The 56,611-nt window shown below is 40.1% G+C and overlaps 3 protein-coding genes across 4 annotated transcripts; 1 reads left to right on the top strand and 2 right to left on the bottom strand.

The window, feature by feature from the left end:
* Nucleotides 1-13,275: 13,275 nt before the first annotated feature.
* On the bottom strand, nucleotides 13,276-25,450 carry LOC106085324 (SET and MYND domain-containing protein 4). 2 transcript variants are annotated; one of them, XM_013249547.2, is made up of 7 exons: nucleotides 24,267-25,450; nucleotides 23,811-23,847; nucleotides 22,895-23,610; nucleotides 18,080-18,559; nucleotides 17,481-18,021; nucleotides 13,735-14,056; nucleotides 13,276-13,662 (listed from the first exon to the last, which is right to left on the bottom strand). In XM_013249547.2, the coding sequence occupies exons 3-7, from the start codon at nucleotides 23,560-23,562 to the stop codon at nucleotides 13,400-13,402; spliced, it is 2,274 nt and encodes a 757-aa protein (XP_013105001.2). In that variant the 5' UTR covers nucleotides 23,563-23,610; nucleotides 23,811-23,847; nucleotides 24,267-25,450; the 3' UTR covers nucleotides 13,276-13,399. The 2 variants fall into 2 exon arrangements, with proteins under 2 accessions (XP_013105001.2, XP_013105002.2); XM_013249548.2 differs by lacking the exon at nucleotides 24,267-25,450 and having other exon boundaries at nucleotides 23,739-23,818.
* A 1,167-nt stretch (nucleotides 25,451-26,617) lies between these two features.
* On the top strand, nucleotides 26,618-47,671 carry LOC106091878 (cullin-4A). Its single transcript, XM_013258565.2, has 12 exons — nucleotides 26,618-26,943; nucleotides 27,005-27,608; nucleotides 39,871-40,109; nucleotides 40,178-40,302; nucleotides 40,863-41,198; nucleotides 44,700-45,079; nucleotides 45,147-45,283; nucleotides 45,345-45,734; nucleotides 45,797-45,904; nucleotides 45,965-46,135; nucleotides 46,194-46,346; nucleotides 47,065-47,671. Exons 2-12 carry the CDS (start codon nucleotides 27,221-27,223, stop codon nucleotides 47,158-47,160), a joined length of 2,523 nt encoding a protein of 840 aa, XP_013114019.2. The 5' UTR covers nucleotides 26,618-26,943; nucleotides 27,005-27,220; the 3' UTR covers nucleotides 47,161-47,671.
* A 5,105-nt stretch (nucleotides 47,672-52,776) lies between these two features.
* LOC106091872 (tubulin--tyrosine ligase-like protein 12) lies at nucleotides 52,777-54,994 on the bottom strand. The gene has a single exon (XM_013258559.2). It carries the CDS (start codon nucleotides 54,783-54,785, stop codon nucleotides 52,893-52,895), a length of 1,893 nt encoding a protein of 630 aa, XP_013114013.2. The 5' UTR covers nucleotides 54,786-54,994; the 3' UTR covers nucleotides 52,777-52,892.
* Between the last annotated feature and the right edge of the window lie 1,617 nt (nucleotides 54,995-56,611).

Here is a 56,611-nt window from a genome sequence, read left to right as displayed (position 1 = left end):
TCTTAATGTCCTTCACCCCACATCGTCCTAAGAACCCCGAACTCCACACACACTCACCTTATCAACCTATAACCTCAGTTTGCCTCCTCATCTAAAACACATTAGCACATCATATTGATCTTATACACAGATTACAGAAATTACATTTATTGACATATAAAAATGAGAGGAATTATTAGTTAAAACTTTAAAGCTAAAAATGTTGATAATTTGGGTATATTAAAAAAAAAGGTCTTATACAAAACAAAACATAACAAAAAAAAACACTAACACACATAAGTCACTAAAACCAGATTAACTTTACTTGTGAATCATTGGTTCAGATTTGCTAATTTAAAAAAAAACCTAGACAGTAGTTATCGGCCTTTTTGGCGCGAGAATATTACTTTATGCCTATCTAACTAAAAGAGCTCTCTTAATCAGGTTCTGACCTCCACTTTATGAGATCTATACAATTAGATTACCTCCCTGTCTAGAAAGTTAAAAAAAATAACGTACAAATCCTACACTCACTCTTCTCTTTAATACAACTGGTCTTAATAACCTTTACAAAATCACAAAAAAAAACTTTAGATTAACACCACAAACGACACTAACACATATCTTAACCTATTGTATTATAATTATTTTTGGTGGTCCCTTTTTTTCAGCTTTTGATTGGGGTTGCCTTAGAGGCAATTATACATGGCCAGATGACCAAATTCTGGATTGAGACAGCCTGCCTGGTAAGTATTCTTTTCAAACTTTATTACCTTTTTGGCAGCAATTGCTTGGTTATTTTTCTTTTATATTTCTTCGCACAGGCACCTTGGTGGATGGGATAAGGCTTGGCACAACACTTAGCTGACTTGGAACACAAAATGGAAGCTTTGACATCAAAAAGGAAGCCTTGGAACACAAAAACGCTGGCCCCCGTCAACGGATCTTGGAGGCCAGTATATTAGTGATTTGGTTTGGTTGTGGGCTCTATAACAAAAAGAAACATACAACACAACACATAAACCATTAACATCAGTCACTTCTAATTATTGCAATTATTCACCAAAAAACTACCACTCACATTAAAGAATTGCCACCAACTTTATATTTAATAAAAGAAATTATTACTCTTTTAATAAAAAAAATGTTTTTAATAATAGTCTTTATCTTATGTTAGGCTGTTTTAAATCAACGTCTGCCTTTTGTTATTCACACGTTATTCGATTGACGCTAACACTGTGATCACTGGACTGCACTTGAAATTAATTGTCTCTCCAACGACTCACGACGACTTTTACCCTCCGCCGTTTCTGCCCCAGTCGCTTTTATACCCTCTTTCGGGTGACGCTCTTCGTGTTTTCCCCCCATTTTCACAAATTTTCCCTCTTATTCTGTGTTTACATGTCTTGCCTTGGGCCTACCAACAAAAACCGCAGCCATTATGTCCCTCCGCCAGACGCTTTTAGATTAGGCCGCTGCCACATACAACCCCATCAGTGGCAACTCCGTCACTCCGTCAATGTTATCTGATGGCAATACCATATAATCAGATGTTGAAAAAAACACGTTGCTTTTTTCTTCGTCGACCACCAACGCACAAGCATCACCAAGCAAGACCGAAAATTCCAATAAAAAAAAAACCTTTTTGGCCGGCGTTATCCAAGGCATCCTGCCACAAACCCACAGTTCGCCACAGCATCAATCGTGCCAATTTGGAATTCTACGTGGAATTAATCCATGAGACAATAATACTGCTCGCCGAAACGAGCCATCATGCAAATAATTAAATCAAAAATAATATATATCTGGCCAGGGTCCATTCACAGGATCCCTGCGGCATCCCCGCTAAATCAAAGGGGGCACCAGACATACAAGTGGGAGACAGCACCAACGCGGAATTCCCATGGAATGCGCTGAAAACCCTTTCATGCCGGCGACCGGCCGAATAGTACACCCATGCCCATACATGCCTGTGTCCGAGTCACCCCCGCCCCACACGCAACAAAACTTCGGCCTTTTCCTTGGTCTCCAAATAAAAGGTCGATGTGCGTGTGTGGAATCAAATTAAGGTAAGTATGTGACATAATAACAATCCCTCTGATCCAATGAACCAAGTTGGCCTCTATCCCCAGGTGACCTCCAGGAAGCAATTTGGATCTGAAACCCTCCACGAGCGCATGAAGCACACGGGGCTTGTTCCATCCATAACACACCAGGTAAGTGCAATCCCAATAGATCCTCTGTGGACACAAAAACCCAACTCATACAAAAGGCCCTGCCAATGGCCACCTCATACATCCGTGAGCAGCACCACCAGGGCTGCCGTTGAGATTTTCACGAAAGAGGTTAAATAAAACAAATATTTCCCTTTTCGTTAAGACAGGGTTCCCCAAAAAGTGTGTTCACTTTCTTCATCTAAAAAAAAAAACCATAAAGTCTCAACGCCTTATTCTCTAAAAAACAACTGAATAAACAAAAAGGTACGATAATTTCGTTTAACACAAATATATCGAACAGACAATTAATAGAGAAAATATCTCCAACTAATAAACAATAATCATAAAAATCGTGCTTTACGCTGAGTACTCTTTTCAGCTTTTCGAGCGGAACGCTGTCAAACTCCATATAAAAACACATCGCTAAGCGTAAGCTAAAAACACGCTGAAAACAGGCTGAAAAAGTAGTACTCTGTTTATGGTACGGAAATGACAAAAAAGGCGTAAGTGGAAACACTTGAAACCATTACCGGCATCCTTTTTGTATTTTTCATTGTTTTTAATGATTCGTTTTGCATTACTAACTTGTGAAAAATAAATTAAATAGAGAGAACAATAAGTGCAGATAAAAAAAAAGAACGTGTTTTGTCAAGGAAACAAAACCATTTGATTGCTGTCAAATTCCGCTCGGGGAACAATTAAAAATTTGGCGGCTAGTCCGCTAGCAGAATAGAGTACTAACCCTTAGGAAAGTCTCGAACAAAAATAAGCGAAAAATGAAGAAATAAAACTTTAAGGTCCGTTCACCCGAATTCACAGCCAATATTCCTTCAGAATCGTATGTCAAACAAAATTCTACTCACAAAAAAAAATTATTGATAAATTTTCTTTGAAAATACTTTTGTGGGCCCAAAGTTAAAAAGAAATAATACAAATCTTTTAAAGGAAAAAAAAAAATTCAAAAATTTTGTACGAAAAACTGACTAATATCTTGGATCAAAATTTCTAAATTTAAAAATAGGTTGAAAAATGGCAACCAAAAAGGGCCGAGCTGTCATACACTAAAAAAAATGGTTGAGAGAAAAAAAAATATGATAAACATTAAACCGGACGTCGAAATGGCAAACCCACGTTAGTGCCATGTATGACCACATGTTGAAGAATGACATGGTCGCGGATGATTGTCTCTCTACTCAGAGAAGTTTATTAGTAAAAACACACGGTTTCACGGTCCAGCCGGGTTAAAGAATATTGAATGATTTTAAAATTACCTAAAAAACAACCGCGGTAGTCAGCTTGAGGATTTAGAAGTCAAATCAGAACATAAAAAAAATTGCACTTAGAAAAACAAATTGAAAAAAAAAAAAAAAAATTTTCATAGTTCGTAGTACGTGGGGAACTCCCATGCCCTGAGATCTCACAAGCCGGGCATATCCTACTCAGATCATTTACTGATATTCAGATAGCTTCGCTGGCTGGTTGAACTATGTTCATTACCCTGTGGCCGAAAGTAGCCTCCGTGGGTCAAAGCACCATTCACGGCTCGGGTTACACCACAAATGCTGGTAATGTTTCTAGACTCCAGGTGCAGTCACGTTCAACCTTACAGCTTTTAGCCTCTGAACTCACTGAATCTTCTCGGGATAGGTTACTCTCAGAATAATTGCGGGTATCCCCAAACGCAAGTCTATGACTTTTCGATGACACTCACTCTCGTACATATAGGACACTTCACAATATTCATTAACCTATATTGCACTTGGTTTCATTAGTCATCACAGTCATATTGCACTTCATTTTATATCTTAATATCCTTCGCATGGTGGCATCCCAAAGGCCTGCCTTGTAGTGTCTCCAACTCGTACATATTATTTCCTACGGGTTTGACTACTCTACACTTCAGAAATTTTCTACAAAACTTGGCATTCACATTGTTTTTGAAATCCGATAATGGGTGGTTTCTACGGAACACTTCCTGACCGGGGACAAACTTCACACGACGGGCTCTCCCATTATACCGTTTGGCACTCGTTTCGTACGCACTGTGCATGTTCCTCTCAATGTTTTCCCTCATCAATGCTAGTTTGTCACCCTTTTGTAACTGCAGGATTTCGTGGTCTGTCAATGATCTTAATTTCCTGGCCAGCTTGTAGTCTGTCCCACTGGTATACATGTTAAATCCGAAGAGGGCAAAGAAAGGGTTTACTCCTGTGGCCGAATGCACTGCTGTGCGTAGGGCACACTCTATTTCGGAGAGATATAAATCCCAATCCCGATGATCTTTCTCGACGTATGTTCTAATTGCCGCCAGTACAGACTGGTTTACCCTTTCCGCCGCGTTCGATTGAGGAGAATAAAATGCGGTCTTGATATGGTTTATTTTGTAGGCTTCAATCATTTCTTCAAATGCCTTAGCGATAAATTGCTTTCCATTATCGCTATGGATGGTTTCTGGCACTCCAAATTTATGAAAGATTTCGTGGACTAAGTACTGCACTACATTTTGGGTCGTTGCCTCTCTCATAGCGTACAAAAAGGTAAATTTTGTAAAATGGTCCACTACAATAAAAATGTACGCATTTCCTTTTTTGGACCTGGGATATTTCCCCAAGAAATCGATATAGAGTTTTTGGAATGGTCTCTCTGTAATTACTTCATTTCCGATCTCTGGTCGTAATATTTGATTAGTGGGTTTTGTCTCTTTGCAGACTTCACAGTTACGAACATATTGACGTACCTGGCTTGCCATCTTAGGCCAATAATAAAAAGTTCGTAACCTGCCCAAGGTTTTGGCAATTCCACCATGGCCTGACGTCATATCACCATGAGCTTTTTCGATCAAAACATGTGATATATCTTGCGGAATCCATAACTTCCACTCAAACTCCACATTAGTATCTTCATCCGTTTTCATTCGTTTGTATATTTTCTCGCCATCTACTCTAAGGTCTGGAAGTCTTTCCTTGTGGCTTAAAATTGTCTCTCGTATTTCTACATACTCCTCGCTTTCAAACGCGGTGGTTTCAAAATCCAATGACTCTTCATTATCAATTTCTTCTACTTCGATTACCCCTTCTATCGGCATTCTTGACAGCGTGTCAGCCACGATATTTTCCGTTCCTTTACGGTGCTCGATTGCGAAGTCATACGCCTGTAGCTGTAGGGACCATCTAGCTAACCGTCCGCTTAGATCCTTTAGAGACATAAGCCATTTCAGGCTAGCATGGTCTGTAATGACGGTAAACTTCATCATTTCGACATAAGGTCGAAAGCGTTTTATGGCCAGAACTGCTGCCAAACATTCTTTCTCTGTTACTGAGTAGTTTTTCTGGCAAGAATTTAATTTTTGGGAGTAAAAGGCAATTGGATTTTCTTCTCCTTCATTGTTTCTTTGAAATAGTACTGCTCCGATACCAGTATCCGAAGCATCGCATTGTATGTAGAATTCTCTTGAAAAATCCGGATGTCTAAGTACCGGGGCTGAAGTTAAGGCTTGTTTTAATATTCGAAAAGACTCGACTGCCATTGGGGTCATCGTGAATGTCTTCCCCTTTTTCAATGTATCGGTCAGCGAGGCTGATATAGAGGCAAAGTCCTTGATGAACCTTCTATACCAGCCAGCTGTTCCCAAAAAACTGCGAACTTCCCTCGGCGATTTCGGTAGACGTATTTCGGATATCGCCTTTACCTTTTCCGGATCTGTTTTTAACATACCTCCACCTATGATAAAGCCCAGGTATTTTAATTCTTTGAAGCAAAAGAGGGACTTCTTCAAACCTACGGTTAGATTGGCCCTCTGTAAGCAATCGGCAACTTCTCCAAGTATCTTAATATGAGTTTTAAAATCGTCGGCGATAATAAGTAAGTCATCCAAATAGATAAAGACATTAGTTTTCAAGCGTGCGGGTATTACCTTATCCATGAGTCTGCAAAGGCGCTGGGCCGCATTGCATAACCCGAAGGGCATGACGCGAAATTGATACAGCGGTCGACCTGGAACTGTAAAGGCTGTATATGGCCTTGCCTCTTCCTCTAATTCGATTTGCCAAAAAGCAAATTTCAGGTCGACACTGCTGATGAAGTATGTTTGGTCTATCCTACTTAAAATGCCGTCAATATTTTGTAACGGGTAAGCATCTTTGATTGTTAGTGCGTTCAATTTTCTAGCATCCAGGCAAAATCTATTCTTGCCTGGCTTTCGTACCACAGTTGTCCTGTTGCTCCAGGGTCCATCGCTTTCCTCTATCACTTTAAGTGCCAACATGTTGTCTATCTCCTGATAGACAATTTCTTGAACTGCTGGTGATAGGGGATAATGTTTATCCTTCACGGGAACAGCGCCTTCTACCAGTTTTATAACATGCTTTTCGAGAGTAGTGCATCCCAGGCCTTTCTCCTCAAAAGAGGGAAATTTCTTTACTACTTCCTCTAGCTCCAACCTCTGTTCTGCTGATAACTCGTGCATATTGGCAGATTCTTGGCTTGAGTCACCGTGAATTTTTTTCTGAAGTTCAGGATTTATTTCTTCGATTGCAAAAAGTTCGGGCGCTAGATTGAATGCCCTCCAAAAGTCTGCCCCTAGATATAGATCCTGCTCCAAGTCTGGGCATAAATACAAGCATATTTCTTCTTCTTTATTATTATATTTTATGGGGATGTGAACCTTACCCAATATTCTGTGTGGTTGGCCTGAGGCCGTTCTTATATTTGCAAAGTATTGGTTTATTTCCAATCCGATTTCTTCTGCCAATTCTCTACATCCTTTCCCCAATAAACTAATTGAGGCTCCTGAGTCTAGCAGACCTTTTATATTCCGGCCTCCCAGCTCAACAACGGCGTAGGGTCTAGGGTCTCGTGTGGATTGAAACTTAGACAGAGATTCGCAAATTAGCTTTATCAGTGTCTTGTTCTCTTTATGTCTTTCTCGCATTTTTATTATTCTTTTATTGTTCTTCTCTTTATTATCTTTCTTTGCTGATTTTGCGGTAGTAATCACCGCGTTATTGTCTTCGTCCCCAAAAATTCTCCTTTTAACTTGTTCATAATGTTTCTCTCTTACTTCAACGGGTAAATAATGCCGAATGGCCGGATAGTTAGCTTCGTTCAACTCCTTTTCCTCTAATTCTGTTGTGTGGGCATTGCGGGCCTCTCTGTGGAACGTTGGTTTCCCGCTGTAACCAGGTTCTTTCGACCGTTTCCCGTTCTACAGTTGATGCATTTAGGACTTGTAGTGTTTGGATTCCCGCATTTGAAGCAGAACAAATTTCGTTGAGTAGAGGGGCAATCCCTAAATATATGCCCTGGAGTCTGACAATTCCAGCAAATTATGACGTTTGTTATGGCTTCAACTTCCTCCAAAATTTCTTGTTGTGCAATGGGCTCAAAATCATCGTTTTCGTCAGTGATCTCATTGACTCGCATAGCCCTATTCATGGGGGGATGGACTACTTGAAAGTCCTTCTTGAAGAAGGTCTTCTCTATTTCGAGACATTCTACCCTGAGTTGCTCCAACGAAGAGACATTCATAGAATAAACTATGCTTGATAAAGATTTCCGTAGATTTCTTTTTGCCAATCCTATCATTTCGTACTCAGAAACAGGTCTTTCAAGCTTAGACCGCATCAAATTCAGATCGTGGAAAAAAGCGTCAATGCTTTCTCCTGGCAATTGTTTTCTTTCCAAAATGTCCCTCATTTCCTCAAAACAGGATCTTCTGGTCCGATATCTCTCTGACATCGCATATTTCAAAGATGGCCAGTCGGAAACGGTTTTGTTTCGTTGCTGCAACCAAAACCATTCCAATGCAGGGCCAGACAAGAGAATGTGGATCTCATCCATTATTTCCTCCCAACTCAACCTGTAGTGCTTCTGGAAGTACTCAACTCTATAGACAAAATCGTCCACGGACAAACCATTAGGGTTGCCGTTAAAATTAAGACCAAAACGCTCTATCTTGAAGCCTCTATTGTGTCCCTGGGACCCATTATTAATTGGCATATGATTCTGAGGATGGTCTGAAACTCCGTCACTTCTATACGTGGGAGGAGACGTAGATGCTCTGCTTGCCCCCGAGCGATCTATATTCGTCATAGGCACGGCTGCCTCTGGCTGGGTCCTATTGTTGGCCAAAGAGGCCACTGTCTCACTTAACTTGCCGATTGCGGCGTAAATCTTTTGCATCTCCCTTCCCACGCTTTCTTGTACCAGATCCCGCAATATCTGTTGCGTGTTACCGCCGCGCTCGTCTGCAATGTCCCTATTGACGGGACCACCCTCCTCCATTGGAACACCTGAACCCGCAGGATTCGAACCATTGACAGCCCTATTCCCCTGGTTGATCGCCTGTCCACTAGTGGATGGTGGCGGTGCATTTATTGTATGTGACATATCAATAATCGCGGGGTCTCTAATCTGCCCGTTTCCCTGCATCTTGTCAACGCTCTTGGTTCTATCACCTTTGGTGTCTTTGCTATATTTTGGCGGCTTTTGCACCGATATCCTACTTAAATCGAAAGCTGAGAGTCTATCGCGTTTGCTTCTCCTTAATCCCTCAGTAGAAGAACTCATTGGCCAAATCAAAGCTATGCCTAACTTCTTATACCTATAGACTATGTTCTTCTTCTTTATAGATTATTTATTATTTTTATTTAATTATTATTTTACTATATATGTATATGTATTATTATATATTTATTTAGTTATTTTTATATATTTTGTTTTTTTTTTTTTTTTTTTTTTTTTTTTTTTTTTTTTTTTTTTGGTGTTTAAATGTTGGCTTAAAAAAAAATAAACATAAAAAAAATTAGTACATACAACGGTTTGATAGATATTAAACGCTACAAATGGGTTAGTTTAAGATACACAAACAAATTAATTAACTTGACAAACATAAATTTTTCGAGGAGGCTCACTGAAAGTCTTATTTTCAAGGCTGATTGGAGTCCAGTGTGTGGATGTTTATTTCTCTAAGTGTCCCATTAGGGTTGTCAAAAAGGTGTGTCGATAGACTGGACAATTCTTACAAAAAGGAAAGATATACGGGAATAGAATTTTGGTTCACGGCATTTTTTTTAATATAGAAATTAAAATAAAAGATCTCGTGATCATGATTCCTGGCAATGCAAAGCATTTGAAGTTCTAATAGATACAAATTTAGCCACTGCCTTTCCCTATATCCTAGACATAAAAACTATGGACGTTACTCTATCATTCACGGATTCAAAATACAAAGGTCGTTCACAATACAATCATTTGTTACACAAAGACAAACAAGCTATTGCACTGACCCGTAGGTACTGGAAGAAAATATCCTAATTTCTAATAATCTATAACTAATATTGCACTTTATACACAATTACTTTCATAATTGTGGCAGCAATATAGAAAAGTATTAAAAATGCGATAAATTCTTTAAGCTATTATTTTCCTATTGGCTATTGCACTATGCTTCGCTGGTATTGCACTGTAATTCATATACTTGACCAAGCCATTGTCTCGCCGCCATTATGTTGGCTCGCGTCACTTAGCGCGCACAATTCGCGGCTTGATGCTTCTATTAGAAGCCTATGGCTGGCCATCTTTCTTTCGTTTGGGCGCCATACTGTTACGTACCCCCTTAACGGCGCTAAGTTGGTATCCGGCAGCTAGCGGCAAGACCTCAGACGGTTCCAACCCACCACACTTAGCCCGAGGGACGAACACTAAAATTTGTCAGAAAATGCACACAAAGAAAATGACAAACAAAAAAAAACGATCATACACACATAACACACCATTTTTGAACGAAGGAGCTTGGTCTTATGCCCCTACACTTGCCCGCCCTTCCATGGTTCTTAATGTCCTTCACCCCACATCGTCCTAAGAACCCCGAACTCCACACACACTCACCTTATCAACCTATAACCTCAGTTTGCCTCCTCATCTAAAACACATTAGCACATCATATTGATCTTATACACAGATTACAGAAATTACATTTATTGACATATAAAAATGAGAGGAATTATTAGTTAAAACTTTAAAGCTAAAAATGTTGATAATTTGGGTATATTAAAAAAAAAGGTCTTATACAAAACAAAACATAACAAAAAAAAACACTAACACACATAAGTCACTAAAACCAGATTAACTTTACTTGTGAATCATTGGTTCAGATTTGCTAATTTAAAAAAAAACCTAGACAGTAGTTATCGGCCTTTTTGGCGCGAGAATATTACTTTATGCCTATCTAACTAAAAGAGCTCTCTTAATCAGGTTCTGACCTCCACTTTATGAGATCTATACAATTAGATTACCTCCCTGTCTAGAAAGTTAAAAAAAATAACGTACAAATCCTACACTCACTCTTCTCTTTAATACAACTGGTCTTAATAACCTTTACAAAATCACAAAAAAAAACTTTAGATTAACACCACAAACGACACTAACACATATCTTAACCTATTGTATTATAATTATTTTTGGTGGTCCCTTTTTTTCAGCTTTTGATTGGGGTTGCCTTAGAGGCAATTATACATGGCCAGATGACCAAATTCTGGATTGAGACAGCCTGCCTGGTAAGTATTCTTTTCAAACTTTATTACCTTTTTGGCAGCAATTGCTTGGTTATTTTTCTTTTATATTTCTTCGCACAGGCACCTTGGTGGATGGGATAAGGCTTGGCACAACACTTAGCTGACTTGGAACACAAAATGGAAGCTTTGACATCAAAAAGGAAGCCTTGGAACACAAAAACGCTGGCCCCCGTCAACGGATCTTGGAGGCCAGTATATTAGTGATTTGGTTTGGTTGTGGGCTCTATAACAAAAAGAAACATACAACACAACACATAAACCATTAACATCAGTCACTTCTAATTATTGCAATTATTCACCAAAAAACTACCACTCACATTAAAGAATTGCCACCAACTTTATATTTAATAAAAGAAATTATTACTCTTTTAATAAAAAAAATGTTTTTAATAATAGTCTTTATCTTATGTTAGGCTGTTTTAAATCAACGTCTGCCTTTTGTTATTCACACGTTATTCGATTGACGCTAACACTGTGATCACTGGACTGCACTTGAAATTAATTGTCTCTCCAACGACTCACGACGACTTTTACCCTCCGCCGTTTCTGCCCCAGTCGCTTTTATACCCTCTTTCGGGTGACGCTCTTCGTGTTTTCCCCCCATTTTCACAAATTTTCCCTCTTATTCTGTGTTTACATGTCTTGCCTTGGGCCTACCAACAAAAACCGCAGCCATTATGTCCCTCCGCCAGACGCTTTTAGATTAGGCCGCTGCCACATACAACCCCATCAGTGGCAACTCCGTCACTCCGTCAATGTTATCTGATGGCAATACCATATAATCAGATGTTGAAAAAAACACGTTGCTTTTTTCTTCGTCGACCACCAACGCACAAGCATCACCAAGCAAGACCGAAAATTCCAATAAAAAAAAAACCTTTTTGGCCGGCGTTATCCAAGGCATCCTGCCACAAACCCACAGTTCGCCACAGCATCAATCGTGCCAATTTGGAATTCTACGTGGAATTAATCCATGAGACAATAATACTGCTCGCCGAAACGAGCCATCATGCAAATAATTAAATCAAAAATAATATATATCTGGCCAGGGTCCATTCACAGGATCCCTGCGGCATCCCCGCTAAATCAAAGGGGGCACCAGACATACAAGTGGGAGACAGCACCAACGCGGAATTCCCATGGAATGCGCTGAAAACCCTTTCATGCCGGCGACCGGCCGAATAGTACACCCATGCCCATACATGCCTGTGTCCGAGTCACCCCCGCCCCACACGCAACATTGTTTATCCACCCCCTTTATTTCGTTATAACAATCATTTAAGCCAAATTTCTAAGTTCTGACTCTATTCGTTCGCCCTATGCAAAGTCACCTTTTTCGTACCTTGTTTGGTACTTTTTTGTTTCTAAATGTCCGGCGCTATTTTGGGAAATTGTTTTGTCATCAAATCTTATTTTTCGAAAAATCATAATTCTAGCCCCATCCTTTCGCGCTGGGTAAAAAGTCACCATTTCGTACTTTTTAGTATCTAGTGGTACGAATATCACAAAACCCCCTCTTATCGCGCACCTACGACTCAGGACCCACATTCGTGCCAAATTTCATGACCCTAGTTTTAGCCGTTTGAGCTGGAAGTTGTTCAGTTAGTTAGCCAATCAGTCAATCACACGTTTTTATATATAGAGATAAAATTTCATCAAAGTCGGACAACTGAATCGAGGGTCAGGCATAATGGGTTACAATTTTGTCTTTAAAAATATTTATTAAAATTTGTCTGTAGAAAAAAATTTAGGAAAATGTTTAGAACAGATAAGCATAATAAAAAGCTTTAAAAATATTTATGCAAATTTTAATTTTGGTTTTAAAAAAATAAACTCGAGGTAGGGTTGTCTTTAGAGCGTTTTTCGCAGAAAGTTAGTCCTAAAAAAATTCATTAAAATGTAGTCTTTAGAAAAAATTTAATAAAACTTTTTTACAACAATTTTATTTTTAAAAAAAATTTTAAAGTAATTTTGTCTTAAAAAAATAGTTTCGAGGGTGTCCGGCACGTGCTAAAGTTACGCTAAAATTTTGTCTCTAGAAACAAATCATTAAATTTTTTTAGAAAAAAATTCATTACATTTTGGTCATTAAGAAAAATAATTTTAAGGCGGCCCTGACAGCAAAATGTTGTCTTTGTAGAATATAATAAATATGAAATTTTGTCATTATAAAAATGTTGAAAATTTTTTTTTTAGAATACACTTTAATTAATTTTTTTCTTTAGACAAAATCATTTTGTCTACTTCCCTGGCTTCCATATAAACCGATCTCTCGATTTGACTTCCTGAGCATCTGGAAGCCGCAATTTTTGTCCGATTTGGGTGAAATGTTGTACATGGTGTTCTGTTATGACTCTCAACAACTGCGCTAATTACGGTCCAATTCGGCCCATAACTTGATATAGCTCCCATATTTTAGCAGAATCCATGGGGGTGGGTTCCCAAGATTCGGCCGGCCGAACTTAGCACGCTTTTATTTGTTTTGTGTCTAAATGAAACTACATAAATCACTTATGGATTAAAATTTTTATTTTATGAGCATTCTTCATCTTCAGAGCGTAGAAATAATCAAAGCACTAGCCAGTGCCAACCATGTTTTTGTTTATTTTACAATAAAAATCACAAACCTTTTCAGTCAATTTTAATATAGTCATTATAGTAATTTAGGAAGATAAGCTTTAAATCATCCGATATTATGTTCAAAGCAAATAACATTTCATCTCTTTCCTTAGAGCACCACTTGTACTTTCCTATGGCTGCAATATCCCACAAATATGTCATTTCAGCCACATATTCAATGGAATTGATACACGATTGACTTTTAGTATATTCTAGGGAATAATTCGTCATTGCAATAATATCATCATAATCTTGATCTGTTAAATAAATTCCATCTGAAATAGAGATACAGAAAAAAAACACATCTTTATGAAAATCAATTTCTATAGAAGCTGTACACTACTTACGATATTGCAAGTTGAACCATTCAGAACATAATTTTGATGCTATATAAGCTCGAGCATCGTTGAATCCCAATAAAATGTCACCTAGGGATTTAAATATATCATATAAACGTCGCCTGGCGTCCCACTGGGTTATTCTATGCTCCAGTAAATTTTTCAGCTCGTGGAACCACTCCAACCTTTGTTCACAACCACATTTTGTGCAAAATAATGTAACATCAATTTCCGCTTTCTGCCACCAATTCAGGGAAGGTCGTTCCGGTAAATCTGGTACAAATATTTTGCCGCAGTTTTTATTATCACAACGATATCGATGATATTGATTCTAGACAGCAAGAAGGGAACAAAAATTATGTATTCATTTGATTCCGATGTTTACAATAGCTAATAAGTAGATACTGAGTACCTGCGTTACTCGATATGACAAGGCAAATTATTGACTTCTTTAAATAGGCAACGAGAACATGATGGCTTTCTCGCAGCGAACAAGAGCTTGACGAGAACCGTTACCTCCACATGAAATATGTGGCTACAACAACAAATACTACACACGAATAATTTTTAATTCAATGGCAACCGGTTGTAAGCACCGGATTGACCCGGTGAAATCTTCCATTGGCTATGGCTGCCGCCTCAGTGTACGTGTTCGTCCTTTTTTCGTCATGGGAAAGGCACATGCCAGGGTGCCTTCTCCGCACGCTTCTGGTCCGTGCCGTGATTGAAAAAAACCTCGGACCCTGGTACTGTTCTATTTTTCAGAACCGCCTTTATCGTCGATCGGTGTCGGTGAGGTGTAATCGGTGCATGGAGTGGGATCTTGCTCTGGCCTTACATTTCACTACGGGAGTATAGTCACACTGAATATTTTGCAAGGTGATGTGCGAACATAGACAGCAGTGGCTCACAAGCATCGTCGTCGTCGCCTTCTGCGTCCTCGTCGTCGGACTATGTAATCCCCCGACCTCTCCCGTGCGGCAATATACGTAAGGCATCCCCTCCCAATATTGCTAGGCCAACGTGTATATACCGCCGGTTGGTAGCTGTGTCACAATTAATGGCCAGGCTTACAACCCCGACATAAGAGGGTTGCTATCTGGTCATAATCGTCTGGTTCTGGGGATTTTAATGCGCATCACACGTCATGGCATTCTCCCCTAGGTAACGACCAGCGTGGCATAGCTTTGACAGAGCAGATAGATAGCTCCACGTTTTGCACTGTGAATGAGGATGCCCCCACTAGGATTACAAGGAGGTGCAGCAGCTCGCCAGACATCTCAATTGCATCCCCTGATCTCCTGAGTGACGTATCCTGGCAAGCCGTCATCTCTCTGGGGTCAGACCACCTCCCCATAATTCTCACCATCAACCGACCACCCGACTTCATAACCTCTGAGCGCCGGACGTTTATCAATTATAGCAAGGCCGATTGGACTGGCTTTAGAGAGTATACCAATCGCCGCTTCAGTGAACTGCCACCCCTCTCTGATGTGCTTGTGGCCGAGAGGAAATTCCGAGACATCATTTACGCAGCAGCCGCTCGCTTTATACCAGCCGGTCGAATACCCCAAGTGCGACCCAATTTCCCGGCGCACGCAGTGGTACTCGCAGACGAGCGTGATGAGATTCGTGCTATAGACCCCGCTAACCCCAGAATCAGCCAGCTGAACATAAGCGGAATTTGTGGCTGGAACACTTGTGCATCCCGAGAGAGACAGGACAAGGAGGAGAGCCATTCGCTGTATTCGTGGTCTCCGAGCCGATGAACAGCCATCACAGTTTACCGTGGGCGAAGTTACGAATGTCATCCGTGGCGCGAAATCTTCCAAGGCGTTGGGTACCGACGGAATCTCTACATTGCTGAAGAATCTGGATTCACCTGGAGTTGAGTACCTTACCACTGTCCTCAACCTGTCTTTGAACACTCTTTTAGTTCCCGATGTCTAGCAAATGTGCAGGTGATCCCGCTACTGAAGTCTGGAAAGGACCTGAGTTTGGGGGGATTGGACCTATTGGACCTATCAAAGGCATTCGACACGATCAACCATGCCAAACTATTTGAGGACATCGTCAACACGAACCTCCAGCCAGGCCTGAAACGCTGGGTCCCGAATTATCTGCGTTGTCGCCAGTCATTTGTAGAATTTAGCGATAAGAAGTCAATACACCGTAGAGTGAAACAGGGGTGGGGTGATATCTCCGGCACTGTTTAATCTCTACCTATCCTCCATCAGGAGACAAAGATCCTACCAGTGCGAAGACATTACTACATGCTGTCTAAGCAATATCTTTTGGGCTGTTATCGTAGAGACCATCCAAATCATCATCTTGTGGATAGATATTCACCGCCCAGAAGCCTTAAGGTAGATCTTCATGATCGACAGCCTAAGGTTCAGCGCTACAAGAGAGAACCTCTAGATCAAGCGGCATATCAAGTAGGTCTAGACAACATTCATGCAGACACGGTAGCAGATGCGGTAAATGGTTACCGGGTGAATGTAGTCCATGGAACCGACCGCCTCCCATTGCACCTGAAGAAATTGACCTCCCCCGGCAAACCAGAGTAGTTCTGGCTCAATTACGTTCCGGCAGATGAAGCCGCCGCAAGCATTGATGCGACGTGCAAGATGGATGTGCCGATTGTAACCAGGGGCCGCACGATACACGCCACCTGTCTATCTGCCCAGACAGACCCACTCGACTCAGACCCCTGTGGACGCACGCCATCTTAGTCGCAGAGTTCCTGGGTCTTGACACTCAACAGAATCAAGCAGACGAAAGATAGAACATAACAAACTGCTGCAACAACAACAAAAACTGGATATCATGTTTTTTTCGTTGGGTATTGGGATGGGATGTTCCTCCAGGTTGTTTGATCCCATTTTTTTTTTAAGAAATAAGTCCCTTTTTTCACTACTTTCTACACCATTTGTACAAATTTCAAGAAACTCGGTTTGGAATCTATACGGAAGATACATACAAACGGAAATTGATTTTTATATAAAGGGTGATTTTTTTGAGGTTAGGATTTTCATGCATTAGTATTTGACAGATCACGTGGGATTTCAGACATGGTATCAAAGAGAAAGATGCTCAGTATGCTTTGACATTTCATCATGAATAGACTTACTAACGAGCAACGCTTGCAAATCATTGAATTTTATTACCAAAATCAGTGTTCGGTTCGAAATGTGTTCATTCACCGTAACGTTGCGTCCAACAGCATCTTTGAAAAAATACGGTCCAATGATTCCACCAGCGTACAAACCACACCAAACAGTGCATTTTTCGGGATGCATGGGCAGTTCTTGAACGGCTTCTGGTTGCTCTTCACTCCAAATGCGGCAATTTTGCTTATTTACGTAGCCATTCAACCAGAAATGAGCCTCATCGCTGAACAAAATTTGTCAAAATTTGAACACATTTCGAACCGAACACTGATTTTGGTAATAAAATTCAATGATTTGCAAGCGTTGCTCGTTAGTAAGTCTATTCATGATGAAATGTCAAAGCATACTGAGCATCTTTCTCTTTGACACCATGTCTGAAATCCCACGTGATCTGTCAAATACTAATGCATGAAAATCCTAACCTCAAAAAAATCACCCTTTATAAGAATTGAGCTAACCGGCCTAATGTCGTTATGATGGCGCTTGATATGATAAAGATAGACTGACATTTTGATTTACTACCATCTAACATTAAATTTTACCCAGCAAAACAGTATTCGCTTCCATAATTCTTATACTTACAAAATCAAAATCTTCTTTGGGCTGTATACAGTTTTCACACCCACAGTCAAAATAATAGGTCGCCTTTAAACGTTGTTGCCTAGACGATCGCTTTACTTTTCGATAATCCAGATCGTAGCAGTTGGTAATTTCGTCGCCTTCATGCAAGTCCTTGAGAGCAAATGTACTCACATAGCGTCCCGAAAATTTAGGCTGAAACGATTGGACACAGGAATGATTGCAAATACTTAGATAAGGCAAATTTAAGGATGCCAAATCGTCGTAGTAGGCAAATGTGTGTAAATACCCTGCCTTTAAATGCCAAGGACTTGTCCACACTCTATCGTTTAACAAATGAAAGTCGGTAAGTGAAAAATTTAGAGGTTTTGGTAAAAGCGTAGTTAACATATGACCATTGGATATTAGTTGTCCAATGTGGCGTAAAATCAATGAGGACGTAAGTAGTTCCCATTCAATGGAGTTATTATGTTTTTCCAAATCCTTAAAGAAATGGGTATAGTATTTAAGGTAGACAACCAAGAGGTGCGAGACCAAAGTAAACCTAAAAAAATATTTGGATATGATAAATATGATAAACCGGATTATTGTGCAATACCGACCATTGAATGTCCTTGATGGTCATTTGATTTAGGTGTGAAATCATACGAAGCGACTCTGCATAGGGCAATTTATTATCTTTGTAAATATCTCCATTAGCTGTTAGAGATTTCCAAACTTCTTCAGTATTTGTTTTGGTCTTCAAATGGTCAACAATTGAAAATATTCCATTGTCGAGGATGGTTCTTAAAGCTAAATGAGCAATTCCAACACGAGCAAATAGTTGAAAACGATACCCAGCGCATTCATAGTCATGTATGCTGCGATGAACTTCCTGACATCTTAGAGAACAATAAATCACACGACCGCGACACTTAAAACATGGATAAGGTATGAAACTAGTGATTGCACACTGATGACACAATCGTCTGCCGTCTCCTACTGGAACAAATGACGGTATCCTTTCGTGAAAAATGAGCTGATTCCTTTGTATTAGGCTTTTAACTTTCATTACACGTCCCAATTCCGTGCCAGTTTCCACACTGAAATTTAATATAAAGACTAAACATTATTTATTAATTATAATTTTTTTACGAAAAAACTTGCCTAAACTGATCTATTAAACTATAATTCGTTGAAACTTAAGATTAAGATTATTAAATGGGATAGGCTCGGTACAGGGGGCCCCTGCCCCTGTTCCTTAGCGTATAGTTCATGCGCAAAATTTGCAATAGGCTCGGTTATCGTTTTAGTAGTTTGAAAACATGATTTAACTTTAAACCACCTGTGGGATGGAGGAACACAAAGGTAATTTTCATTCCGAAAGCAGGAAAACCCAACCACACGAAGGCTAACGATTTTCGTCCTATACATCTGTCATCCTTTATGCTGAAGACTCTTGAGAGGTTGATAGAAAGATATCTTAGGGCAAAGATCCCTGGAGATCGTAGCCAATGTTATTTTCTGCTTTAATATGTTTATATTTACTATAAGCATATTTAATAAAGAAATACAGATTAAAACCTTTGTTTCTTGCTCCTAAAATGAAAATAAAAAGGCTAACAAGTTAAAAGTAACGTGAAAGTTTTTCTAATAACGCAATTATTTCTTTCGCGATGGATGTCCCCATGCATCGCTAGCATTGTGGTGAATGCATTTTAAAATTAAGCTTGCAAATCACTAATTCTTCTTATTTGGCTAGGACAGAAGATTGCTCCATTAGCCAAACTCAGAATTGATGTCCAAGCGCTTCGCCTTTATTCTTCTCAGTAGGCTATTACATAACTTTTGTGCCATTATTCGAACACAGAATAGGTTTCTAAGCGCCTCGGCCGTCTACGCTCCTTCTCCAGTTTTTGACACCTAGTTTGAAGATGTCATTCACCTCTTGATCTTTCCATTGGTTGTTGTTGTTGTACTAGTGTGTTGTGTTGCATCTTTCGTCTGCTTGGTTTTGTTGAATATCCAGATCCAAGAATTCTGCGACTAAGGTGGGGTGTGTCCAGAGCATAGATGGGCAAAAACACAACCGCACATAAAGGAAAAATTAATAGAGGCACACGGATAGTGCCAGCAGCTCCTGTGCCTTCTTTCGGTCGACGCATTGTTGTTATTTTACATAGCATTGTTATCTTGCACTTGGCTGATTGGTCGGGATTAATTGCCCCCATACAAACACAATTTATTATTTTTAACTTTGTTAGTGAGCCCATCGCTGATCCAGAGGGATATGGGTCTGAGTCGAATTTGTGTTGCTGAGAAGTTAAACAGGTGACGTGTGTCGTGTTGTACTAGGTCATAATCGGGACACACATCCTGCACGTTGGCATCAATGCTTGTTCTCTGTAGAAGTTGATGCGGTTGCTACTTCCGGATCGTAATTGAACACTGGTTTGCCGGAGGAGGTCAATTTCTTCCGGTGCAATGGGTTGCGGCTGTTCACCAAAGACCGCATTCACCCGGTAGCTATACACCGCATCTGCATGCATGTTGTCTAGACCCGCTTGGTATGCTACTTGATCTAGATGTTCTCTCTTGTAGCGCTGAAAGTCAAGCTCTAGGTTATGTATTGGGTTGCCCAAAAAGTAATTGCGGATTTTTCATATAGTCGGCGTTGACAAATTTTTTCAACGGCTTGTGACTCTGTAATTGCATTCTTTCTTCTGTCAGCTATCGGCTGTCACTTTTAGCTTGCTTTAGAAAAAAAGTGTAAAAAAAGTATATTTGATTAAAGTTCATTCTAAGTTTTATTAAAAATGCATTTACTTTCTTTTAAAAAATCCGCAATTACTTTTTGGGCAACCCAATAGATCCACCTTAGGGCTTCTGGGCAGTGGATACCTATCTAGGTCTCCTAAAGGAGATGGTCCACGTGTGAACTGAAGAGACAGGCCGTCCCAGTTCGAAGAGCGGCATTCTAACAGATCTGCATATTATTCCACTGGGTGTCTCCTAGCCGACGAGACCACACTGATGTTGTATAATTTACCGCAGACTGGCAAATTGATGTGGTATATGGGAAGAATGTGTAATGTGATGGCCGGAATCGTTTTTCCATCGACTTTCACATTCAGTTCACTATTCACCTCGCGGATATTTGTAATAAACAATATAGCTGAAGATTTGGTGGCAGATATATTCAAATCTCTTGCAGAGAAATAAGCAGCAAGGTCGTTGACCTATCTGCGTTTAAACTATCGCAGATGCCAACAATGGATGGGGGCCCCATGTCATGGTCGTACAATCACCCACATATGATACGATCTCAATGTCGTCTAGAGGTGGTGAAATAGAGGATAGGTAGAGGTTAAAAAGTGCGGGATGTAGACCTCAAATACAGCCAATGGCTTTTCTTCTAGCTTTTTTAATCTCAGGATGCTTAATAAATTGACGTTTGAACCACCTGGCGCTTCTCTTAGGGTCAGTCACAATTACGTCGCCAAAAGTGACCTGTCCTGTCGTCCCTTCTTCCGGGGATAGAGAGTCACCTAGCATTAGACCACAGCTTGCCCACACCTGTAACAAAGTAACATTGCTTCTAGTGTTCCAGCCACATATTCCGCGTTACATAGCTGACGAGACCACACTGGCGATGCATAACTTGCCACACCCCAAGTGCTGCAGGCAAATGACTTGAGGGCCTTGTTTGTACTTTTGATGTTATTGCAAATTGCAGTGGCATATGATGGTAAGAGTTGTTATGCTAAGCAGATCATTGTTACCTTGTTGTATATAAAAACAAACGAATAAGTCTAAATATTAATCTAGCAGTAGGAGCCACAAGCGTCTTGGCTACTGGTGAGAGAACGGGTCCGTTCCAAGCTTCAGTAGCGGGATCACTCTGTGCATCTTCCAGGCGTCGGATACTATAAGAGTGTGCTAAGATAGGTTGAGTACTGTTGTGAGGTACTCGACTCCAAGTAAATCCAGATCCTTAAGCATCAGTGAGAAGAAATTCCGTCAGATCCCAGCGCTTTCAATGACTTGGCATAGGCATACGGCGGATGGCTCCCCTCCTAACTTTTTCACTCTCGGGATGCTCAATAAATTGACAGTTGAACAACCTGGTCAGTCACAGTTACGTCGCCAAAAGTGACTGAGGTCTTGTCATCCTCATACTCTACGCACAAAAGTATTGGGTTGCTCAAAAAGTAATTGCGGATTTTTTAAAAGAAAGTAAATTCATTTTTAATAAAACTTAGAATGAACTTTAATCAAATATACTTTTTTAACACTTTTTTTCTAAAGCAAGTTAAAAGTAACAGCTGATAACTGACAGAAGAAAGAATGCAATTACAGAGTCACAAGCTGTGAAAAAATTTGTCAACGCCGACTATATGAAAAATCCGCAATTATTTTTTTGGGCAACCCAATATTATTACGCGTTGAGAAGAACACTCATTCCTTTGTAGTTGGTTCATACTGTCATATATTCTTTATTGAGATATGGTATGCTGAAATTCTAATCATTGGGTATGCGTGTTTCTAGTTACATTGCTCACACAAGTTGATGCATACTCATCAGCGTGTCGCCTGTTTTTAATATTTCAACCGGCATCCCCTCTGCTGCTGCTGCCTTGTTATTCTTCAGCCAGATAACTGATACGCAGACCTCATTTTAACTAGGCGTTATATTTTTCTATATCATCATCCTGTACCAAACATCGTTTTCATAGTTTATTGTTTGATAGAATTTTCGGACTTTATTCTGCCTCCAAAATATCTCGATTTACTCAAGCTCACGTTTATCAATTTTTTTCTGCGGAATATACGTTTCTCTCTCATTAACTTCCGATACATATTCTTCGCTTGAAACTACTGGTTGCAGGGTTGCTCTGTTCCTACATGCTTGATTTCAGTCTAACAGTCTCGACCGCACATGATTCGACACCAGACCCTGTAGCAATGCATCACTTTTCACGTTTATCGTGACAGTCCGATCGGGAAGCCTTTCGACCTCGATAATGTCTTTCGAGTATAAGGACCGCTATGACCTTGGCCTGAAAGTCGCAAATGCAAATTTGCCCATGAACATTCCATTAAGAATCTGGACAAACTTCTCACAGTGAATGCTGTCCTATTAAATTTTAAGCTCAATGATAGGGGACCTCTTTTTTATAGTCGAGTCCGAACGGCCTGCCGCAGAGCGACACCTCTTTGGCGAGAAGTTTTTACATGGTAAAGTACCTCACAAATGTCGCAAGAATTAGATGGGAATAACCACCGCTGAAAATTTTTCTGACGTACCAGCCAGGATTCGAACCCAGGCCTTTTATTAAACTATTTCCTTCGTAAAATCTGAGCTACTTTTTAATAATGTTTTTTTTTTTTAATAGATCAGATATACTTAAATGTAACATAATAACCAATTAACTTACATTATTTGAGATTCTCTGCTACCTGCTTGGCCATCCTCAAGTTCGGACTTTTTATTTGTCTCACAAATGTTTGCCAATGATTCCTTAAGTTCAAGAAGTTGCTTTTGAAAATTATCGTTTAGCGTCATTTGGTCCAGCTCGTTCAAATGAGATTCAAGTGCCTTCGCATCCTTTAGTTGCAATGAACAAAAGGCTTGTCGAGTTATTATTTTGTGACGCATAGCATTGGGATATCCTGTTTTTAAGGCACACATGCAATCATCATAAGCTTGTTGATAATATCCAAATGTTTGTAAAGCCATTGCTCGGTTTGCAAAACCCAAAGATATTTCGTTGCCGGATTTACTATCTAGCGCTGCAAAAATTGCGTCATTGTAAAGACGACACGCACCAAGAATATTTCTTTCCTTTTGTGCAGTGTACAATCGGTTGCCTTCGCTTCGCAATTCATTGGATTCTTTTATTCTATCACTGTCATCCTTCATGGCGAACTCATTGTCTTCATTTTTTTCCTGAGTTTTAAGCCAATGTAAGGTGAGCTTTTCACACAATTGCAAATTTTTTGGTAATCCATAGAGTATTTTCTGTGTTTTAAACTCGTCTTCATATTTGTTCAAACATACAAATTTACTTTGCAATGAAAAAAGTTCACATAGGTCTGTATCCATGCTTTTGGTTTAAATTTTTCACGAAATCCTTACGATGGTGGTTAAATTCTATTAAAAGTAAAAAATGGACTTGAACAATTTACCAATTAAAAATTTTGTAAGTGTGCCTCTAAAGAACATAGGACACAAACTTTTTTCTTTTTGTTAGTAATATTAGAGATTAGATTGACATTTACAGCTTGTATCCATTGAACAAGGAATAGGTTTTGTTGCTCTTTCGTTGGAAAACTAGGCCTTAAATATATTACCTTCAGATTCTCTCCACTGAAAAGTTCTAAGAATGGTCTGCAAAGAAACACAAGACAATGGAATTAGGAAATAAATACAAGATAGTTATGGCAAAAATTATAGTGTTAACAGCAAATAGCGCCAAAGAACAATTGGATGTAACTGAAAGGGATATTTCCTTCAGTTTTCACTGAAACGTCCAATGCAAATGTATTGCAAAAATACTAATCGATTCTGAATAAATCGATGTTGACCTTGTTACGTTTTTAATTGTTGTAAGTTTCGTCGTATACTTCAATTTTGTTTATCTTTGTAGAAACTTATTATATTACAACTTTTTAATTGGAAAACTTTACGTTATTGGGACATTATAACATTAAATATTGTGTTAATGAAATCCCACAAACGTTGTATTTTTATGCACTAGCAAATATTTTCATACAAACGAAGCAAAAACCCAACAAATGAACACTCACCTAGTGACCCTACTTCCTATGGGATAAATGATTATATTTCCGAGCTTGGAATATAGGGATATCCCGGTTAAACTGTGGTTGATCCTCTAGAAGCTGCTATCTAATTTAGAGATATACTACTGGCCACTTGATACTAATTTGGAATAGGAATCTCCTTCGTCCTCATCGAGGTTTTCGATGACTGCTGCTGAACGCTTGATATGCAGCTTAATTCAGAGTTTTTGTATGACTTGACCACTTGGTGAACTCAGTCTGTTCTCATGTGGAACTGGGTCTAATGGTGTGAGTTTGTTTTGATTTTGGCCAAATGATTGATTGCAAAACCGAAGTTCCACAACACATAATAGCGTTCCATATTCAATAATAAACAAAGGGATGTTTACACGAGAGAAATAATTAGACGCTCAAGGCGGATTTAAAAAGATGGTCTCACGCGATTTGACAGATTTTTGTTTGCATTCTCTTTGTTGTTATCTCTTTCTCGCATATTCTCTGCTCATGTACGCATACATATGCACTCACGCACACAACTTTTTTTGTGTGTGTTGGCAAACCTGACCGGCTGTTAGCAGCTGTTCGCGTGAGACCACCTTTTTAAATACGCCTTGATTAACAGGTAGCGAACTGTAAACAGCTGAATACATTTTTATCTCTCAAAGGGCACTATCAATCAACGAGTTGCGGCTGTGTATTATAGTTAAGTAACACACAAACAACGAAAAATGGCGCGACCTAGTAACATACTTAAAATCAGAGTTGCACTAACCATTGATTTTGTTGTTGGGCAACTGCAACTACCTGTAAATGAATATATTTTGGGCAACACTCCTATCCAGTGTTCACTAAAGGCTCTACTACACGGCAAGTATTGTCTAATGACATGTCAAATTTAGCACATGTTGAGTTGCACATGTCGCGATACACACGATACTAACATATGAAAATCACTTTTAAAATAGCACATGTAATTTGTTTCGATTAGAGCGTATTCTATTGCTTCTGACAAAAACATAAAGAAATCGACTGTTTTTGTTGTGAATCGAATGACAACTTTAACAATTTTAACACAAAAAAAAATCAGGTTTTGCTCAAACTTTTAGGTTATGTCATACCTAAATAACAAACATGTGTGATAGCAAAAATTATGAATCGTATGTAAATTGACAATTTTGACAAACATTTTCAATTACATGTGCATACAAAAAGTGACATGCCATAAGACATCTACATGCCGTGTAATAGCGTCTTAAAGAAATTTAAGCCCACAGACGTACGGTCCGCTTTGTCTTCCTAAAGGGTGGTACTATATTCTCTTTTCGCGATATTATTTGCCAATTTCATTCAGTAGGCTCATGTACACACACGTACACATACACTCACACAAATTTCTTTTTGTGTGTTGGCAAAACCTCGATTAGCTTGATGACAACATAAGGTTAAGCCAAGCGATCTGCCGCCATATATATTCTAAAATTTTTGACAGTATTTGGCATTGAGATGTCAACTTGTTCTCTTTTTACATTCTTTCTTTGTTTACGTTTTCTCCCATTTGATGGCATTTTTAATCGGCAGATTTGACATCCTTTATGGTGTTCATGGGGCCTATCTACTTTAGGTTTTCGCAAGTGAGTCTAACCTTATATTAGTGAATCCTGATTTGACGGTATTAAGATTTCAGATTTTTGTTTCCACCTTCTACGTTGTTATCTTTGTTCTTGCATATTCTATATTCATGTACGCATACCTTTTGCACACGTATACACACACAAAACGTCGATCAGCTTGAAGGCAAGATGGCGATTTCACCATATGTTTTTTAAGTTGTACAAATGAGACCTTTAAATAATTTAGCTATGAGTGAGTTTTGACAGTTGTCCCAGCGAAAAGTCGAAAACCGCTCATTTTCAATGACACAAAGTTATTGGTTGTTGTTCGACAGTTGTTCCAGCGTAAAGTCGAAAACCGCTCATTTTCAATGATACAAAGTTATTGTAGACAGTAAGAGATTCTCTACAGTCTCCAACACCTTTTCATTCTCATAGACCTTGTCACCATTGCTGTAGTACTCATAGAATTCATCCACGATCCAAACCTGTCAATTAGTCAGTAGCCTCATTCCCTGCCAACACTAGATGACCCGGGAGTCAGAACAATCCGAAAGCAGTTACTGAATGTCCAAGAAGCTTCTTGCAGCTCGCGACATGCGTCGACCTCACATGGCCCGATTTTATTTATTTATTCAATTTTTTTTATTCATTTAAATAAATAAAGAAAAATTATGATCAACGTTACGTTAATACGTTATTATACGCTGCACTATTTACCATAGGGCCATGAGTAAATGACAACAAATGTAATTGCGAATTCTGCCGCAGAGAAAAACAGGCGAAAAAAAGCAGCGAAAATTTATGTTCCACAACGTCCATGGAGAGAATTCCACTATTGTTTTTTAATTCGTCGTCCTGTGCAAAAAACAGAAAAATATTACTTTTAAGGCGTACAAAACAATAATTCAACATTAGTTCGTTATCTCCGACACATAATTGATTAATAAAAGTGATTTTAAGTGCGGTATAAGACAAAGAGAACAACTATTTTACCTACCTATTAGTTGATTACGGACATCTAAACAACAATTTGGTCGTCATTGACCGAAAACTGCAACGAAATATCACAGGTGGGTTAGTTAAGAAATCTCATCGACTCTAGTTACATATATAAAAATTTGGTGTTTCTAGACCTTGGAGTTTCCAACAACTTCATCAAAGGAACGTTTGTCACTTGGTCGAACACGCATTGTGTGTGTGCTGTTGCGTGTTTAGTTGTTCTTCTTGGAGATAGTCGCACTATTGTTCCACATCAAGTGAACAAGAAAAAAATAGGCACAACTCATCAACACAAAAAAGCAAGAGCGCTGACTACGCTGCTCCAGCGTGTCGTACGAGCGGCGAACTATGAGCGCCTCGAAAAAATATAAATCGGAAACAGCTACAGAGACTTTACATCAGCAGGATACTGAGAATATAAATAACTGTTTTAGAAAAACTGCCGACTTGTTTGGTCCATCTACATCGGCAGCGGCAGCATCTGGAGGTCGCATTGCACTTGGTCAAAATATGCAACGTTCCGGCAGTAATTCAAACATAAATAGTGGCAACATTGGCGCTGTTGGTGGTGCAACTGCTAACGGTGAAAGGCGGGCCAATTTCTCCATGCTGGATTCAACTCATATAAATGATCATCGTTCGTCAACAACTACCTCAGCATACTTTAACAAGATGGGAGCCAATAATGCTTCAAAGCCAGGAGACGTAAAGAAAATCGTTATAAAAAATTTCAAGGGTATGTATGCTATATATAGCTACAACATTATTATGTACATATTAGCATACCTTGCTTATAGTAGGCAGTTTAGATAAGAGTGACAGTCTGTAGTGGGAATTACTTAGGCAATTATATTGTTTTGCACTTTGGTTAGGAAGCTGGAAAGAGAATCGGATCTTCTGAAGAGCATAACACTGTTAAAATGCAGACAAAGAAAAGGAGCTCCCCGCTTTCAAGTACGGGAGCAAGGCTGTCATTTTCGAGATTGCTTATAGCAGGCAGTTTAGACAATTGTGAAAGTCTGTAGTGGGATTTACTTAGGAAATTCTATTGTTTTGCACTTTGGTTGGCGGGACATTGCGGCAGGCATTCGTGAAGGGTATCAAAAATGAATGCCACAAGTTAAGCTAAATTCAAGTAAGACTGGAGGGGACGTGTTTTCATTTCGCTCCTCGAAACATTTTTTAAGGTTTTCAGGAGTATGCTAAAAATAGACTCCAAAGATCCAACGGTGATGGCATCAGACTGTAGCATGTTGTCCGACCTTCCAAAAGGCGTGGGTGCTTAGGCACCTGTAGTCGAGAGTAATGCTTCAAGTGCACAACCTGTCGTCAGACTAACTAATGAGGAAGAGACGGATAAACGAGAGGAATGCACAGTTCGTCCCCAGTCTTTAAGTAAAGATTGTGTTTCCGATTCAGGGTCAGACATTGACAGAGTCAATGAAACTGTCATCGCAGCCGAATCGTGAGATGAAAGCAGCGGGGTGACAGCAGAAGTGAGCGAGTGTTTTTCTAAGCTCACGACAGAGCAGTATGCACCGGCAGGGCGATCGGGTGAAAGTGCAGGATGCTGGAAGGGATAGAACTGACATTCCAGGCACTTCTACGGAAGCCGGAAAGAGAATCAGATCTCCTGAAGAGCATAATACTGTTAAAATGATGACAAAGAAAAAGAGCTCCACTCTTTCAAGTACTCTGGGAAAACCAAGCCCTCCTGCTATGGAGACTCCAGACAGGGGATGGAAAGAAAGTCAGAACAGGAAAGAAGGAAGCACACACGGCCATCACGTAAGGTGCCGCCCTTTTACGCCAGAGTGAAAAGGAAGCAGAACAGAGATGAGAAGACTTATGCAGTTGTTGTTGTTGTCAATATCAGCAGTGCATCCAGTAGGATTCCACCAAATCATCGGTCCCAAGTGGAGGATCTGGTTAACGAGCGGATTTTCGAACATGTCTGGAACTCTGTAGCTGCAAGAATGATGAGCTGCAAGTATAGAGGGGACATCTTTACGCTGCGTTTTGCGTCGGCGGAATATATTGATACCGTCAAAAAGGTCGTCGAAGATATCCACGCTCCTTGGGAGGGCGCAAAGCTCGACCTGGTGAGAAAGATGGACATCCCCCAGCTCACAAATGCGACGGTTTTCATCCAGGAATAGGGCAGTAAATTTGCGACGGAACGCATGTTGGGAATCTTGGTCAAACAAAACCAAGGTTTGCTCAATGTGTGTCACCCGTAAGGCTTCGGGTTACCCAAGTTTTTTGACGGCAGTCATCTGGCCTTCACTGCCAAATCGTCAGCTCTTTCATTTCCCATTAAACCGCTATGGCTCAGTGCTCAAACGATGCGGATCGTGCCATCCTCAGAGAAGGCGTTAACCTCCTTCCTAGACTGTAAGACTGTTCATGTCCTTACCATCCTGGTTGTTATTGCGCTGTTGGCCAGTTTACTGGCAGTAAAAATGTTCACACACTATGTTCTCGTGTTAACACCACACCACCTTACGCATTCCGCAATCGCCCTGATCTCTGCCTGGAGGACCATGTCTAATACAGATCTCAGTCCCTGGATTCTCAATTTAGACGCCCAGGCCCACTCCTCTAGCTTTGAACCATCTGTGTAGCATGATCTTGCAGAAGGTAATACCAGAGTTCTGTCCATCTAAGACTGTGCTGCTCGTAGAAGTGCCTCGCACTCGAACTCAAGCGTCGTCTCAGCTATCTGATCGGAAACATCTTCCATTCCCTCCATGTTCTCTGAACCTGTTGTATCATGCTGCTATGCTGCTGAATGTGACACTTCCAATTCAGTTTCCTGTACAAATTCACTGCAAAGTATTTGACCTTGGCCGATATCGAAATCGTTCTATTGAAGAAACGTTGTGCGTCAAATTGGCCCACCTTGGTCTTCATTGTTAACAGGCAGATTTTAGTTTTCCCTGGGTTAGAATTTAGACCCCTAGGTCTAGCCCACTCGTATGCCATTTCCCAGACCCTTTCGGTACTTCTACATAGCTGATTCGGATCCTTACCTATAAGAAGTATTAAAACATCGTCTGCGTAGCAGACGGGTTCCATAATGGGTGGTTGTTTTTGTTGTAGCCACATGGTGGCTATACCGATGATTGTCCACGACTGCAATTGCAGCTACTCCGTATGGAGCATTCCACTATCCGCAACTTGTGGGCGCGCCCGGTAGCTCGCAGCTAAGCTTCTCGTGATAACAATGAACACCACAGGGATCGGACCTCAAAGTTCTAGCCTGTGTTATGCTCATAGTTATCCCGTGCCGGGATGCCAACTGTTCTATAGCATATGGTTTATTCAGTCTATAAGGACCCCTTAGAGGCACTGCTGCCAGCGGTACAGTTTTGACTTGACGGAACCCTAGCATTGCCATCTGGAAGATCATGTTACACGTATGGATCAAAACTAGAGGTCAGAGTGGGACTGGGGGTCTACATTGAGAACCCAGGGACTGAGATCTGTTTTAGACTGCCTGACCATAATACGGTCCTGCAGGCGGAGATCCGTGCGATCACGGAATGCATGAATTGGTGTGGTGACGCGAAGCCTTTTCAACCTAACCTAGTGGTCCTTCAACTTGGATTTTTGAACCCCTAGAAGCTGCAATTACTATCAAATTTTGCTGAGTTTTTGCACATACGGTTCTGTTACGACTAAAAACGATCGTGCCAAGTATGGTTCAAATCGATGTATAACCTGATATAGCTCCCATATAAGCTTATCTCCCGATTTGAAAAAAAAACCAATTATTATCCGATTGGGCTAAAAATGTTTACATAATGTTCCCTTACGACTTCCAACAATCGTGGCAAGTGTTGTCCAAATCAGATGACATCTTGAGCGCCTGGCAAGAGCCACAATTTTGTCCGATTTGGCCAATATTTTGTAGGTAGTATTTTGTTACACCGCCAAACAACCAACCATCCCATGAATGGCCAAAAATGTTATATCACCTAATATAGCTCCCATATAAACCTGTCTAGAAATCAAGATAGTTATCCGATTTGGCTGAAATTTTGCAAGTAGAATTTTGGTATAACTTACAACATCAGTAACTTCCAATCAGTCTAAAACCATATAAGCCGATCTTGGGAATTTTAATTTTGCCTGGTTTGTTAAAAATTTGGTACGTAAAATGAAACTTTTCCTTTCAACTGAATGGATTTTGTGTAACTTTCAGCAGAATCTTTGGTGGTTGGTTCCCAAGATTCGACCCGGCCGAACTTATTGTAGTTTGTTAACGACTGTGGAGTTACATGAACAGACAGACGGACAAACAGACACACATGGTAAGATGATCTTGAAATTTTTGGCGAATCAAGAATATATGTGCTTATGGGGTAGGAAATAGGGAATGGATATTTTGATGTACTACAAACGAAATGATCGTTGTGTCGGTCCGCACATTATTAAAAGCACCCTCGATGTCAATGCATAGCCCTAATGTGTACGTCTTGAGATCGAAAGATTCTTCTATTATATTTACAACCACGTGCAGGGTAGTCTCCACCGACCTTCTAATGACATAGGCTTGCTTTTTGTACTTCAGCAGTTCTCTGGATGTCCTATTCTTTATCATGGTATCCACAATACGTTCCATGGTTTTGAGTAGAAAGGACGTAAGGCTTATAAGTCTGTAGACCGTGGAATGGAATTATTTTAAAAATTAGTAAATTAGTCTAACGCACACGCATCCGCGACACACACTACAAAAGCCGCACATTTAGTGAGTATAATATCATTGATTAAAGAAAAATTTAATTGAGTTGGTATTTTGACATACTGAAAAATTTGTAAGACTACTAGGTAAAATATTCCATAGTCTTGGCAAGCGTATTGCAAAGGATCTTTCAAATACAATATGATTGAAATTTCAATAAGGAATTCCGAATTCCGGGTTGAGTTCGAAAATTAAAAATGAGGAAGAATGTAAATGGGGTTTCAATGTTTTAGGATTTTAAAGAAGAAGCATAGGCTTCTAATTTTAAGGATGTGTTCAAAAGAGCACCCTATTGGATCCAGTTTATACTTCGGGACCATATAATATATGAGACATAGGCAACGAGTGATTTAGCAAATATTTAATTTGTGTGGGTAGGCTAACATTCAAGTTGTAGAGCTTTTCAATGATAAAATTTAACATGTGCATAGCAAATACAATATCAGAATCATTATTTTGAACAATAATATTCTGAGGAGAGTATTGGCGGCGTGAATTATTGAATACAACACATTTAGTTTTACTGATGCTAATCGTTAAGTTATTGGTCCAAGTCAATTGGTGACAAACTGGTCAAATATCTTCATCAAGATTCAATATGCAATTTTCCAATGTACCAGAGTCCGATGTACTTAACAATCATCGGCATATATCGCTAGGTCAGCATGTTGAACACGAAGGCGAACGTCAATAACATACAGAGAAGAAGACAGAACCATGGTGTACACCATTAGAAATAACATTAGAAATTCGATCATGGCAGACTACATACTGCGAGCGCCAGAAGAAGTCTACAAGACGTAAATGATAAGTTGAAATTAGAGTAGTTTTGAAAAAAGTATGTCATGGTCAACAGAATCAAAAGCTTTGCTGAGGCCATGTGCGGCAAGTATGCAGGGATTTCCTTTGTCCTTTCCTTTGTCAGTTGATCCCTTATTATTATCTCAAACGGCTTTGACAAATTGGGTAAAATGGAGATTGGACGAAAATCCAAGCAACTTTGTCCACTAGTACCTTTTTTGTAAGTTGTTGTTGTTGTTGTAGCGGTTTGTTGTGTTCTATCTCTCGCCTGCTTGATTTTGTTGAGCGTCAAGACCCAGAAACTCTGCGACTAAGATGGGGTGCATCCACAGGGATCTTGGTCTGAGTCGAGTGGGTCTGACTGGGTTGTTAAACAGGTGGCGTGTAGCGTGCGGTCCCTGGTTACAATCGGGACTTACGTCTTGCACCTGTAGGAGTTGAGGCGGCTCAGTTAATTTCTTCAGGTGCAATGGGAGGCGGTCGTTTTCCAAGGAGTACATTCACCCGTAGCCATTTACCGCATCTGCTACCGTGTCTGCATGAAAGTTGTCAAGACCTGCTTGATCTAGAGGTTCTCTCTTGTACCGCTGAACCTCACGCTCTAGATCATGTAGATCTACCTTAAGGCTTCTGGGCGGTGGATATGACAGATCTGAATATTATTCCACTGCGTGTCCCAAAGCTGACGAGAACACACTGGCGCTGCATTACTTACCACGGACCGGCCAATTGCTTTGTACGTGGTCAACAAGGTTTCTTTGTCTGCATCCCAAGTGCTGCCAGCAAGTGACTTAAGGACCTTGTTTCTACTTTTGACTTTATCGCAAATTGCTGTGGCATGTGGGAAGAATGTGTAAGAGCTATCAAATGTGACGCCAAGTATTTTGGGACACTTGATGTCTTCGGAATCCATGTTGATGCACGACGAATGGAAAATCTCCTACGAGTCTCAGGAGGAGCAATGCCTCAAGCGTCTTTGCTACTGGTGGGAGAAGGGAGATCGGTCTGTGCGACTCCCTCAAACTCGGGTTCTTTCCAAGCTTTAGTAGCGGGATCCCTCTGCCCATTTTCCAGACATAGGGAACTATAAGGGTGTTCAAAGACAGTTAAGGTCCAGATATACGGTCGCTATGGCTAAATCTAAACCGATTTCGAGCCAACTTTTTAGACATTGTGAAAGTCGTCGAGGACCAATTTCCATGAAATTCGCCAGTAATGTCGAGAGTCAAGAGAAAATCCTTCCTAACAAATTTAAAGGGAATCGGCTGACGAATGACCATTTTATTGCATTATTACTGCAAATCGGATGAACCTATAGATGGGAGGTATATCCAATTCTGCACCGATTTCTATTTCACCTGTAATGCCGGGAGTCGTAGGAAAATCCTTCCTGCCAAATTTCGAGAGAATCGGTTAACAAATGACCATTTTATTGCAGTATTACTGCAAATCGGACGAACATATATATGGGAGCTATATCCAAATCTGAACCGATTTATTTCCAATTTCAATAGGCTTCGTCGCTAGGCCGAAAAACATGCCCATACCAAATTTGAAGACGGTCGGATGATATGCCAATCCCATGGCAGCCGGTTGTACGCACCGGATTGACCCGATGGAATCCTCATCGGCAAGGGCTGTTGCCTCAGTGTACGTGTTCGTCTTTTTTCGGCATGGGAGAGGCACATCCCGGAGTGCCTTCTCCGTACGCTTCTGGTCCGTGCCGGGATTGAAAAGAACCCCGGACCCTGGTTCTGTCCGGTTTGCCAGAACCGCCTTCATCATCGGTCAGTGTCGGTGAGGTGTAACCGGTGCTTGGAGTGGGTACATTTCCGTTCTTGCTCTGACCTAACTTCGCTACGGGAGTATAGTCATACTGGCTATGTCGCTAGGTGCTGTGCGAACATAGCCAGCAGTGGGTCACAAGCGTCGCCATCGTCGCCTTCGGCGTCCTCGTTGTCGGACTATGTGACCCCCCCGACCTCTCCCGTACGGCAATTTATGCAACGACAGCACCCTAGTCCTACTATTGCCAGGCCAGTGCCGGGAAGTGTATCGTTCTTGCAGTTAAACTGCAACGGACTGCGTGGCAAGATTGATGAGATTGTAGATTTTATGAGTCGGAAGAGCATATCGGTCGCAGCGATCCAGGAGACAAAGCTGACTAACACCTGCAGCTTGCACAGTTGTCACGGTTACAATGTGCTACGTAAGGATCGCTCAAGGAATGGAGGTGGGGGATTGGCCTTCGTTATACACCATTCCGTGCAGTATAGACCTATCTCGCCTGCGCTTGACGCTAGTGTAGGGTAGCAGTCAGGTCTGGTACTGCCGAAATAGAGATATACTACGTGTATATACCGCCTGTTGGTAGCTGTATCCCGAATAATGGCCAGGCCTACAACCCCGACATAAGTGGGTTGCTATCTGGCCATAGTCGTCTGGTTCTGGGGGATTTTAATGCACATCACTCGTCATGGCATTCTCCCTTAGGTAACGACCAGCGTGGCATAGCATTGGCAGAGCAGATAGATAGCTCCACGTTTTGCACGGTGAATGAGGATGCCCCCATTAGGATTACGAGGAGGTGCAGCAGCTCGCCAGACATCTCAATTGCATCCCCTGATCTCCTGAGTGACGTATCCTGGCAAGCCGTCATCTCTTTGGGGTCAGACCACCTCCCCATAATCCTCACCATCGACCGACCACCCGACTTCATAACCTCTGAGCGCCGGACGTTCATCAATTACAAGAAGGCCAATTGGACTGGCTTCAGAGAGTATACCAATCGCCGCTTCAATGAACTGGCACCCCCCTCTGATGTGCTTGTGGCCGAGAGGAAATTCCGAGACATCATCAACGCAGCAGCCGCTCGCTTTATACCAGACGGTCGAATACCGCAAGGTACTCGCAGACGAGCGTGATGGGATTCGTGCTTATTAGATTGAAAAGTTTTATTGAAGTAAAGTTTGAAAAAATAATTTCTCGAACATACAAATACATAAAATCATTGCCTAGTAACATAATAACAAAGAACGATACAAGTAGATATTAATTTGTTAAACATATACTTCAACACTTTCCCTTGTTTAATTAAATTATATTTAAACGAGTACACAAGTACTGTAAACGTGACTTTGGTAAAGGCTTGGTCATCATATCTGCGAGTTGATTTTCAGTTGAAACTTGAGTCGTTGACAATAAACCTTCTGTTACCTTTTCACGTACGAAGAAGTGTTTTAGATCAATGTGCTTTGTTCGTTTATGAAATTCTGGATTCTTTGATAGACGAATCGCAGCTGTATTGTCTATATTTATAATTGGAATGTCCTTATAATTTATTATGTCCTTGAAAAGTCGTGTAAGCCATATTACTTCTTTTGCGGCTTCACTTGCAGCTATAATTTCTGCTTCAGTTGTTGAAGTTGACACTGTTGGTTGTCGTTGACTCATCCAAGATAAAGCTCCACCTGCATAAGTTGCAACAACACCTGTTGTAGAACGTCCTGTAGTGACACATCCACCATAGTCAGCATCGCTGTGCATTCTAATAGCTTGGGTCCTTCTTTATTATAAGCTATTCCAACATCTATGGAACCAGCTATATATCTGAATACTCGCTTGAGCTTTTGAATATCTTCACAAGTGTAGTTGTCAAGGTGTCTTGATAGATAACCGACACTATATGCCAAATCTGGTCTTGTTCCTAGCATCAAATACATCAGAGCACCTACAGCTTGTCTATAAGGAAACTCGATTCGTGCTTTCCCTGGTTTTGAAATGCATTTGACTGTATTTTCCATTGGTGTTGAAACTGGACGACACTCTGAGAAATTAAATCTTTCCAAAATTTTCGTGGCATAAGACTTCTGAGAGATTCTAATTTGATCATTGCTGTTTTCAATTTTTATACCAAGAAAGTATGAAGCTTCATTAGAAACGATCTTGAACTCTGATTTTAAACTGTTGAGAAAATGCTCAAGTTCTTCTTTGTCTGATGCAGCTACTAAACCATCATCGACATAGAGAGCAAGGATTAACTTTTTACCATCTTTCTCTCTTATAAACAAACAGCTATCTGCAGAGTTGGCTTTAAATCCATGTTTCTTTAAGAAATCTCCCATTCTTTTGTTCCAACATCTGGGTGCTTGCTTCAAACCATAGAGACTTCGTTTTAACAGACAAACTCTATTTGATCCATCGTTAAAACCTTCTGGTCTACACGGTCTCGTTCAATTCACCGTATAAAAAGGCTGTAGACACATCAAATTGTGACAAATGTAGTCTTTCAGTTGCAGCAATACTTAGGACAGAGCGTATACTAGACATTCTTGCTACTGGACTGAAAGTTTCATCATAATCTTCACCTTCCTTTTGTTTAAATCCTTTTACAACCAGTCTTGCCTTGTACTTTTCAATGGTGCCATCTGATTTTGTCTTCACACGATATACCCATTTCGAGGGAAGTGCTTTTGCTCCATTAGGAAGATTCGTGAGTACCCAAGTTTTGTTCTCAATCAATGAATTCATCTCTGATTTCATGGCTTGTATCCAATTGATTCTCTCTTCACTTTCAACAGCTTCTAAATATCTTGATGGAGGTTCGGTTTGACAAACAAAATCATGTGCCATCATCACCATCTCATCGCTGACACAATTTGATATAATTACAGTACGATTTCTTAAGCGTTTCACAATAGTATTATCGCACGTATCATCTAATTCATCTCTTCGACGCTTTTTACGTTGGATTTCTTCAAAACCTTCAAAGTCTTCTAAATCACTTGTCGAATCTTGATTTTCGTTGTCGCCATCTTGGAGTTCGGCATCTTGCTCTTCGAAATCCTCTATATCATTTGTGGAATCTTGATTTTCGTTGTGGCTTTCTAGCGGTTCGGCATCTTGCACCGCTTTCTCTTTAACTAATTCTTGTTGGTATTCATCTTGTTCTTCACCTTCGTGATTATATGGACCGATGCGTATTGATATTTCTTTCCCATTTTTTTCTTGGATATTATTGGAATTCTTGTTGTTTTGCTCTTCCACAACTTCATCTTCTTTAACTTCTTCATTAGCACAACCATTTATTTCTTCGGAAAATATCACATCTCTTGATATTTCTACTATATTTTGTTCTTTAATATAGACACGATATCTCTCATCGCCGTCATAACCAACAAGATAACCTACTGTTGCCTTCTTGTCCATTTTCTTCCTACGCTGACTGGGAACATGAACATAGCATTTTGATCCAATAATTCTTAGGTGTTTAATTCTAGGTTTCTTGTCGCACCATAGCTCAAATAGACTTTTATCCTTTTCTGACGATTTTCCCGTTCGATTTAAAATATATATGGCTGATTTCACAAATTCGGCCCATAACGACAAAGGAAATTCAACATTCTTGTTTGAGTTCATGAATGTTCTATTCAATGGTTCTATTTTCTCTCTCAGCACCACCGTTCTGTTGAGGTGTATATGGAGCGGTAAACCGTTGACTTACTCCATGTTTTGCCAGAATTTTCTTCACTTCTGCATTGTTGAATTCACCACCATTATCACTAAGCAATGTTTTAACTGTGTGTCCTTGAGATCTGGCATGTGCAAGCATTTTTATTAATGTATCCTTCACATCTGATTTGTTCTTCACAACATATCCATAACGAAATTTTGTGTAATCATCCTTATAAACGACAAGATATTTATATTCTCTAAATGAAGAGGGAAATGGTCCGCAAACATCTGTCGATATTAATTCTCCTGGAGCTTTTTCAATCTCACGTCTTCCAAATGGTAATCTTGACAACTTACCAAAAACGCAAGGCTCACAGATTTCACTGTTGTTCTTTACTCGAATTCCCATCTCCTTTTCTAATTTCTCCTTTACATGCCGTTTATCTTGATGTCCCCATCTTTCATGGTATAATTGCAGTTTTGAATTTTCTACAGAGAATGAAACACACTGATTTGCAGACACGGGTCGAAAATCTATTCTGTATAAAGTTCCATTTGGCTCACGGTGTCCACATAAAATTGTTTCTCCATTGAGATCTAGCTTGCACTTTTTTATTGTCGAATACAACTTACTTGAGGGGTTTCTGTCATGTGAAGCCAATACAGAAAAAAGGTTTGTTGATATACCAGGAACATACCAAACATCATACAACTCCACTGTCTTCTCAGCATTGTTTACTTTTGATAAAACTTGAATTGTTCCTTTTCCCATTGCACTTAAAGTCTCTTTACCAGCAGCTTGTATTGAAACATCGCTTTCTGCCATCCATTCGAAAGAAAATAGCTCCGTGCACATCTTGAATAATTGATCTTTAGATGTCGCTTCAAATTGCTGATGCAGCGCTTGCCAGACATCACATGCAGACTCTTTATCCATTACCTTCATGAAAATGTCATCCGAAATTGTGTTTGTGATCAGACTCTTGGCATAGCTGTTAGCTTTTCTGTAAAAATCACAACGTTTTTTGTGTTCTTTTTCTTGAGCTTCTGTTACTCCTTCTTCCAAGGGTTCCGGCTTTGTAATTCTATGCTCAACCACATCCAGAGCTCCCTCGTAGAAATCTAGAAGATCCTTCACCTTCCGCTTCCAAATTGGCCAGTCCGACTCGACACATAACGGCTTTATGTTTTTGCAAAATTCCATTGTAATTTTCTTTTCTTGATACCTCTTTTTCACAAAATTAATTTCTCCAATATTCTTTTCACAGACTTCAAAAATTTTCACAATAATTATTTTATTTTCTTCGAGCTTGCTGGGCTCATAACCTATTAGATTGAAAAGTTTTATTGAAGTAAAGTTTGAAAAAATAATTTCTCGAACATACAAATACATAAAATCATTGCCTAGTAACATAATAACAAAGAACGATACAAGTAGATATTAATTTGTTAAACATATACTTCAACAGTGCTATGGTCCGAATAGGACTATAACTTGATATTGCTCCAATAGCATTACAGTTCTTATTTATTATTCATTGCTTGCCTACTTGCTCTTACTTACTCTCTGTGTCACTGTGGCTTCTAATCCCCAATCACTATCAAGTACATAGGAATGCAGTGCCCTGAGGCATCAGGTCTACGATCTAGAGCTCAGAGTTAAGCGGCAGATCAAGCATTGCACAAGTCAGCATTCATAAGATTCGCCGCTCATAACTTTGAAGAAATTAACATTCATGACATACAAAATAAAGGCCGATTAAGCCAATTCAATTACTCTGTTATTTTCTTCTGATTTCGTTACAATCATATATCTAGGGTTTCTTTCACTGTAAAATAACGTCAAACTATTGCATAAAAATTGGAGATCAAAATTAAAGATCATAGTGTCGAAAAAATAGAATCTTGAGTTTAAAAGCGTAAAGTGGTAGATCTGTATTTAAAAGCAGTAACCAGCATTTTTTGGTTTTATTTTCATAAAATTTTAATTTTTTAGTAAAACCTACACTGCCCGAAAACTACTCTGAAAGTACATGTCAAAAGCTAGAAGAAGCTGTTGTGGCTATTCAATTATCGCGGCCTATAAAGTATTCGCTGGAAGAACTCTATCAGGCTGTCGAAAATATGTGTAGCCATAAAATGGATGCTCAATTGTATACAAAACTAAAAGATTTAACCGAGGCTCATGTGAAACGTAACGTGGAAACTTTCACCGGAGGTAGCATGGATAAGTTGGTAAATTTTAAAATAATTTATAAACAAAATTTTTTCGTTAACATAATTTCTCACAAAATTTCTTTTAGGTCTTCTTAAAGAAAATCAACGACTGGTGGCTCTCCTATTGCCAGCAAATGATTATGATGCGCAGCATATTTCTTTATTTGGACCGTACATATGTTTTACAAAACCCAACTGTACAATCTATATGGTAATTGTGTTATGGGTTGAAAAAAAAATTCCAACAGATACATTATATCTATTATTGCATAAGAGAGGTTTTTTGATGTTGTTGTTGAGGCCACATTTTCATGTAGAGGTGGCGATCCTCGTCAAGCTCCTGCAGGTTAAAGCAAGCTCGTTCTGGGCCAAAGGACCGATTGCCGTGGGAAAAGGTTGGCCATTGGCTATTTAAAGGCGCCAATAACCCGCCTTGTCATATCGAGCATCATAGGCACTCAGTATTTGTGCGAGAGCCAGGGCCGCCCGGCTTCTCACTGAGACTCCGTTTGATAACGCCCATTGTCCGCGACTGCCGTAGCAGCTACCCCGTATGCAGCTACTCCATTATTCGCAACCTTTGGACGCGCCCGGCAGCTCGCAGCTAAGCTTCTCGTGAAAGCAATGGACTCGAGACGGATCGGACCTGAATGTTCCAGCCTGTGTGGTGCATAAACCCCTTTATGCACCACTTTCACGTTTATACTTTCTATTTGTTCTTCTTTAATACTCTATTACTAGTTTGGTTTATATATCTGTCTTTATTTTCAGGGATATGGGTCTGGATTTATTTCGCACTCACATAGCTCTCAATAGCCTTGTGCAAAAACGTACGGTGGAGGGTTTACTTATGCTTATCGAAAAGGAACGTAATGGCGATGCTGTTGATCGTGGTTTGCTAAAAAGTCTAATACGCATGTTATGTGATTTGCAAATTTACATAAGTGCTTTCGAAGAAAAATTCCTCGTTGCCACTCGACAATTGTATCAAGCAGAGGGTCAGAGGAAGATGCAAGAATTAGATGTTCCCGAGTATTTGCAGCACGTCGATAAACGTTTGGCAGAGGAAAATGAACGTTTGTTGCATTATTTGGACTCAAGCACTAAGTAAGTAAGAGATAGTTTGTTTATTCCATTTCAGCATCACATACTATATTACAAATGTAACCACATTTGTATGTGGAGCGAGCCTCGTCAAGCACAATAGGTGAGCAAGTTTGTTTCGGTGTATAGAACCGAACGCCAGGTGACGTTTTTATACCCACCACCATAGGGAGTATATACTTTTAGTCATTCCGTTTGCAACACATCGAAATATCAATTTCCGACCCTACAAAGTACATATATATTGGATCGTCGTAAAAATTTAAGGCGATTTAACGATGTCCGTGTGTCTGTCCGTCTGTCCCTGCTTCACTCTACAGCCTTTAAAAATTGAGATATTGAGCTCAAATTTGGCACAGATACGTATTTTTGATGCACGCTGGTTAAGTTTTTGAACGGGCCATATTTGGATATAGCTGCTATATAGACCGATCTCGGGATAAAGGGTATAAAGCCCATAAATGCTTTATTTTTTATCCGATTTCTATGTTTTGAAACGGTGGGTTGCTGTAAGTCTCCAGACATCTGACCTAAATATGGTTCAGATCTGACTATATTTGGATATAGCAGCCATATAGACCGATCTCCCGATAAAGGGTCTAAAGCCAATTCAAGCTTTATTTTTTTTCGATTTCGCTGAAATTTGAAACAATGAGTACTTTTACGCCTCCCAATATCCGACCTAAATATGTTTCAGATCGGACTATATTTAGATATAGCTGCCATATAGACCGATCTCCCGATAAAGGATCTGAAGCCCATAAACGCTTTAGTTTTTAAGCGATTTTGCTGAAATTTGTGAAACTGTGAGTTATTTTGAGCCTCCCGATATCCGACCTATAGATCAATCTTCCAATTTAAGGTCTTAATAATATAATAAGCAGATTTATTTTCTTTATATGTTACTTGTATATGAGTTCTCGGGAATAAAATACGATAGCGACCAATCTCCACTTAGATATAACTACGGATATAGTAGTGGAGTTATAATAAAATAGAATGATTATTATATCCTTGTTTATTTTGGTCCCGATCCTTCCAGATTTGGTTATAGATGCCATCTAGAATGATCTCTCGATTTAAAGTCTTGGCCCTATAAAAAGCGCATATTTTATCCGATTTCATTGACATTTGACGCAGGGACTTATGTTAGGCTTTTCGACACCCGTGTCCTATATGGTTCAGATCGGTTTATATTTGGATATAGCTACCAAAAAGACCAATATTTTTTCTACAAAATTGAATAGTGACCTATATTTATTGGGCCACTCAATATCCGTGCCGAATTTGGGTGCATAAGTTATCCAATTTTTGTCGGATTGTGACGAAAGGGGGTTTACATATATACCCGATGTGGTGGGTATCCTTTTTACTTGTTTTTATTCTTAAGTCTACAGATACATTATTCTTACAGCATATTGCCATGATCGGTAAATACGTATGTTCGATTTAGCTGTTTTTTCGAATACGTTTATTTAAGCCCCATATTGCGATGGTCAGTAAATAATTGCTGTCTGTTTTGGATCAGGGGTAGACAGAAAATTGATCCCGAAAATGGGTATCAATTTCATGCTCTACTCCTCAGTACATTTTATTTGATTGAGCTCCACTCTCTTTAAGACCCAAATTGTCATGGCGAGCAAATACGTCCTATTTGGAGGTTTTTATGGGGTTGGACGTCCCCTAGACAGTTGGTCCCTAATGTTGACTTCAGATTCGTAGTCTACTCCCAAATACCTTACATTTGAAGCCCATATTTCCATAGTCGGCAGACATGTTCGTTTTACAGGGTGTTTTGGGGGACGGAGCGGCACCCAGTGACTTGGCTTTGAAAATATCTATCAGATTCGTGTTCTACTCTAAAATATCTCTTAATTGAGCCCCATATAGCAATTGTTAGCAAATACGTCCCATTTAGGTTGTGTTTTGGGGGTGAGGTGGCTTCATAGACACTATTCCATGGATATTGATATCAGATTCATTTAAGACCCATATTGCTATGGTCATAAATTTGTCATGTATGGAGGTTATTTTGGGGAGGGCTGCCCCCAAACCACTTGGTTCCACATTTGGATATGAGATTCGTGTTCTACACTCAAATACCTTTTATTTGAGCCCCATATAGCCATGGTCAGTAAATAAGTCCTATTTGGGGGGTGTTTTTTGGGGAAGGGGAGTACCCCCAGAAACTTGGTTCCACATTTGGATATCAGATTCGTATTCTACTCGCAAATACCTTTCATTTGAGTCCCATTTTGCCATGGTCGGTAAATATGTCCGATAAGGATGAAAAATGCTCATTTTATAGGCTCATTACACTATATCGGGAGATCGGTCTATATGGCAGCTATATCCAAATATGGTCCGATCTGGACCATATTTTGACAGGAATGGGTAGGGGTCTACCAGAACATACTGTGCGAAATTTCATCGAATTCGGGTAATAAAAGGATCTCTTATGGCCATAATACCCTATATATCGGGAGATCGGGCGGTCGGTCTGTAGGGCAGCTATATCCAAATATAGTCCGATCAGATCCACACTTCACAGAAATGGGAAGGAGACTCACTGTGCCATATTTCATCGAAAGCGGATGAAAAATTACCAATTTATTGCCTCAAGACTTTAAGTCTGGAGATCGGTCTATATATCGGCTATATATAAATAAAATCCGATTTTATGAGATCAGAAGATCAGTTTTATATACAAAGAATACGAAACCATCAAAAATTATTTGCAAAATGTTTTTATGGCCAAGATATCTGCAAAATTATAAATACCCAACTTTTGGGTATAAATGGGTAAATACCCCGGTATTTACCCAATTTACCGGGTAAATGCCTTTTGGGTATTTACCCATCGCCCATCTCTAATCATGAAACAAAACAGAAAGTCGAGGAGCGTAAGTCTTTGTACAATCTTTTTCGAAAATGTCATTTAAAGCTTCATGTTGCACTATGTTCATCTATCTATCGTTCATTGTGATACCACAGGAACAGAAGAAGGAAGATTCCTTCTAGTTCCTACAGTTAAACCACACGGAACGCTTTAAAAAGCCAAACAACTTATGAATGTTCACACGCACTAATTTAGGCAAGTTCTTAAATAAATGAGAACCTGAAGTGGAAGTCCTTCTGACTGCCAGTGCGGGACACAAACACACAACAGCATGTACTGAAGTCTATTCTTCCTTGACGTCCTCACAGCTTCTTGACGTCCTCACAGCTTCTACCTGCAACCTTCAGTCTGTCAGCATGTTTCCGATCAGACATTGACCTGTCAAGACGGACACAATGGCTAAGACATCTGTACTTACTCTCATGCAATTGTTTAATGGGAAATTTTTACTGGAAAAGTGCCCGAACATACTTCAAATGTTAGCGGATTTGGCAACAAATCATTTTTCATTTGTATTCTTTGAAATAGATTTTCTTTTATTTCAGTTGGATTTATTTATATTTTGGACCAATTTTTATATATTCGATTCTTTTTACTTTTTTCAGACATCCTCTAATATATACTGTAGAAAAGGAACTGCTTGCCGAACATCTAACGCAAATTCTGCAAAAGGGTCTAGATACCCTAATGGAGGAGCATAGACTGACTGATTTATCGTTATTATATAGTTTACTTAGTCGAGTTAAAAATGGCACAGCTGAATTATGCGGCAACTTTAATGGTTATATTAAGAAAAAGGGTCGTACTATAGTCATTGATCCCGAAAAGGATAAGAATATGGTACAGGATTTATTAGATTTCAAAGATAAAATGGACATTGTGGTACGCACATGCTTCGATCGCAATGAGAAATTTACAAATTCATTGCGCGAAGCATTCGAGTTCTTTATTAATCAACGAGCCAACAAACCCGCTGAATTGATTGGTATGTGCAAGAAGTATTTTTATAGTCTTATGAATTGTTTTTTTTTAAAACACATCTTACTTTTTAGCCAAATATGTGGACATGAAACTTCGTGCTGGAAACAAAGAGGCCACTGAAGAGGAACTGGAACAAATACTAGATAAAATTATGGTACTTTTTCGTTTCATACATGGCAAAGATGTTTTTGAAGCGTTTTACAAGAAGGTATGTTGCTATAGTTAACCTCACACACAGGCTATTGAATTTCAGTTGTTGTACTTTTAAGGATTTATCGAAGCGTCTATTGGTTGGAAAATCCGCCTCAGTTGATGCCGAAAAAAGCATGCTTTCCAAACTCAAGCAGGAATGCGGTGGAGGTTTCACTTCCAAACTCGAAGGAATGTTTAAAGATATGGAACTTAGCCGTGATATAAATATCTCGTTCAAACAATACGTAGCGAATATGGAATGCGAATTCACAAACATCGACTTGACAGTTAGCATTTTAACAATGGGCTATTGGCCCACATATCCCTTGACAGAGGTTAACATGCCCCATCAGCTGGTGAATCCGCAACTTGTATTCAACAAATTCTATTTGGCCAAACATAGTGGACGCAAATTGCAATGGCAACCAACATTGGGGAACTGCGTACTAAAAGCTCGTTTTGATGGCGTAAGTTTTGCGGATGTTATACCAAGAAATGCATACAAAATTAGAATAAATTTCCTTTTTAGGGTCCTAAAGAACTTATGGTTTCGCTATTCCAAGCGCTGGTTTTATTATTATTCAATGACAGAGATATATTGTCATTTGAAGAGATTTTAGCCGCCACAAATATTGAGGTGAGTTTTTTTTTAATTAAAAACATTTTTTTATGCTTTAATTGGTAATTCGATTTTAAGAATGGAGAACTTAGACGTACGCTGCAATCATTAGCTTGTGGGCGTGCCCGTGTCTTAACGAAAGAACCCAAAGGTCGTGAGGTGGAAGATAAGGATCAATTCCATTATAATAATGAATTTACCAACAAGCTGTTCCGCATCAAGATCAATCAAATTCAAATGAAAGAAACGGTATTACTTGGTTTTAAAAGGTTCTCAAATATTATTACAACTTTTTGTTCATTTCCAGACGGAAGAGCAAAAAGCCACAGAGGAAAGAGTATTTCAGGATCGTCAGTATCAGATCGATGCGGCTATTGTTCGAATTATGAAAATGCGTAAAACATTGTCACACAACCTGCTTATTACGGAACTGTTTAATCAGTTAACATTTCCCGTTAAGGTATGTAGCGAAAAAAAATGTATGTTAAAAATTATTTTTTTTTTTTTGCACAATGAATTTATGTTGTTGTTGTGGCCACATTTTCATGTGGAGGCGGCAATCTTCCGGTCCAAAGGACCAATCGCCGCGGGAGTTAGGTGGCCATTGGTTATTTAAAGGCGCCAATAATTCGCCTTGTCGAGCGGGCATCATAGGCACTCAGTATTTGTAGAAGTGCCGCCCGACCTCTCACTGAGACTCTCCGCTCTATACCGCTGATTGCCCGCTACCGTTGCAGCTACTCCATATGGAGCATTCCACTATCCGCAACCTGTGGACGCGCCCGGTAGCTCGCAGCTAAGCTTCTCGTGACAGCCATGAACACCACACAGATGGGACCTCAATGTTCCAGCCTGTGTGGTGCTCTCAGCTATACCGTGCCAAAATAAAATTAATAATCACAGAATATGGTTAAATATGAACCATAAGTAAGAAACCGGTTAATTTTAGCAAAAAACGGGTTATCAAAAAACCGAAAAAACGATAAGTATCTTGAGCCCAAAAAACTGAAACCCATGTTTCAAAACCTAACTAAATCGCCCTTATTTAAATATGTATATTTGGTAATAATTCTGTGTTGTATTTTATTAAAAAAATGTTTTTATTAAGTTATTGCAATGTTAAAATGTGTAATTTCTCAATTCATTTTTCCTTACAAATTTTGTGCTTTTTATTGCAGCCCGCTGATCTTAAGAAACGCATTGAATCGCTTATTGATCGTGACTACATGGAACGTGATAAGGATAATCAAAACCAATATAATTATGTGGCTTAAGTAAACTCAAATATATAAGGCGACATTTTAGTCGTCGTAATCGCCCCCCATTAATTTCTCTGTATAAGTTTCTTTGAAATGTGAATCTAAACTAAAAAATCAATTAATTTAATTGAATGCAACTACCTATCCTACCTACATGCAGAATACAGCCAAAATATGTATGTTCCGATAACATTCAGTTCTTAAAACTATATATTATCCTACAAAACAAGGAGGTACAGGCAATCCAAAAATTGCATTAGCTGCAACTTTGGTTTTGTAAGTTAAAAGTTTTAAGCGAAACTAACTAATCTAAAGAAAATTAATGTTATTCAGAACATACACTAACCCACTGTTCTTCCCACTACCACTATCATCCCCTCCCTGCTATCACTCTCTTTTCTTTGATTTATTGATATTTTCTCAAAGGAAGCAAAAATTCATTTCAATTAATTAAAAAAGAAAAACAAATCTAAATTAAAGAAATGAAACTATTAAAAGGAAATATATTCTATATTTTGTTGTTAAATTTTATTATTTTCTTTAGTTATTAGCATTCTCAAAACTTGAAATGGCTACTGCTCGGACTTGTAAAAGAAACAAACGGGCATTTGTATGTGTGTGTGTGCGTGTGATCAAGGAACATTCAGACAAGCGTTCGTTTTTTTTTTTTTTAATAAAAAAATTAAATTCTTAAATTGTACTATTCTTTCAAAATGTGGCATTTTGCGTCTTGACCTTCATTTTCGGCTATAGGAGGTGGCGCCTCATCATTAAGCATATGTCTTCTCGAGAACTTTCTTCTCAGCAACTTTATCTACCTTGGTACCGTCGTGAGAAAAAAAACAAAGGACATCGAATTAGAGTTTAAAAGGAGATGTCATACTTTGGACTAAGAAGTTCAGACACTGATACTGACTAGAAGCATGCGAACTTCCGAAAGCAGATAAGACATATTCCAGAAAACAATTCTTCGCAATGTATATGATTTATAACAAGGAAGAATATCGGTGTTGTATGAACTTCCGTGTGTAAGAGCTATACACCGACATTGAGATATATGTTAGGAAAATGGAAAAGGCTCCAGCTAGAAAAAGTATTTGAATTAATGACCTTCGATGGTTAGCCCAAACAGGTAAGTCCGAAACTTCTATGAAAATAACTTGTGGGAAGAGGAAATCTCCAAACATTCTATAACAAACTAAAAAAAGTACATACGGGGCCGAAGTGTTTGCAAAAATTTACTTCGCTCGCTAGAGGGCTATAGATAGATTGATCATAGAATAATATTTATGGAAAGGCACATATCCTTTTGAAAACAGAAAGAGCTTTTAATAGGAGTGACGTGTCTTGGCAAGTCGCTATTTCTTTGGGATTAGATCTCCTCCCCATAATTTTCACCACTGACCGACCACACGATTTCATAAGCTCTGAGCGCCAGACGTTTATCAATTAAAAGAAGGCCGGTTGGTTCGATTTCAGAGAGTACACCAATCCGCGCTTCAGTGAGCTAAGACACCCCCCTCAAACGTGCTAGTTGCTGAGAGGAAATTCCAAATTATAACCGGTTTGGCTGAAATTTTGCACTATAACTTCTGCTATTACCTCCAGCCAAGTATGACCTGCATCGATCCATAACCTACTATAGCTCCCATATAAACCTATCTCTCGTATTGATTTGGCGTGGTAAAGATTATATATGGACTACAAGTATTGTCAGTGTCGTTTTGATTCCCTCACAGTCGCTGAGGACATCATATAAAAACCTGTCCTTGGGCTAATGATGCAGCCAGTCGAATACCCCAAGTGCGGCACAATTTCGCGAAGAAAGCAGCGGCAATCGCAGACGAGCATTATGCGATCCGTTGCCACTAACCCCAGAATCAGCGAGCTGTATCTGGAAATTAATCAGTGTGGTCAACGATCATAAACGGAATATGTGCCTGGAACACTATAAATAATGTAAATTAGATTCCGGTTTAGGCAAGCTGTGTTAGGTCCAAAGCGCTGGGCCCCGACGGCTTCTTTTGTCACTGATGCTTGTGAATCTGAATTAACCTGGAATCGAGAACTTTACAAATGTCCTTACCCTGTCTTTGAGCACTCTTATAGTATTCGAATTCTGGAAGATGGGCAGAGTAATCCCGCTGCTGAATCCTGGAAGGGACGATAGCAATGGAGAGTCGTTCATACAGATCATCCTTCTTTCAGCAGTAACCAAGACGCTTGAGGGACTACACCTACCGACCCTCGTTGGAGGATTTCCATTCGCCGATTATCAGCATGGTTTTCGAAAAATGCATAGCACAACAACTCTTACACATTCTCCTCTCCCATGCCACTGCAATTTGCGATAAGATCAAAAGTAGGAACAAGATCCTCAAGTCACTTGCCGGCAGCACTTGAGGTGAGGTAAGTAATGCAGCGCCAGTATGGTCTCGTCAGCTATGTGGCACGCAGTGGAAAAATATTCAGAATGCCGCTCTTTTGTCCCACATCCATCGTGGACAAAGATCCTACCCTTGCGAAGACAAAAACCACATGGCCTATTAACGTAGGGACCGTCTAAATCATCATCTTGTGGATAGATATCCACCGCCCAGAATCCTTAAGGGTGGCAGCGGATGGGGTAAATGTGGTCCTTGGGGATCAACCGCCACAAATTGCACCTGAAGTAATATATATCTCCCCGACAATCCAGTGTAGTTCTAGCTCAATTACGATACGGAAACACCTCACTCCTACGGAGATAGGATTGACGCCAACTTGCAGGATGTGTGTCCCGATTGTTACCTGGGACCACAGGACACACGTCAATTTTTTAACTGCCCGGCCAGACCTACTCGCCTCATAGTACCTCCCTCCCTCCCTCTGGACTCACCCCACCTTAGTCGCAAAGTTCCTTGAGCACTACCATACATACGAAAGATAGAACACAATAACAGCAAAGATCGGAGTTTAAAGTCTCAGCATGTATGGTGCTCATAGTTATCCCGTGTTGGGCTTCGTCCTTGTGGTAGTTGTTGATCGGCTCGGAGATCACGCATATTATGAATGGCTGTCCTTCATACCCTATCACTCTCGGGATGCTCAATACTAACGATTGAACAATCTAGTATATCACTTCGGGTCAGTCACCGCTATGGACGTATGGAGATACGAATTCCATTATCCTCTTCTACAAATTTTATAGTCTGCGCCGTGAATTTGGGCTATAAAGCTAACGGCAACATGTACGTCTGAAGGAGGTTGTAGTTCAATGAATCGGCGACTGATATACTCTTTGAAGCCATTCCAATCGGCTTTCTTTCGTTTGATATATGTACGTTTGGCGTTCAGAGGCTGTAGTGAAGAAGTCTGATCCTATCAAAATGACGAGTTGTTGTTGTAGCAGTGTGTTATGCACTGAGGCGGCAGCCCTTGCCGATAAATTACTCCATCGGATCAATCCGGCACGCACAACCGGCTCCCAGGGTACGTCGTTTAAGAGACATGGGTACGCATTGTATTATGGGCTCAATACTCTATACAGGCAGAACGATCTAAATGGCAGCTATACCCAAATATGGTCCGATCTGGACGATATTCAGCAAAAAGGTTCAGAGGGATACCAAAACGCATTTTCAAATTTCATCGAAATCGTATGAAAAATGCTTCTATTGCAGCTATATCCAAATATGGTCCGATCTGGACCTCATTTGACCGGAATGGGTAGGGGTCTACCAGAATACACTGTGCCAAATTTCATCGAATTGGGGTAATAAATGGATCTTTTATGGCCTCAATACCCTATATCGGCAGATCGGGTGGTTGGTCTATAGGGCAGCTATATCCAAATATCGTCCGATCTGAGCCGCAGTTCACAGAAATGGGTAGGGGTCTACCAGAACTCACTGTGCCAAATTTCATCGAACTCGGATGAAAAATTACCAATTTATTGCCTCAAGACTTTATGTATGTCTGGAGGTCGGTCTATATAGCGGCTATATATAAATAAAATCCGATTTTATGAAATCAGAAGATCAGGTTTGTATACAAAGAATACGAAATCATAAAATACCAAAAAAAGGCATTTATTAGGTATTTACCCGGTAGAAACCCATCTCTTGTGATAGGAAATAAACGATAGCATCGATATTTATTATTAGGAATATCGAACATTGTAATTAACGATGGTTTGCATGCTTTTTGTAGAGGTCACCTACGTCAACATCAGACGTAATACTTCTATTCCAGTTGTAGATGTTTTTGTTGTTGTTGCCACATTTTAATGGCGAGGAGGGGATCCTTGTCAAGCTCCTGTAGGTGAGCAAGGTGGATTTAAATAGGTGGTCTCACGCGAACAGCTGTTAACAGCCGGCCATGTTTGACGATATTAAGATTATAGATATTTATTGGCATTCTCTTTTTTGTCAACTTTCTCGCATATTCTCTGCTCATGTACGCACATGTATATGCACAAACGCACACGGATTTCTTTGTGTGTGTTGGCAAAACGTCAATGAGGTTGATGACAACATGGCGGATTGCACCATATGATTTGTGGTTGTTGTACAAATGATACCACCTTTAATTGTTTCGCCATGGTAGGTGAGCAAGCTTGTTCCGGCCCAAAGGGCGGATCGCCGCGGAAACAGGTTGGCCATTGGTTTTTTAAAGGCGTCAATAACTCGCCTTTTCATATCGATCATCGTTGACACTCAGTATTTGTGCAAGAGCCGGTGACGCGGATTGCACCATATGATTCGTGGTTGTTGTACAAATGAGACCACCTTTAATTGTTTCGCCATGGTAGGTGAGCAAGCTTGTTCCGGCCCAAAGGACGGATCGCTGCGGAAACAGGTTGGCCATTGGTTTTTTTAAAGGCGTCAATAACTCGCCTTTTCATATCGATCATCGTTGACACTCTCACTGAGACTTTCCGCTCGATGCCGCTGATTGACCGCCGTTGCAGCTACTCCGTATGGAGCATTCCACTATACTCAACCTGTGGAAGCGCCCGGTTGCTCGCAGCTAAGCTTCTCCTGACACCATGGCTCTGGAATGGAGTTATATTCATTTTGTCATTCTATTGCCAGTGTGCTTCCCCCTGTTTATGGTAAGCATAGCTATGGATCTTAAACTTGAAGCATGCTTTCCAAATACCCAGATTGTTATACCGGGCCAGACATCTGACAGTCTTTAAATGCTCTTATTGCTCTAACAGACAGCGGTACTTAGGTTAGGACAAAATACCAGACATGAACCAACTTAGGGGCTTGCTATGGAAAACGATTAGGTTAGGTTGAAAAGAGGGTGCAGATATTAATCCCCCCCATGCCACTATGGATATACACCTAAGCCAGTTATCGGCCTGTTGTGCGCTCTAAAACCTATATAGTAGGTTGGAAAACAATTAAGGATTTTGTAAGTAGCACAGAATTCCTAACTTAGATTTTCTTTTAGTATTTGGAGCGCACTCCAATTACTGGTTTAGGTGTATGACCATAGTGACATGGGACGGATTAATATCCGCACCCTCTTTTCAACTTGTACTTTGTACTTTTACTATGTGGTTTGGCCACCAGACAAGTTAAACTGATCTATACACACCCCTGGGAACATATGTAGAAGAATCGACAAGTTTACAGCACATAAATTAAACGAAAAAATTTTAATAACAAAAGTCAACAACTAATAATTACGTACATAAAAATATATATAAAATATAGGTATATAGAATCGCAAGGCACATAATAACTAAAGTTAGTCTAATTGTTGTGCTTTTGCAAAAGTCGAAACACTTCATCGTTGGCTTCATTCAAAAACAACAATTTAAATATGTCATTGTAAAAGTCTGGATAGTAATCACATGCCCTTTTGCAATCGGGGGTCCAGTTTACTTCCAATAGCTTTGGTTGGATAATGGTGGGGGCACTCTTCTCCCACGACAGCATAATATCCGCGGCGTATAATGCCCTTGATTGCGAGCATGCTTGTATGCCGCAGGGGGCTGCAATGTTCTGTGTGGCGCATTCCAGCAACTCATACAACATCGAGCATATGCTATCTTCAATGTCCGACCACAAATGCTTTGGATATTGCTGTTGCCACATGTCGAGAAAATCGTCACATTTTACATGATGTAGTTCCGCATTGTCCTGGTAGTTCATGACGGTAAAGTGTTTTTCATAATCGTCAAAGTGGTCCAGAGAAAATGGCTTATTGGAAAAGCGTAGATAGAATTTACGATGTATATAGGCCTCCAATGGTTTAGCATTTTTCAGCAGGATAACATAGCGCACATCAAATTTAACCTTGGCACTGAGGGTTTCACGATAGAAAAGTACAGGGTTCTCAATATATTTTTGAGCTATCTTTGGCCCTGTTGCGGGCAATCGTACTATCTGTGTAAGATTTTTGGAAATATGAGTGTCCAAACCCCTGGCTAAATTCCAAGGTTTTACAATCCAGTGATTGTCGAGACCTTTGGCGGCTCTATTCTGATAGTAAGAGGCGAATTGGATAAGCTCTGTTTTTAAATTGAACGTGGTGGGCAGCCATGAGGGATAAGTTTCCAAGGTTTCACTATTATGGTGCTCAATAGCTCCTCTACGACAGGTAATGCTTAGCAAATCCTTGATAGTAATGACATATTCGAAGGGAAATTGGTTAATGTATTTATTAGGAGTGTCTTGGGCCAATTCCGCAAAGTTCTTGAAGTGTGTCGTTAACCAGAGAACATCGGCCTCTTCGGGCTCATCCACTAAAACAAAATATGGCGAAGTTAAATGTTGGCGAACTATGTCATATTCGGCATAGACCTTCAATGGATCATTTCTATCAATTTGAGGTTCACATAAGAGATCTTCTGTGGGATAGGTTTCCGGAATGTGACCGGATGAAAAATATTCCGCTGATGGTTCAGACTGTACAAAACTTTCGCCGGTTAAATCAGTGAAGCGCCATGGCAACAGCAATACCTTCCTCTCTTCGGCACCCTTTGATACATACTCTACATAATCTCGGCACACTTGGTCGCCTTGCTCACAATCCCTGATGGGGAACAGCAAACTGTAGGTGATCTGCGTGTCCAAATGAAGAAAAGGTACCAATCTAAAATTTGGCTCGTCCGAGTGACCAACAGCCGAACCCACTTCATCCATGACATACCAGATGGGCTGTCTGTCTTCATCACTCAGCTGGTCACTGGATAATGTGTAGGCCTGGCAATACTTCCACATTTTGTCCAAAACCTTATTAACGCGCTGATCATCCTCCAAATCAATTCCCGTTATAGCGCACATGCGATTCAATAAGTGCTCATACTCTTCCAGTTGTTGGCGTGCCATGTTCGTGCGAAAGGTCCAGGCATGATCCACCAAAAAAATGCTATTGGGGTCATTAGCTCGAATTCCATTTTCCGCTGCCACAGACAGGGCAAAAACTGGCCTACATTCCTTTTCGTCGTCGGTCATGTTTGCAAATTCTTCGTCATCTTGATCATATTCGATTAACATCATTTGTAGCACGGCTCCAGCATCGAAGGTTTCAGTCGTTATTTTAGTGTATATGGCTTGCCAAAAATGTTGAGGAACACCGGATGCTTGCAGCTGAGGCTTGTGTCGAGCCAGAAATTGATTAAAAACATTAATGCCATCCATGTTTATGTTAATACAACGAAATAAATTTCTTATTTCTTTGAATGCCGACTAATGTGTGTATTGCAGGACAACTTACAAAAAGTAGCTCCATATTGAGGTTATGGTAACATATGAAATGTTTTTCTTTTTTTAGAAGCAATTTCATGGTTGCATTAAATTTGGAAGAGATGCATTTTCATTATGTACGTTACTCAAGGGATGGTATTTGAAAATTATTTTAAAAAATTTAACCCTCAGCTGAGTTTTGTTCAATATGAATACATTTTTTTATCATACCCACCATCACACAACAGAGCTTGTCGTAAAAAAGCGAAAGTTTATTGGGATGTGTATTACACACCGCTCAAGGAATACAATAAGATTACCAGAGCGGCAAAACGTGCCTCCTGGAATCTTTTCTGCGAACAGGTCGATAGCGTTAATGACGCCGCCAAGATAAAAAAGTTTCTGGCAAAAACCCATGTCCAAACTGAATCTTTAGTAGACGACATGGGAGACAGAGCAGAGACAACGGAGTACATGTTGAGGCTTTTGATGAAAACCCATTTTCCACAGGATACGACGGGAATCACGGAGACACCGGAATGGACGTTGATCGAAGGTTTATAATAACGGCACTCATGATGGAGGAATCCTTGAGGAACTTCAAACCATTTAAGTCACCCGGACCTGATGGAATATTTTCCGCGTTACTACAGAAAGAGGCAGACTATCTGGCGCCTAGTCTGGCCAACATTTTCACAGCGTGCCTAGGACTTGCATATACCCCGAAAGCCTGCCTGGTGTTTATACCCAAGCCCGGCAAGGCATATTATGCGATACCAAAGGCCTAAAGACCCTTTCTACTCAAAACCATGGAACGTATTGTGGACACCATGATAAACAGTAGGACATCCAGCGAAATGCTCAAATACAAACAGCATGCCTATATCAAGGGAAGGTCGGTGGAGACTGCCCTGCAAGATGTTGTGCATAAAATAGAAAAATCCTTCGATGACAAAACGTTCACACTGGCGGTAAGCATTGACATCGAGGGGGTTGTTAACAATGTGCGGACCGACACACTGATCCAATCCTTAGAACAGTACCGGGTGGACCCGGTCCTTAGAGACTGGATAAACCATATGCTATGGAACAGGTGGATAAATTGTGTGTCCCATGGCATAAATATAAGGGAGAAAGTGGCACAGGGCACGCCACAGGGGGGCATTTTATCGCCACTTCTATGGGAGACCACCATAAATGACCTATTACGGATGCTGACCGAGGAGGGATTTGAATCTGTCTGCTAGACGATGTTATAATACTTCTAAGTGGTAAGGATACGAACGAGCTATCAGAAGGGTCGAAAGGGTCTTGCATATAGCATATGGCTGGGCTAGACTCAGTGGTCTCAATGTTAACCTAGAGAAGGCTGAAATATGTCTGTTCACGAGGAAGACGAAGGTGGGCCAATTTAACGCACCACGTTTCCCCAATAAGACGATTTCTGACAAGGTCAAATACTTAGGTGTGATCTAGGACAGGAAACTGAATTGAAAGTGTCACATTCAGGAGCGTACTGAGAAGGCTCACAGATGTTGGGCACTATGTAGACGGGCCGTACGTAGTCTCGAAATGGGGCCTGAATCCGAGGCTCTACAGGAGCGTGATAAGACCAATACTTACTTAGGCCTCAGTAGGTTGGTGGACTGCTATGGAGAAAAAGTGCAACATAAGGGCCATACAACAGGTTCAGAGAACATGTTGTCTTGGCATAGGCGGAGCAATGAGGACCTCGCCCACTAGGGCACTGGAGACTATTCTAGATATCCGACCCATTAATA

This window comes from Stomoxys calcitrans, chromosome 5 (assembly GCF_963082655.1).
Source record: "Stomoxys calcitrans chromosome 5, idStoCalc2.1, whole genome shotgun sequence".
Lineage (NCBI taxonomy): Eukaryota > Metazoa > Arthropoda > Insecta > Diptera > Muscidae > Stomoxys > Stomoxys calcitrans.
This window is presented reverse-complemented; position numbering and strand designations above follow the sequence as displayed.

What these genes read in the sequence shown, in the direction of transcription:
- LOC106085324 (XM_013249547.2), bottom strand. Translation starts at nt 23,562, where the DNA reads ATGGATACAGACCTATGTGAACTTTTTTCATTGCAAAGTAAATTTGTA. An exon ending in AGCAGAGAATCTCAAATAAT is followed by an intron (nt 18,560 to 22,894) that starts GTAAGTTAATTG and finishes ATTAAATTTCAG; the next exon opens with TGTGGAAACTGGCACGGAAT. An exon ending in ACCATCAAGGACATTCAATG is followed by an intron (nt 18,022 to 18,079) that starts GTCGGTATTGCA and finishes ATATTTTTTTAG; the next exon opens with GTTTACTTTGGTCTCGCACC.
- LOC106091878 (XM_013258565.2), top strand. Translation starts at nt 27,221, where the DNA reads ATGAGCGCCTCGAAAAAATATAAATCGGAAACAGCTACAGAGACTTTA. An exon ending in TATTTGGACTCAAGCACTAA is followed by an intron (nt 41,199 to 44,699) that starts GTAAGTAAGAGA and finishes TACTTTTTTCAG; the next exon opens with ACATCCTCTAATATATACTG. An exon ending in TAAAAGCTCGTTTTGATGGC is followed by an intron (nt 45,735 to 45,796) that starts GTAAGTTTTGCG and finishes TTTCCTTTTTAG; the next exon opens with GGTCCTAAAGAACTTATGGT.
- LOC106091872 (XM_013258559.2), bottom strand. Translation starts at nt 54,785, where the DNA reads ATGGATGGCATTAATGTTTTTAATCAATTTCTGGCTCGACACAAGCCT.